Genomic DNA, 68,529 nt, shown 5'->3' on the forward strand with positions numbered 1-68,529 from the left:
GTCACTGAGAATGATACACCAAACCTGTATAAAAAACGTTTCGAACTCTAAGTAATTGGTTACAGAAATAAAATTTATATTCAAAATAGCTCAACTAACAAAATGGCTACTCACTTGTCGGCGTTTCGAGACCGGGGGTCCCTAAGCCGACGAGTGAATGTCGCCGCGTGCCCCAGCCCAGATGGGTCGACGCGAGGCCGAACGCAAAGGGGGGAAGTGACGTGGCCGGAAATGGGCGTGAGAGAGGTGGAAATCCCGCGGCCTTCGTGTTCGTCCCGCGCCCAGGTCGGGTGCGCTTGCAGTAGGGGGTTACAAGCGTCCACGCGGGAGAGGGAAGCGAGCGGCCCCAAGAGAGCGCCTGTCCCGTCCTCGTCCCCGCGCGGCCAACCCTCTCTAAGAGGGCCCTGGTCCTTCCTTTTATAGACGTAAGGAGAGGATCCAGGTGTACAATGGGGGTGTAGCAGAGTGCTACGTGTCTAGCGGGGGAGAGCTAGCGCCCTAAGTACATGCCGATGTGGCAACCAGAGAGATTTTGGCACCCAGCTGGTGTGATGTCGTGGCCATCGGAGGAGCGACGGAGCCTGGCGGAGGGACAGCTGTCGGGGCGGTTGAGTCCTTGCTGACGTCCTCCTGCTTCCGTAAGAGAGCTGAGAGCCGTCGTCGTCACAGAGCATGCGGGGCGCCACCATTGCCTATCCGGCGGAGCTAGCCAGATGGGACACCGGTCTTGTTCTCTGCGGCCCGAGTCAGCTCGGGGTAGGGTGATGATGGCGCTTCCTGTTGACGTGGCTGGCCTGCGCCCTAGGTTGGGCGACGTGGAGGCTCCTCCGAAGCCGAGGTCGAGTCTGTCTTCCATGGCCGAGGCCGAGTCCAAGCCCCTGGGTCGGGCGAGGCGGAGGTCGTTCGGCAGAGGCCAGGGTGGAGTCCGAGCCCTGGGGTCGGGCGGAGCGGAGTTCGTCGTCTTCTGGGGCTGAGCCCGAGTCCGAGCCCTAGGGTCAGGCGAAGCGGAGTTCGTCGTCTTCCGGGACTTAGCCCGAGTCCGAGCCCTGGGTCGGGCGGAGCGGAGTTCGCCGTCTTCCGGGACTTAGCCCGAGTCCGAGCCCTGGGTCGGGCGGAGCGGAGTTCGCCGTCTTCCGGGACTTAGCCCGAGTCCGAGCCCTGGGTCGGGCGGAGCGGAGTTCGCCGTCTTCCGGGGCTTAGCCCGAGTCCGAGCCCTGGGTCGGGCGGAGCGGAGTTCGCCGTCTTCCGGGGCTTAGCCCAAGTCCGAGCCCTGGGTCGGGCGGAGCGGAGTTCGCCGTCTTCCGGGGCTTAGCCCGAGTCCGAGCCCTGGGTCGGGCGGAGCTTCCTATGGTGCCTTTGGCAGGGCCTGACTGCCTGTCAGTCTCATTCTGCCAAGCGGCACTGCGGTCGGAGTGGCGCAGGCGGCGCTGTCCTTCTGTCAGGCCGGTCAGTGGAGCGGTGAAGTGACGGCGGTCACTTCGGCTCTGCCGGGGGGCGCGCGTCAGGATAAAGGTGTCAGGTCACCTTTGCATTAAATGCTCCTGCGACTTGGTCGGTTGGTGCGGCGATTTAGTCAGGGTTGCTTCTTAGCGAAGGCAGGGCCTCGGGCGAGCCGGAAACATGTCCGCCGTTGGAGGGGGGCCTCGGGCGAGACGGAAATCCTCCGGGGTCGGCTGCCCTTGTCCGAGGCTAGGCTCAGGCGAGGCGTGATCGAGTCGCTCGAATGGACTGATCCCTGACTTAATCGCACCCATCAGGCCTTAGCAGCTTTATGCTGATGGGGGTTACCAGCTGAGAATTAGGAGTCTTGAGGGTACCCCTAATTATGGTCCCCGACAGTAGCCCCCGAGCCTCGAAGGGAGTGTTAGCACTCGCTTGGAGGCTTTCGTCGCACTTTTTTGCAAGGGGACCAGCCTTTCTCGGTTGCATTTTGATCCGGTGGGTGCGCGCGAGCGCACTCGCCGGGTGTAGCCCCCGAGGCCTCGGAGGAGTGGTTTCACTCCTTCGTGGTCTTAATGCCTCGCGTAATGCTTCGGCCGGTCTGGTTGTTCCCTCATGCGAACTGGCTGTAGCCCGGGTGTACGGTCGGGGCCCAAGCTCTCGGGCTGGTATGTTGACGCTGTCAACGGTTCGGCCGGAGCCGGGTTTGCGAGAGCAGCCCCCGAGCCTCCGCACAGGGCGAGAGGGCGATCAGGGACAGATTCGGCTTTTTTACATACGCCCCTGCGTCGCCTTTCCGCAAGGAGGAGGGGGGAAAGCGCCATGTTACCCTCGATGGGCGCCGAACATGGTGTCTCCGGTGAGCTGCAAGCGGGTAATCCAAGTGGACGTCCGTGCCCCGTTCGTTAGGGGTCGGCTAGGGGCCTAGAGGCACGCCCAAAAGTACCTGCGGGTGATCTGCCGGACCCGGTCCCCTGGCGACGGGGTCCGAGGGCTCGATGCCTCCCTCTGATGGGATTCCGTTACAAGATCACTCCCGCTGGTCTCGAAAATGTCCTAGGGTACCTCGGGAGCGCATCCCGAGCCTTGGTTATGTATCGAACGTACCCCTGGTCATCCCTCGCTCGGCGTCTGAGGCGACTGTGAACCCTTCGGGGGCCAGCCTTCGAACCCCTGATCAGTAATGGGCACGGAGCCCGAGTAGCCTGAGGCGGCCGTGGAACCCTTCGGGGGGCCGGCCTTCGAACCTCTGACCAGTAGTGGGTGTAGGGCCCACGCGATCTGAGGCGGCTGTTGAAACCCTTCGGGGGGCCAGCCTTCGAACCTCTGATCAGTAAGGAGGCTCGGAGCCTGGTTCCTTCACGGGGAAGGATCCTTTTCGGGGTATCCCCTTTCCCGGTCCCTGTTGCAAGAGATAGAGAAAGAGGAAAAAAGGAAAAGGATACAAAATCGAACGACGTGGCGAACCTTTTTTGGCGCGGTTTTTACGGCGAAGGCGAAGCGTCGCCCGCTTCTCCTGCCAGAAGCGCCGTCTATCCCTCCGCGGAGTTAATGCGACGGGGCGAGTTGTTGGCAGGGCGGCCGTTGCGCGTGCGCGAGCCGTTCGAGGAACGGATCACGGGCGCGTTGTCTTCACGCCGTGAGAGGGGGTTCTCTAGCTGCCCCCGGATGGGACGTGAGCTTGGTTGACGACGTGACCGCTGCTCCCGCCCGCCTGCCACCGTCATCACTGCCGGACCACTTTTGGCCGCATTGACCACCGCGTCAGGCTGGCGCTGCTGGGTCGTGTGCCTGGTCGCCTCGAGTCACGGTATTGATTCCGCAATCGAGGAGGCGCGGTGGTGGCGCAAGTGGCGGTGCAGTTGCTTGCATGCGGCATCCGGCGCGCCGGTTGCGTGACGCGCGGGCCTGGGCCTCCATGCTGGCATGTCGGGAGTCGGAGGAGCGCGTCCACTTGGCGCGGTTGCATGCCGCCTGCATGACTGCCCGCCTCTTTCGCCCGTTCGTCTGGCAAAAGTGGAGGGTCACTTGTAACCGCTGGGCGGTTGTGTGCACCATGCGCGGCGGTTTGGCTTCTTCTGCTCTGAGCCGGTTTGCTTGACATGCGGGACCCAGCCCCCGCGCCGCAGGGGAGGGCCTTGGAGCGTGTTGGAGAAGACTCAGCCCGTGACGGTTGGGGGCGCAAGTAGGGAGAGTTGCCTTTAAAAGGAGGGTGACCCCCTTCGGAAGGCGACCATGTCTTCTTGCTCCCTTATGCATCGCGTCTTTCCACCTTCCAAGCCCCCGGATGGGGGATACCCGCTGTCTTTTTGCCTCATCGTTGGAGGAACGCAACTCCGTAGGAGTTGGTACCTTTCAGCCATCGTTCGGCTTCAAGGATTTTCATCATGCAGCCCGGCTGCACCCCTCCACCGGCGGTCACCCAAGATGGTGACCTCCAGCTTGATGGTGGGGGAAAGCGAGCCGGGCCGCGGCCTCTGCCCCTCCCTCAGCCTCAAGGATTTTCATCACCAGGGCTGGGGAGGGGTGTGTGCCGAGTTGGGGTCGGCCCCTGTGTGGGCGACGGCCCGCTCCTTCACTCAGTGACCGGAGGGAAGGGCGGTCGTCGTCCGTGGCGCTGGCAGCTGCACCGTGCCTGGCTCTCGGACGCGAGTGGCTTCGGAGCCGCTCGCGGCGCCGGCGTCTGCCACGGCAACTGGAAGAGGTTCTCCCACCGGCGAGATAGGCAAGGCCGGCCACGGACCGACCTCCAACTCTACGACCTTCTGCCCGTCCTTGCCTCACGAGTTTGGGCATGGGCGGGGGGCCTCCTGGCAGCAGCATCCGCCCTGAGGTCAGTGCCGCCGCTGTTCGGCCCCCTGGGGCAGAAGTCGTCGTCGTCGCCGCTGCTGGAGCGGGTGACGGCGTGCCGTTCGTCGGTCTTCTGTTGTTCCGCAGGCCCTCCCCCATGGAGTGGGGTTGTTCGTACCTGCGGAGGGGGAACCGGAGTTCCGTTTGTAATGGCACTTCGAATGCCAGCGTTTTTGTTCATTATGGCTGTCGAGGCCTGAACATGTATGTAATTTTGGCACGGAGCCATGTTTTTTCCTCATTTTCGAGCATTAAGACTCGCCTGTTGATTATCTGAACCGCTTCACCAAGCATGGGTTGCCCTGTGTCAAGGTGACGAGTGAGGTATCCGTATCCCGGAGGCGTAGGAGTCCCTCGGCTCGGTCGGCCTTGTTGTCTGAGGCCCCTCTAGCTTAGTTAAAGGGACCCCCTGGCCGCTCTTCGACGAGCCGAGGCTAGGGGTAGCGATATCAGCATGAACAGAGGCAGAGTTGGCTCGAAAATGAAACCTGGTCGGCCGGAGCCTAGCCGGGTTGTCCGTTAGCGGGACCGACGCCGGAGTTGATCAGCCGAGGCCTCGGGTCGGGCTGGCGCCCTTGGGAGATGGTTGGCCGAGGCCCCAGGGGTACCCGGCCGAGCCGCCTGCTCGGGCCGGATTCCCGGAGAAGTCCCTGGCAGCGATTGTCCGGGCGTGACGATGACGTCGTCCTCCAGAGTGGGGACCCCTAGACCGCGTCGCCGTCCGAGGCTAGGTCGGACCTCGCTGAAGGTGTCGTCGATGCCGAGGGTGCTACTGCCCCCTTCCAGCGTCAAGACCCGAGCCTGCAGGATCAGAGTGTCTTGTAGCGTGTGCCTTCTGCGGCCGCCGAGGCCAGAATTTACACACCCTCGCTGTGTTGTAAAGCTGCGTCTCCTTTCCTCTTGTTTCGAGTATCTGGACTTTTTTGTCGGTAACAGGGATGTTTGTGCGAGCAAAAGTTGCTTCTCGCGGAAGGTGATGAGTGAGGTATCCGTATCCCGGAGGCGTGGGAGTCCCTCGGCTCGGTCAGCCTTGCCGCTTACACGCACTTTCACCCGTCCATGAAGCCCTGTCACCGACTCAGTCGAGAAGGCTCGAAGGATCGCTTCGGCAGAAGAGCTTCCGAACGTGAAGACTTGTTCGGTCCGCGGAATCACTTTATCCGAACGCGAGTTACTTATCGCAGAAGGTGATGAGTGAGGTATCCGTATCCCGGAGGCGTAGGAGTCCCTCGGCTCGGTCAGCCTTGGCTGCTTACGTGTACTCCGTCGTTTTCAGGGTCCACTTTTCGAAATAGTCAGAAAGCACGAAAGATATTCTGGCAGAAGAGATCTTTTTTCGAGGAAAATTTCAACGCAGAGGGGGTCCCCCCCCTTTTAGCCCCCGAGGGAGGGTCGGGCTTTGCCGAGGCGAGGCCGACCCTTCTTTGATGACTAAACTTTGCATGGGTGCGAGGTATATGAACAACTTGAAAACATCTTAAGGGTAGAAGCGACGTAGCTGTTGGATGTTCCAAGCGTTGCCGTAGACCTCGCCTTGACTGTTGGCCAGCTTGTACGTTCCGGGCTTCAGAACTTTGGCGATGACGAATGGCCCCTCCCAGGGGGGCGTGAGCTTGTGCCTCCCTCGAGCGTCTTGCCGCAGCCGAAGCACCAGGTCGCCCACCTGGAGGTCTCGGGGTCGGACACCTCGGGCGTGGTAGCGTCGCAGGGACTGCTGGTACCGCGCCGAGTGTAGCAAGGCCTTGCCCCAAGCCTCTTCCAGCTGGTCCAGCGAGTCTTCTCGGCTAGCTTGGTTGCTTTGATCGCTGTAGGCCCTCGTCCTCGGGGAGCCGTACTCCAGGTCAGTGGGCAAGACGGCCTCGGCCCCGTAGACCAGAAAGAACGGTGTGAAACCCGTGGCCCGGCTCGGCGTTGTCCTCAGGCTCCAGACCACCGAGGGGAGTTCCTTCATCCATCGCTTGCCGAACTTGTTGAGGTCGTTGTAAATCCGAGGCTTGAGCCCTTGTAGAATCATGCTGTTGGCACGCTCTACTTGCCCATTCGACATGGGATGAGCCACGACGGCCCAGTCCACCCGGATGTGGTGATCCTCGCAGAAGTCCAAGAATTTTTTGCCGGTGAACTGGGTACCGTTGTCGGTGATGATGGAGTTCGGGACCCCGAAGCGATGGATGATGTTGGTGAAGAACGTCACCGCCTGCTCGGACCTGATGCTGTTCAGAGGTCGGACCTCGACCCACTTGGAGAACTTGTCGATGGCGACCAGCAGGTGCGTGTAGCCCCCGGGCGCCTTCTGCAAGGGGCCGACGAGGTCCAGACCCCACACAGCAAAGGGCCAGGTGATGGGTATCGTCTGCAGAGCCTGAGCGGGTAGGGGGGTCTGCTTCGCATAGAATTGACACCCTTCGCAGGTGCGGACAATTCTAGTGGCATCAGCCACCGCCGTTGGCCAGTAGAAGCCTTGCCGGAAAGCATTCCCGACAAGGGCTCGAGGCGCTGCGTGATGGCCGCAAGCCCCCGAGTGTATCTCTTGCAGGAGTTCCTGACCTTCGGCGATGGAAATGCATCGCTGGAGGATGCCTGAGGGGCTGCGGTGGTAGAGCTCCTTCTCATCGCCCAGTAAGACGAACGACTTGGCGCGTCGCGCTACCCGCCGAGCCTCGGCTCGGTCGAGGGGTAGCTCTCCTTGGCGGAGATATTGTAGGTACGGGGTCTGCCAATTTTGATCAGGCGTGGCCCCGCTCCACTTCTCCTCGATGCGCAGTGCGCCAGTGCCTCACCCTCGGAGGCCGAGGGTACCTCGGGTTGAACCGAGGCCGCCTCGGTCCAGCCCGAGGTGCCCTCGGCAGTTGGAGGTCGGAAGCTTTCCTCGTCTTGACTACGATGTCATCGACGTAGGCTTCGACCGTGCGACCGATGTGTTCGCCGAACACATGGTTCATGCACCGCTGGTACGTCGCGCCCGCATTCCTCAAACCGAACGGCATGGTGGTATAGCAGTACATGCCGAAGGGCGTGATGAAAGAAGTGGCGAGCTGGTCGGACTCTTTCATCCGGATTTGGTGATACCCTGAGTAGGCGTCGAGGAAAGACAGGGCTTCGCACCCAGCAGTGGAATCCACGATTTGATCGATGCGAGGCAGAGGGTAGGGAACCTTCGGACATGCTTTGTTGAGACCAGTGTAGTCTACACACATCCGCCATTTCCCCCCTTTCTTTCTCACAAGCACAGGGTTGGCAAGCCATTCGGGATGGAATACCTCTTTGATGAACCCGGCTGCCATTAGCTTGTGGATCTCCTCGCCTATCGCTCTGCGCTTCTCCTTGTCGAATCGGCGCAGAGGCTGCTTGACGGGTCGGGCTTCGGCCCGAATATCCAGTGAGTGCTCGGCGACATCCCTCGGTATGCCGGGCATGTCCGAGGGACTCCACGCGAAGACGTCGGCGTTCGCGCGGAGAAAGTCGACGAGCACTGTTTTCTATTTGGGGTCGAGCCCGGAACCGATCCGGATCTGCTTGGAGGCGTTGCCGCTGGGGTCGAGGGGGACGGCCTTAACCGTCTCCACTGGCTCGAAGTTGCCGGCGTGACGCTTCACGTCTGGCACCTCTTTGGAGAGGCTTTCCAGGTCGGCGATGAGGGCCTCGAATTCGGCGAGGGCCTCGGCGTACTCCACACACTCCACGTCGCATTCGAACGCGTGTCTGTACGTGGGGCCGACGGTGATGACCCCGTTGGGGCCCGACATCTTGAGCTTCAGGTAGGTGTAGTTGGGGACGGCCATGAACTTCGCGTAGCATGGCCTCCCCAGTACCGCGTGGTAGGTTCCTTGGAACCCGACCACCTCGAACGTCAGGGTCTCCCTTCGGAAGTTGGAGGGCGTTCCGAAGCAGACGGGAAGGTCGAGTCGTCCGAGGGGCTGGACGCGCTTCCCGGGAATGATCCCGTGGAAGGGCGCAGCGCCTGCTCGGACGGAGGACAAATCGACGTGCAGGAGCCTGAGGGTCTCGGCGTAGATGATGTTGAGGCTGCTGCCCCCATCCATAAGGACCTTGGTGAGCCTGACGTCGCCGATGATGGAGTCGACGACGAGCGGGTATTTCCCCGGGCTCGGCACGTGGTCGGGGTGATCAGCTTGGTCGAAGGTGATGGGCTTGTCGGACCAGTCTAGGTAGAATAGCGCCGCCACCTTCACCGAGCAGACCTCTCGGCGCTCTTGCTTGCGATGCCGAGCCGAGGCATTCGCCGCATGCCCTCCATAGATCATGAAGCAGTCGCGGACCTCGGGGAACTCTCCTGCTTGGTAATCTTCCTTCTTGTCGTCGTCGCGGGCCCTGCCACCCTCCGCGGGTGGCCCGGCCCTGTGGAAGTGGCACCGAAGCATGACGCACTCCTCAAGGGTGTGCTTGACGGGCCCCTGATGATAGGGGCACGGCTCCTTGAGCATCTTGTCGAAGAGGTTGGCACCTCCGGGGGGCTTCCGAGGGTTCTTGTGCTCGGCGGCGGCGACAAGGTCCGCGTCGGCGGCGTCGCGTTTCGCTTGCGACTTCTTCTTGCCTTTCTTCTTGGCGCCGCGCTGAGTAGACGCCTCGGGTGCATCTTCCGGTGGGCGGCCCTGGGGCTGCTTGTCCTTTCGGAAGATAGCCTCGACTGCCTCCTGGCCAGAGGCGAACTTGGTGGCGATGTCCATCAGCTTGCTCGCCCTGGTGGGGGTCTTGCGACCCAACTTGCTCACCAGGTCGCGGTAGGTGGTGCCAGCAAGGAACGCGCCGATGACATCCGAGTCGGTGATGTTGGGTAGCTCGGTGCACTGCTTCGAGAATCGCCGGATGTAGTCCCGGAGAGACTCTCCTGGCTGCTGTCGGCAGCTTCGGAGGTCCTAGGAATTCCCGGGGCGTACTATGTGCCCTGGAAATTGCCGGCGAAGGCCTGAACCAGGTCATCCCAGTTGGAGATCTGCCCCGGAGGCAGGTGCTCCAACCAGGCGCGAGCGGTGTCAGAGAGGAACAGGGGGAGGTTGCGGATGATGAGGTTGTCGTCGTCCGTTCCGCCCAGCTGGCAAGCCAGGCGGTAGTCCGCGAGCCACAATTCCGGTCTCGTTTCCCCCGAGTACTTTGTGATAGTAGTCGGGGGTCGGAACTGGGTCGGGAACGGTGCCCGCCGGATGGCCCGGCTGAAGGCCTGCGGACCGGGTGGTTCGGGCGAGGGACTCCGATCCTCCCCGCTGTCGTAGCGTCCCCCACACCTAGGGTGATAGCCTCGGCGCACCCTCTCGTCGAGGTGGGTCCGACGTTCGCGGCGATGGTGCTCGTTGCCGAGGTGGCCCGGGGCCGCAGGCGCGGTGTTGCGCGTGCGCCCGGTGTAGACCGAGGCTTCCCGCATGAATCGGGAAGTCGCGACATGAGGTTCCGAGGGGTATCCTTGCCTTCGGGAGGCAGAGCTCTCGGCTCATCGGACCGCAGCGCCTTCCAGGAGATTCTTGAGCTCTCCTTGGATTCGCCGACCCTCGGTGGTTGATGGCTCCGGCATTGCGCGGAGAAGCATCGCTGCTGCAGCCAGGTTCTGACCGACCCCGCTGGATGCGGGTGGCGGCCTGACCCTGACGTCGTTGGCGACGCGGAGCGGGAGACCCTGGGGTAGGTGACGTATTTCTCCGGCCGGGGGTTGGCCCGCCCATGCCTGCCCGACGTCCCGGCGGATCGGCTCAAGCGCTCCTGCTCCCTCATCGAGCCTGGCCTGTGCCCCGCGGACTTGCTCGAGCTGTGGGTCGTGACCCCCCGCCGGAACGGGGACCACAGCTAGCTCCCGCGAGATGTCAGCGCGGGGCACCGGCCTTGGGAGATCAACGTCCTCCGGCACGCCGAGATGATTGCCTTCGGAGGGACCCCCTAGATCGACGTGGAAACATTCGCGGCTTGGGCCGCAGTCCTCGTCGTCGAGGCTGCGGCTACCGTCGGAACAGTCGGAGAGGCAGTAGTCACATGCGGTCATGAAGTCCCGCATGGCACTAGGGTTGCCAAATCCAGAGAAATCCCAACAGATGTTGGGGTCGTCATCTTCCTCGGACCCAGAGGGCCCGTAGGTCGAGACGTCCGTCAGCCGGTCCCAAGGCGACCGCATGCGAAACCCCAGAGGGTTTGACCTCGCCTCTACGAGAGCACCCGCCAAACCAAGGTCGCTAGGCGGGTTGAGGCTGAATCTAAATGACGTAGGATGGGAATCGGTCGGTACCTTTCGGTCGACGAGCAGCGACATAGTCACGTCGGGGGCTGATTGCACCGTCGTCTCAGGTACGAGGGCGACGTCCTGCAGGCTCTCCGCGAGCGCACTGGCGTCGTCCACTTGCTCTGGATTGGCGTGTCGCGGGGAGACGGCGCTCGCCTTCGTCTCAAACGTGAGGTCGACGCCCGACGCGCCCCCCGTTGGAGCGCTGGGGACGTCGACTCGCTCGACAGCCGACGAAGCGCGGCCTCCTGCTTGGACTTGGTTGCCCCGCCTCCTCCTCCGTTGTCGGGGGAGAGGACGGGGCGAGCTCGAATGTTGTTCTTCCACCACGCGGGGAAGACGTCGTCGATTCCGCCGCCGACGGGCGGGCTGTCGGCCGCCATCGTCGTTGTCGCGCGGCGGTGGAAAGAGTATCATGTCGTAGCTGCCGTCGAAGGACATGAACTCAAGACTCCCAAAACGGAGCACCGTCCCGGGTTGGAGAGGTTGCTGGAGACTGCCCATCTGGAGCTTGACGGGAAGCTGTTCGTCAACACGCAGCAGGCCCCTACCTGGCGCGCCAACTGTCGGCGTTTCGAGACCGGTGGTCCCTAAGCCGACGAGTGAATGTCGCCGCGTGCCCCAGCCCAGATGGGTCGACGCGAGGCCGAGCGCAAAGGGGGGAAGTGAGGTGGCCGGAAATGGGCGTGAGAGAGGTGGAAATCCCGCGGCCTTCGTGTTCGTCCCGCGCCCAGGTCGGGTGCGCTTGTAGTAGGGGGTTACAAGCGTCCACGTGGGAGAGGGAAGCGAGCGGCCCCAAGAGAGCGCCTGTCCCGTCCTCGTCCCCGCGCGGCCAACCCTCTCTAAGAGGGCCCTGGTCCTTCCTTTTATAGGCGTAAGGAGAGGATCCAGGTGTACAATGGGGGTGTAGCAGAGTGCTACGTGTCTAGCGGGGGAGAGCTAGCGCCCTAATTACATGCCGATGTGGCAACCGAAGAGATTTTGGCACCCAGCTGGTGTGATGTCGTGGCCGTCGGAGGAGCGACGGAGCCTAGCGGAGGGACAGCTGTCGGGGCGGTTGAGTCCTTGCTGACGTCCTCCTGCTTCCGTAAGAGAGCTGAGAGCCGTCGTCGTCACAGAGCATGCGGGGCGCCATCATTGCCTATCCGGCGGAGCTAGCCAGATGGGACACCGGTCTTGTTCTCTGCGGCCCGAGTCAGCTCGGGGTAGGGTGATGATGGCGCTTCCTGTTGACGTGGCTGGCCTGCGCCCTAGGTTGGGCGACGTGGAGGCTCCTCCGAAGCCGAGGTCGAGTCTGTCTTCCATGGCCGAGGCCGAGTCTGAGCCCCTGGGTCGGGCGAGGCGGAGGTCGTTCGGCAGAGGCCAGGGCGGAGTCCGAGCCCTGGGGTCGGGCGGAGCGGAGTTCATCGTCTTCTGGGGCTGAGCCCGAGTCCGAGCCCTGGGGTCGGGCGAAGCGGAGTTCGTCGTCTTCCGGGACTTAGCCCGAGTCCGAGCCCTGGGTCGGCCGGAGCGGAGTTCGCCGTCTTCCGGGACTTAGCCCGAGTCCGAGCCCTGGGTCGGGCGGAGCGGAGTTCGCCGTCTTCCGGGACTTAGCCCGAGTCCGAGCCCTGGGTCGGGCGGAGCGGAGTTCGCCGTCTTCCGGGGCTTAGCCCGAGTCCGAGCCCTGGGTCGGGCGGAGCGGAGTTCGCCGTCTTCCGGGGCTTAGCCCGAGTCCGAGCCCTGGGTCGGGCGGAGCGGAGTTCGCCGTCTTCCGGGGCTTAGCCCGAGTCCGAGCCCTGGGTCAGGCGGAGCTTCCTATGGTGCCTTTGGCAGGGCCTGACTGCCTGTCAGTCTCATTCTGCCAAGCGGCACTGCGGTCGGAGTGGCGCAGGCGGCGCTGTCCTTCTGTCAGGCCGGTCAGTGGAGCGGTGAAGTGACGGCAGTCACTTCGGCTCTGCCGGGGGCGCGCGTCAGGATAAAGGTGTCAGGTCACCTTTGCATTAAATGCTCCTGCGACTTGGTCGGTTGGTGCGGCGATTTAGTCAGGGTTGCTTCTTAGCGAAGGCAGGGCCTCGGGCGAGCCGGAAACATGTCCACCGTTGGAGGGGGGCCTCGGGCGAGACGGAAATCCTCCGGGGTCGGCTGCCCTTGTCCGAGGCTAGGCTCAGGCGAGGCGTGATCGAGTCGCTCGAATGGACTGATCCCTGACTTAATCGCACCCATTAGGCCTTAGCAGCTTTATGCTGATGGGGGTTACCAGCTAAGAATTAGGAGTCTTGAGGGTACCCCTAATTATGGTCCCCGACATCACTGCAGAAGGGTCACTCTCACAGAAAACCTCAAGGCAAATGTTGTATGCATCATCACATGCCTCCTGAATGCCACCCTCCACAAAAGCCACAGAAGATATTAAACTCTCCATCTTAGCTTTCTTATCGATTATAGATGTCATTGCAATGGAATCACAACCCTAAAACAAAACAAGCAAAAAAAAGAAGCTCAGAATCAACAATTTAATTGGCTCACAGTCTAATATAGAGTCGCTGAGTTGATAGAAAAGAAAAATATGTTCAACTAGCTATAAGTATTTATTATGGCATAAAAATTTAAAAGTATTTAGGAAGTTTTGAGGCATTCAAGTTATCATATGTATCTTTTATTGAACACTCCAAAAGGAACTAATCACACATTTTTCAAAGACAAAAAGCTAATCTTTAAATCTTTTAGAGATATTTCACGAGCTCTAAATAGTTTTTTTGGTTTATAATGTCCCAAATACATCTCTATGTCCTAATTGTTCTTTAGAAAATCTGTTTCCTTATATGAGTAAAGGAATGAAAGGCTTTGTACTACTTCTAACAAACATAATTATATTTCTAAATGACAGAGAAGTTTTCATTTTTGATGAAATGCCACAAACTGCACAAGCATGCAATAATCTGCTTTTGAAAAAAATGATAGAAAATGAAACACCATGTTTGAGCCATGATTTAAATAATTAAACATAAATCAACACAACTTGCCAAAAGTGCATTCTCACTCCCACCGCAGCGCTGATGGACTTCCCCGATCCGATCAGCAGATTTGCAGATGCCACTGCAACTCCAGTGAAAGGATGCAACACACACGTTCCCGCCTGCACCTTTCATTCGCAATCTACACGAGTTTGCCAAGCACAATCAGCTCAGACGGACCACAAAATGTGGTCATAATTACTCTAATCCATTCACATCAAATTGAAGCTAGTGCATGTTAGGCAAGGAACCATTTCAGCTGACAGCTCTGCTGGTCTTGTGCTCGAACACACAGGAGATGATGTGTCTTTGCCACAATGATTCTCAGGTAAAATGTTTCTTCATTTTGGTGGGGATATTGACAACTTCGGATTCAATCATGCCACATATGTAACACTCAAAAGGAAAGTTCAGATGTCTCAAGTCATGATAAACTACGAAGATGGTCAACACAAACAATGTTGACAAGCACATGGTACTGAAAGCTGATGGCGCACCTATTCTCTAAAGGTGACCATCAACTACCCGAAATAGTTTCATTTCCCGAAATAATTCATACAAACAGATCATGCACGCTGCATGCAAAAGACCAACCACTGACATGGTTGGAACTTGGAAGTAACTAAGTATTGTATGCTAAACAAACAAGCACAGTTATACTCGGTGGTTTGCTGTAGCAAAGACGGCGATCATCGACGTCCAATCCGATGAACCAAGATCCCAGTGGTACGTCTTCATTAGCGTTTTTGTGCATAACATGCCTAAAAATGTCATCGTCCAACCATGGTCAATGATACCTTGCATCTCTACCGAACGTAGGAGGCCATTGGAGAGCATTCGAGTACAAATGCCTACTGGTTGACTGCTATGTAGGAGGCTAGAGCTACGACAAAGTATTAATATTGAAACCCATCGATGATGTATACATTTCTACCGAATGAATAAACATCGAAGTAACTGTATTGGTCAGCAAAAGAAACCTTAACAATCAAAATCACTGATTTTAATCTGTGAAAAAATTAATACTGCCAGCATTATTATGAGAACTTAACCCAAAGCACCTCGATGTTTATTTATAAATTATATACTATTCCCAATATCTAAGAAAACCTAAAATACCCCGTAGCTATCTAACTATTGTAGATTAGCCACGACCACCACTATTGTACCGACCAGAGGCATAGCCAAAATTTTCCTTGAGGAAGGACCAACCTTATATATAATACCAGTAAATAGAATATATCATCGCTAGTCATAACAATTAGCACATGTATGCAATGAGTACATAATAAATTTTAACTTATTATAAACTAGCCCTCTTATTTTAACTGTAGATATACAAGCAAAAAATTCTTTTTTTTGGTGGTGGTGGTGTGGGGGGTGCTAGCCGCCTTGTCTACGCCACTGGTACTAACTGTACTATGAAATGAAATATTAATTCTTAGCCAACAATAGAAGCACCCAAAATCAGATTAACCACAACCACCATTGCACTCATAAAAAACTAACCTGAAACAACCCCTTTTGTATCATGTATTTAAAATAACCCACCACTATCACTAAAAAACTAATCTAAAAATACCTGTACATACCTACTACTGCAATTAGAAAAAAACACCCCATATCATCAACCTTACAGTTATTAAAAGAGCCAAATATGGAGCAAATAAAGGAATGCAATTATGCAAAACAATTTATTCAACATATATGTTCATTGCAGATGGTATACATTCGAGAGGTTAGAGTTACAATTCACACGTCTTGTTTGATCCATGGTAAGTCTTTTTTCAGAGCTAAGGCATTCCTTGTTTCGATTAATCAGATAACGGAATACTGTGGGGGACAGATATCCCCCGGGTCCACTGGAATGATAAAAGACCTCACGAAAGGCCCAAGGGTCCAATAAGTCGTAAGGTCATCACTTCGTGGGCCTGGGGAGGAACGACCAGTGAAGCAGATCGACATAAGGCTGGGTCGGAACAAGCTCAGACGACCCAATGATCTCGAGCGAGTAATCACAACAGAGACCCGATCTTCCAGCGCTGAAGGCCCGTACAACGAACCGAGCGAAGATGGGTCGGCGAAACTATAGGAAGATAGACTCAATCGGTTTACTATTTCTTAGGTGCACGTGATTATCATATCTGCATGTATTGCCCCACGGTCGAGTATATAAGGCCTAGGGGGCACCCCTTCAGAAAGAATCGAACTCACCACTTAGCCGTCCACCCCAGCTTCCTACGCATTAGAGAATCACCTTGTAACTCACCATATACAACATTCTCGCCAGGACGTAGGGTGTTACGCACTTCAAAGCGGCCCGAACCTGTAAATCATTGTCCGCTGTCTCTCGTGCAACTAGCACGAACCATTGAACTACAGTTGACAACACCGTCCTACTCCTAAAAGCACCTTGAGGGGCAACCCCGGGTGTGCGGTCGGACCCAAAACACCGACAGCTGGCGCGCCAGGTAGGGGGTGTGTCGTCGATCCAAGCTAGCTCAATGGCCGTCACTTTCCTGCACAAGATCGTCTTCCGCCCCGGGTCCAAATTCTGCTTCGGAACCATCTCAGCTGTAGCGGATGAGGAGGGAACTCTGCATCGCATTGTGGACCCAATGGAGAGAAGATCTTCCTCAAAAATCTCCGTGAAAATCGGGGAAAAGCAGGAAAAGGCGCAACCTCCAACACTCCGAAAAAAGATCGCCTCTGGCAGAACAGAGGCCTGAGGCCCGCCAACCCGGAGAACTCCATTGTCTACCTCTCCGACGGAAGAATGGACACAAATCACAAGAAAGAAAGAAACAAATAAAATCGGGAGGAAGCAAGTTGTTCTTTCTGCGCCTCCGCCCTCAAAGGAGAACAGAAAGAAGATCGTCACGACAGCTACGCCATTCTACCCCGACGTCCTCTTCATCGGGAGAGTGGAGTCGCCCCCCATCTCCGACGACGAGCCGACTGTACCTGGAGAGGAACCTCCTCAGCGGGAATCCCGCCGACGAAGGAACTGACGCCGAAATATCCGGAGACATCACGAGGCCAGAGAGCGGGACCCGGTGCAGCCTGTGTCGTGAGACGAGGCCTCAGAGATGGGAGAAACCCCGGAAGAGCGTGTCTTTCGGGAAAGGAGGAATTCCCGACGACGCGATCACCGGCGAGCTCAAGAGCAGGCCGAACAAGAAACTAAGCAATGTTGGGAAAATCCTCTCTTCGAGCGCAACCTGAACCCCGACTTCGCCCGAGCGTTGAACATGCCAAGTGAAGTCGGCGGAGTACTGGCTCGGATAGCCGACGGTCTCCCTCGGACTCCCGATGCCGAGGGCTACCGGCGACTGTTCACTCGAGCGGCCAACCATCTTCTACCTCGCGCATCCGCCGAACGATCTATGACATACCATCAACAGTCGGCGGGATGCACGAAGCTCCATCAACGCTTCACGCGAACGACGACATGAGAGCGAGATCCATCGCCGGGAAGAGTACGACAGGGATCACGACATCCCAACCCGGAGTCGGGCCACCAGGACCGAGTCGGCAACGGCTTCGACTGGCGGCACCACCTAGGGACGGTCGAAGCACCATGACAACCACTCCCCTCCCCGGGACAGACATTATCCTCGACGACAGGAGGACACGTGCGGAGTGTCGGCACTTACTCCGTGCCTCAGAGCCATTCAATGGCCTCCTAACTTCAAGGTATCCAACGTTGACAAATATGAACCTAAGCAGGATCCGGGAGGCTGGCTAGCCGTCTACACTACCGCTGCCCGAGCCGCCGGGGCAACCGAGGACGTAATGACTGCATATTTGCCCATTGTCCTCGGGCAAGACACACTGCAATGGCTGCGACATCTACCATGACACTGCATCGATGACTAGAGTGATTTCAGTCGACGCTTCATCGCCAACTTCCAGTCCCTCTCCGACAAGCCGACGCAACCATGGGACCTAAAATCCATCAAGCGTCGGGGGGACGAAACTCTCAGGTCATACCTCAAAAGGTTTTAGACCATGAGAAATCGTATCCTCGAGGTCGCGGAGGCAGCAGTAATCGAGGACTTCTACAGAGGCTCCGATGACGCAGCCTTCGTCCGCGCCATATTACAGAAAGCGCCAACTACCTCCGAGCAGCTATTCAGGGAAGCCGACCTCTACATCACCGCCGACGAACGGGCTCGGGACCTCATCGGAGGAGCGAAGCCAGCACCGGCAGCGCCATGACGCGACACGAACCAGCAGCCCGACAAGCGTTGGGAGAAGAGGCCTCGCGAAGAAGTTCACGCCGCCGGACCACCCGCCTCTCGCGCCCGAGGAGGACCTCATGGAGGCGAACGCACGCTGGACGACATCCTCGACGCCCAGTGCCCATACCACAAGGACATGCGCCACACCCTTCGGAACTGCAGGGACTTCAAGCACTCCGTTGGGCACGACCGACCTTTCCAGCCTCTACCTCATCCTCCGCCGCGGGGAGGACCAGAACCACGACAACCCCAACAATAGGAGGGAGGAGATGGAGCCTTCCCACGCGTCGACAGAGAGGTCAACGTCATCTTCGGCGGACATGGATCGCAGGAGAACAAGAGATAACAAAAGCTCAACGATCGCCAAATATTGGTAGCGACCACCGGTCCTCCCGCTCCGTACCGATGGTCGGAGCACCCGATCACTTTCACTCGGGCAGATCAGTGGCTCAACTTCGACCACCCGGGCAAATACCCGCTCCTCGTCGATCCGGTGATCCGAGAGAGCCGGGTGAAGAAGGTACTAGTGGACGGGGGGAGCAGCATCAACGTCACCTTCCCCCGGACGCTTCAAAGCTTGGGAGTTCACCTCAAAGAGCTCCACGAGTCCGATACTCCTTTCTTCGGCATCGTGCCGACCGAAGGAGAATACCCGCTGGGCCACATCTACATGCCGGTCACCTTCGGAACTCCAGAGAACTACGGAACCGAGTTCCTGAGGTTCGAAGTGGCGAACTTCGACTGCGAGTACAACGCCATCATCGGGAGGCCTGAATTGGCGAAATTCATGGCCATTCCCCACTACACCTACATGATACTGAAGATGTCAGGGCCGCAGGGGATCATAACTGTGCGTGCTGACTTCCAAGGCGCCGCAGAATGTTTCCGGGTAGCCATCCAAGCGGCCCTCACCACCAAACCATCGGCGACTTCATCTATGCAGGCAAACTCTAAGCCTGAGGAAGACCTCGCGGTACCTGCGAACGAGGCTCAAGCTGCAACCTCTATGCGGCCGACTGAAGAAACTAAAAGGATCAACCTCGGGTTCGCTGATGAACACAAGACTGCCATCATCAGCTCCAGCCTGGATGACAAATAGGAAAACGCGCTCGTCCAGTTCCTGCAAGATAACCGAGATGTATTCGCATGGCAACCTGCGGATATACCGGGAGTCCCGAGAGAACTGGCCGAGCACAAACTGAAGGTCTACCCCCAGGCGAGGCCGATTCGGCAAAAATTACGTCGTTTCACGCCCGACAAGAGAGAGGCCATTCGCGCTGAGCTGGCTCGCTTGGTCGCAGCTGGGTTTATTAGAGAAGTATTACATCCTGAGTGGCTGGCTAACCCTGTTCTTGTACTCAAAAAGAATAAGGTGGATTGGTGCATGTGCGTCGACTATACGGATCTCAACAAACATTGTCCAAAGGATCCCTTTGGGCTCCCTAGGATAGATCAGGTGGTAGATTCCACCGCTGGGTGTTCTATGCTGTCCTTCTTGGATTGCTACTCTGGATATCACCAGATTAGCCTGGCAAAAGAAAACGAGGAAAAACGGCGTTCATCACTCCATTCGGTGCTTTCTGCTATACCTCCATGTCGTTCGGCCTAAAAAACGCTGGAGCGACTTATCAGAGAGCTATTCAAACATGCTTAGCCGATCACTGGGGCAAGCGTGTGGAAGCTTATGTGGACGACGTGGTAATCAAAACAGAAAATTCGGAAAATTTCATCGAAGATTTACAACTGGTTTTCAACAGTCTACGGCGATATCGATGGAAGCTTAATCCCGAAAAATGTGTCTTCGGGGTACCAGCAGGAAAGTTACTTGGGTTCATTGTCAGCCACCGAGGAATCGAGGCCAACCCAGAAAAGATCGAGGCTATTATGAGGATGGAGGCACCACGGTCGCAGAAGAAAGTGCAAAGACTCACAGGATGCATGGCCGCTTTGAGCAGATTCATATCGAGGCTGGGAGAAAAAGGCTTGCTATTTTATAAGTTGCTCAAGAAGGTGGACAAATTTCAATGGACTTCAGAGGCACAGGAGGCTCTAGAGGCACTGAAAAAATTCTTGACAACACCACCAGTGCTGAAACCGCCGCGTCGAGCCACGCCGACTCAACTAGCTGAAGATTTGCTGCTGTATATCTCTTGCACGACTCACATGGTGAGCTCCGCGTTAGTAGTCGAGCGAGCGGAAGAAGGACATGCTTATCCAGTGCAACATCCTGTTTATTTCATCAGCGAAGTTCTGGGTCCCTCGAAGAAAAAATACCCTCAAGTTCAGAAGCTATTATATGCAGTACTTCTAACTGCACGCAAGCTCTGTCACTACTTCGACGACCACAAAGTCGTAGTAGCCACTGGTTTTCCAATAGGGGATATTCTTCACAACAAAGAAGCCATCGGGAGAATAGCCAAATGGGCCTGCGAGCTAGGATCTCACGACATTGAATTTCGATCTCGCACTGCCATTAAAACTCAAGCACTGGTTGACTTTGTATCGGAGTGGACCGAACAACAAGTACCAGATAACCCAGAATTTGCAGAAGTATGGCGAATGTATTTTGATGGCTCATTGAAGCTGCAGGGAGCAGGCGCAGGGATCCTCTTTACTGCACCTGGAGGCGAACACCTCAAATATGCCCTACAGTTGTTATTTCTAGCCTCTAACAATGCAGCAGAATATGAAGCTCTGATTCACGGACTGAATATTGCTATATCATTGGGCATCAAGAGATTGATGGTATACGAGGATTCTATGGTAGTCATAAGTCAGATAAACAAAGAATGGGATTGCTCGAACGATTCCATGGGAAAATACTGCACTGCCGTCCGAAAATTAGAAGATAAATTTGAAGGTATGGAATTTCACCATGTGGAGAGAGATCGAAACACGGCGGCTGACATGTTGTCCAAGCTAGGGTCCAGTCGGACTCAGGTCCCGCCTGGAGTCTTTGTCCAAGAGATATCACACCCAAGCATCTCACCGGGTCAGGCAGAAGAATGTAATACTTTGAGCCAACCAGAGTCAGATTCTGATGACTGGAGAAGGCCGATCATCAGGTATATAAAAAATGAGGAGGAGCCAGACGACAAGAATGCAGCCGAGCGCATCGCAAGGCAATCGGCTCACTATACACTCATTGGGGAAACACTATACAGAAGGGGTGCATCAGGAGTCCTCATGAAATGCATTCTCTCAGCTACTGGAAAGCAACTTCTGGACGAGGTCCATGCTAGGCAGTGTGGAGTGCACGCAGCATCCAGAACCCTGGTTGGGAAGGTCTTCAGGTCAGGTTTCTATTAGCCAACAATGAAGAGTGACACAGCCGAGTTAGTCCAGAGGTGCGAAGCCTGCCAGTACCTGTCAAAACAGCAGCATCTATTAGCACAGCAACTGCAAACGATACCCATAACTTGGCCGTTCGCGTGTTGGGGACTGGACATGATTGGACCTTTCAAGAAAGCTCAGGGAGGATACACTCATGTGCTGGTGGCTATCGACAAATTCACTAAATGGATAGAGTTCAAACCCATTGCTTCCTTAACTTCAGCCAAGGCGGTGGAGTTCATACAAGACATAGTATTCAGATTCGGAATACCGAATAGTATCATAACTGACTTGGGGTCCAACTTCACAAGTTCAGAGTTCTTTGATTTCTGCGAGCAGAAAAGCATTCAGATCAAATACGCTTCGGTGGCACACCCAAGAGCCAACGGGCAGGTTGAAAGAGCTAACAGGATGATATTGGAGGCCCTCAGGAAAAAAGTCTTTGATAAAAATGAAAAGTTTGCAGGGAAATGGATAAGGGAGTTTCCCTACGTCGTTTGGAGCTTAAGAACTCAACCCAATCGAGCTCTGCATGGAAATACCCCTTTCTTCATGGTCTATGGTTTAGAGGCTGCGCTACCTGCTGATCTCAAGTTTGGGGCACCAAGGTTGATCTTTGAAAACATAGCAGAAGCTGAGGCTACTAGGCTAGAGGATGTTGATACACTCGAAGAAGAACGTCTGAACACGGTAATTCAATCAGCACGGTACCAGCAAACCCTGAGGCGCTACCACAATAAGACCATGAGACATCGATCCTTCGCAGTAGGAGATCTCGTCCTCCGCCGAATTCTAGCGGGGGAGGAGCGGCACAAGTTGTCACCTCTATGGGAAGGACCATTCATAGTAGCAGAAGTCACTTGGCCGGGATCATATCGTCTCACTCAGATGGATGGCACGGAAATCGAGAACTCATGGAACATAGAACACCTCAGGAAGTTTTACCCCTAGCTGTATTTCAAAAGCTATTGGGACGACAATGTACTCTGTAAACTGGGGAATAGATCATCAATAAGAAGACTTCTAGAGCGCTCAAATTGTTCATTGTCGACCTGCATTCTTACTTAACTCAGGGTGACCACTATGCCCTGCTAACGGAGCAATCGACTTAAGTCGACGACGACTTAAGACGGTGCAACATGCTCACGCTTACTTAACTCAGGGTGACCACTATGCCCTACTAATGGAGCAATCGGCTTAAGTCGGCAACGACTTAAGGCGGTGCAACATGCTCACGCTTACTTAACTCAGGGTGACCACTATGCCCTGCTAACGGAGCAATCAGCTTAAGTCGGCAACGACTTAAGACGGTGCAACATGCTCACGCTTACTTAACTCAGGGTGACCACTATGCCCTGCTAACGGAGCAATCAGCTTAAGTCGGCAACGACTTAAGGCGGTGCAACATGCTCACGCTTACTTAACTCAGGGTGACCACTATGCCCTGCTAACGGAGCAATCGGCTTAAGTCGTCAACGACTTAAGGCGGTGCAACATGCTCACGCTTACTTAACTCAGGGTGACCACTATGCTCTGCTAACGGAGCAATCGGCTTAAGTCGGCGATGACTTAAAACGGTGCAACATGCTCACGCTTGCTTAACTCGGGGTGGCCACTAAACCACACTAACGGAGCGATTGGTTTGAGTTAATACTAACTTGAATTGGCGCAGCGCACTCAGCGCGTATACGGTTACTCATCCAGGGGCGGCCTCTATGTCCCATGAAGAAGTCTCGAAACCATTACGCTACATTTTACCTCTACAAATGTAGATACTGTTGAATTCTAAAACAATAGGAGAACAATAGTAGCATTCAGCACTGAAAGGTGTCCTCTAACAAAACATCCGAGCACATTAACCATGCGCTCGAAGCATGCAATGTTTTTCTATTTTGCGACATTCTTCTCAGGAGCAACTGACGAAGAAGGGCGACTCGAGGAATCGGGAGCAGCGTTCACATCTGCCACTATGTCGTCAGGGACAACCACACCAGGTCTCTTCATCAGAATCCGCCCCGCGCGAATAGCTTTATCCATGGCTTTATCGCGTTGGGCCCTCAAAGTAGCGGAAGTCTCTTCAGCAACCTTGACAGCCAACTGAGCAGTCTCTAGCTCCTCGGCGACAGATTTCTTGGAAGCACGCAGATTCTTGATGACAACATCTTTGGCCGATATCAACTCCCTGAGGCGAATCACATCATCCAAGGATTCCTGCAGCTTATAACGAAGATTGTCTAACTCCTCCCTGGTGAAGCGATGACTCCTCTCCAAGATGGTCAGCGAGTTGCTAGAGTCACGATATAGCCTATCAAGATTGTCACGAGAAGTAACAAGGGCACGTTTTTCTTCCTGCAACCAAGAATTAGCTTTTTCAAACGTCAAGCAAGCAATAAAAGCACAGCAAAACAAAACCTGGATTCACAGGTCACCTTCTCAGAGTCAAGCTGAGCGCGGAGAGTAGAGTTCAGCGTGTTGGCATCATTCAGAGAAGCAGAGACCTGGGCCAGTTCTGTCTGACTTTGGGAATACTTTTCCTCAAGATCAAAACACCGCCAGACCAGTTCAGCTTGGTCTTGAGAGCGTTTTTCCTCAAGAGCAGAATACTGCTGAATCATATCTGGTGAGAAACAGTCAAGCAAAGGTGTTGAAATAAGAAGCAGTTTGATAAGGTAGCCAGAAGGAAGCAAAAGAGCACTGACCAGCATTCGCCGCCTCTAAGTCAGAAACACGCCGCCGAAGCAGCACCGGATTCCAACGCGCCAGAGACAAAGCTCCTTCCGGGACGGAAGCACCCTACAACCTCAGCCGGCTAGACATCTCATCGACCAACGCCTGGCATTAAAAAGCACACGAGCCTGAGAATAATTACCTGCTTGGGTAAAAGTCGGACCAGAAGAAACCAAAATACCTGGAAGTTGGAAAAGAAGGAAGCGACTCCCAAATCATGAGAGATCAACTGATGGCTCGGCAAAGGATCACCACTCGGAGCAACTTGCAATGATTCAGCAGGGACCAATTCAGTGACATCGGCAGAACCCAAAACCTTGTCATCAGGTACGCTGGCCTCTAAAGCGACCCCCTGACCAAAGGCTTGGGCTGTTACCACACAACCAGAGTGTGGAGGAGTGGACCCTACGTGAACATCCATGGAAGTGCAAGAGGGAGAACCCGCTCCCACACCCTCGGGGGCTGGATCATAGCTTGCACTACCCATCCGAGTCGGATCATCTCCGGCAGCACCCTCGGGGGCTGGATCATAGCTTGCACTACCCATCCGAGCCGGATCATCTCCGGCAGCACCCTCGGGGGCTGGGTAGTAGCTGGCACTATCCATTTGAGCTGGATCATCTCCGGCAGCACCCTCGGGGGCTGGGTAAAGGCTAGCACCGTCATCGTGGGCCGAGTTCTCTGCAGCAGCCGCTTCTAAGGCTGAAGGTCCCTCGATCACTTCCATGGGAGCAGGGGAATCCAAACCAGCCTCCTGACCCTCAAGACCACGCTCCAAGGTCGATGAGGCGCGGGACGCTGCACGGGAGGACCCCAACCCGGCGTCGATCACATCAACACAAACATCCATGGCGCCACCATCTGCCGGTTCTGATAGCAGATCTTCTGGAATCATGTCCTCAAGAGTCTGATCAAAGTTAGCTAGAGATAATTCTTGCAGTCCAATGAGGGCAAACAAGGCTAGAGAAGGAACACCGCTACTTTCCCCACTGGCAGTGTAATGGCAGCTGTTTTTCCGAATCAGGGGGATTTCATCTTCTTCTTCACCGTTATCATCAGCAAGACAGACAGTACACCCATTGGGTTCAGCGTTAGACGGGCTACACCCATTGGGATCAGCTTCAGTGAATTCAGGCACTGGCACTTCCTCAGCAACAGGAGCAGAAGGACCGGCACCTTGATCCAAGCTGGACACCTGACGAAGGCGTCTCTTCTTCTTTTTCTCCCCCTCAGCAGGAAAAGAGGCTTGGTCAACTCGGCGAGAACGTTTTGGACGAACATTGATAGGCTTCTGAGCGTCCAAGGCTTTGTCAGCTTCATGGATGGGCACCACCACCAATGTTTCAGCAGGAGCGACATCAGAAGAATCTCCAGCCAACATATCCAGCATGGCACCTATCTCTGCATCACTAGGATCCAAAGGCACTTCAAAGTGGACCTGCCGTTCATCATCAGGAATTTCTCCAAGTAAAGCAACCAAAGCACTAACTTCTTTGGCAGAGGGTCGCACTCTAAGGCCCAAACCGCCATCAGCAGAAGAAGGACTTGACACGAAATAAGTAAAGGCTTTGGAAGGAGGCAGGTTCCAGGCCGAGTACGCAACAGGGGCGCCAACGTTTGATACGTTGCCTCTAAGTATCATTTCAAGCCAGTTCACCAAGTCCACAGCAGGAATTCTTCTGTCGGTGACCCGGGTTGAGTCAGCTAGACCTCGATACAGATAGGATGGGTATGCCCGGTCCTTCAGTGGCTGAATATTCTTGAAGACAAAGTCAGCAACCACAGCCTCGGCAGTCAGACCCCTCTCTTTCAGCAATCCAACTTCAGCTAGCAGAGCCCCTGCTTCAGCCACCTCCTGGTCTGTGGGGGACTCGGTCCAACTCGGAGTACGAACATCCGGTTGTCTCCCTGACCGTGGTGGGAGGGAATTCCCATGATTTTCCACGATAAACCACTCTAAGCGTCATCCTTTGGTGCTGTCTTTGAGTGGGATGTCAAGGTAATCGGTTTTCCTCCCGCGGCGCATCTCCAAGCTCGCGCCCCCTACCAGTTGGTGCTGACCTCCGGCCATCCCAGGGCGACAGTGATACAAATATTTCCACAGGCCAAAATGCGGCAGAACGCCAAGAAAAGCCTCACATAAATGAACAAAGATGGAGATTTGCAGAATGGAATTGAGATTCAAATGGGTCAGATTCAAGCGATAGAAATCAAGTAAACCACGGAAAAAGGGAGAAATAGGAAGAGCAAGGCCGCAGAGGAGGAATGGAACATAAACAACAGATTCATGGGTGTCTTCTGTTGGAACAGTGACCCACAGCAGATCCGCCAGGAACAGAGTTCTTTCGGAGAAAGAACTCCGATGGACACGAGATGGAGAAGGTCAGACTCAGAAACAACAGACATATGGTTACCTGTGAAAGGCAATTGACTGTTGGGATCGATGGGGGGAATGACAGCAGCGGACGAACTCGAAGCTTTCCGCTTAGGCGCCATCTTAACCTCGCCGGCGAGCAGAGTGGAAGCAGAATTGCAAATCGACAGAGAGGATCTGGAAGCAGGAAAGCAAGAACTAGGGCACGGTATGTGGAGACGCGGAACAGTGCAGTACATATAGGGTTTTCCCGGGCCAGATGTCATTTCCAAAAAGTGCCCAGTCATCACCCAGCGGTTATTTCTAAAAACGCTGGCGTGCCACGTCATCACTCAGCTGCTATTTCTAAAAAAGCCGGCGTGCCATGTCATCACTCGGCCGTTGATTCCAAAACGGCCAACACGGCCCAAATTGACTCAGCCGTGGTTTCTAAAAACGCTGACTTCACTCGGCTGTTACTTCTAAAACGCCGACGTCGCCGTCAGTCACTCGGTCGTTGCCTCTAAAACGCCGATGCTGCCACCAGTCACTCGGTCGTTGCCTCTAAAACGCTGACGCTGCCGTCAGTCACTCGGTTGTTACTTCTATAACACTGGTATCAACAGTAACCACTCGGCCGTTAATTCTAAAAACACCAACGTGGCCCCGCCATCATTCGGACACTATTTCAGAAGCGCTAATGTCGTCGATAATAACTCGGCCACTGTTTCTAAGACACCATCGTCGCAGGAAGCAAAGAAATTAACACAGGGAGAGACTATATCATTCTTCATGAAAGGGAAGTTACAGAACTTACAAATCAACTCGTTATGAGTTGATACTTCCCTACCACTACTACTACGTTACATTACACTATTCTATACTACTACTACTACGTTATTTCACTAATACTATTTCTACTACTAATCTATACTAATATCTAAAAACCAGTGGCATTTAGCCACTGGCCTGGTTGCTGCCCCTGCTGCTGCCCTTGCCGCCGCCGTTGCCGCCCTCGCCGCTGCCGTCACTGTCCTTGCCGCTGCCGTCGCTGTCGCCTCCGTCGTCATCGTTGTCTCCGCCATCGCCGCCGCTGCCCTCCTCGGACGAGTCCGAGGAGTCCTCCTCGTCTGAGGAGTACTCCGACTCATCCGAGCCCTCGAGCTCGGCGCGCTCGACGGCCCGGATGTAGGTCCAGGCCTCCGCGGCAATCCCCTGGGAGTCGTCTGAATCATCAGACGACGCCGGGGGAGAGGCGGGGGCCGGAGACCCCTCGGACTCGGAGGAGAACTCCTCCTCCGAGTACTCCGAGTTGCCGAAGTCCTCCGAGGGAGGAGTCGGCTCACGTTTGCGCTTATCACCAGAGCGAGGCGAGGAACTGCTACCCTTCTTACTCTTGCCCATGGTGGAAAGGAAGGAGGAAGAAGAGAGCAAGCAGCAGAGAGCAGTAAGAGATGTGAAAATGCCGGGGAAGCAAGAACACTATTTATAGAAGAAGGAGGCAACCGCTCACCTCCTACCATGGCGACTGAACAGTCGCAAAAATTGAATATGCAATTCAAACCGTCTGAAGACACGCCAGGCGGCTGACGCCGTTTCACGCAACACAACACCCATTGGGACTCCAGTCAACTGCGCGGGCGATATGATTACACCCGCGGTCACATCAAGTTACTACTCAGAGACAGTTTGCTAAAACACTCTGTACCAAGCCGTCCCTTGCCTACACCCATTGGGGGGACGCCCAGGAAATACCAGTATATTTTTCAAAACTGTCACATCCGTGCAGCACGTGCAATGAATATTTCAAGACAAAAGTGAGATATCAACAAGGATCAAAGGAAAGCTATATAGCCAACAAGGTACAAGTCTAATCGACAGAAGCATTGAAGCAAGAAGTGATAACAAAGACTAGCCAAGGGTCACCTGTCGAACGTCCAATCAGTCACAGATCAAATAAATTGCACCGCCTAGCAAGATATGAGCAGATCACAAACTCGGCCTCAAAGACAAAATATACGCTGATATCTAAAGCATAATATCAATAACATAGTGCTGACCTCCAAGGCATCCGGCAAAAAGGGAAGAAGATCACTGGAAAAAGGCATAAAATGAAGATCTTCGAGTGAATTATTTTCAAAAATCCACTCGAAGCTCGGGGGCTACACCCATTGAATCATTATCTCGGATCAAGACAATGCTGACCTCTAAAGCATAGGGTAAGATCAATGCAAGGTTAACCTCCGACAAAATACAAGTGGAAGATGAAGGTGACTTCTGATAATACTCAAAGTGAAGACCTTCGAGTGGATTATTTTCAAAAAATCCACTCGAAGCTCGGGGGCTACACCCATTGGGTGCACCTTTGGTGCACCCAATGAAGTTCGAAGTCCCGCAGTACGAAATGCTGACCTCCGAAGCAAAAGTCTAAGACAGAACACCAATTTTCAAGTGATAAAAGCAGAAGGAGACAGTAAGAAATCGTTGTTACTAGATTACCCAGAAAGTACTTCCTGTTACAAACAAAGACCGCAAGCTGGACTTAGGATCTCTGGGCCGATTATTTCAAAATCAACCCAAAGATCGGGGGCTTGTGGGGGACAGATATCCCCTGGGTCCACTGGAAGGATAAAAGACCTCACGAAAGGCCCAAGGGTCCAATAAGTCGTAAGGTCATCCCTTCGTGGGCTTGTGGAGGAACGACCAGTGAAGCAGATCGACATAAGGCTGGGTCGGAACAAGCTTAGACGGCACAATGATCTCGAGCGAGTAATCACAACAGAGACCCGATCTTCTCGCGCTGAAGGCCCGTACAACGAACCGAGCGAAGATGGGTCGGCGGAACTATAGGAAGATAGACTCAATCGGTCTACTATTTCTTAGGTGCACGTGATTATCATATTTGCATGTATTGCCCCACGGTCGAGTATATAAGGCCTAGGGGGCACCCCTCCAGAAAGAATCGAACTCACCACTTAGCCGTCCACCCCAGCTTCCTACGCATTAGAGAATCACCTTGTAACTCACCATATACAACATTCTCGCCAGGACGTAGGGTGTTACGCACTTCAAAGCGGCCCGAACCTGTAAATCATTGTCCACCGTCTCTCGTGCAACTAGCACGAACCATTGAACTACAGTTGACAACACCGTCCTACTCCTAAAAGCACCTTGAGGGGCAACCCCGGGTGTGCGGTCGGACCCAAAACACCGACAAATACAACAACTGATTCACTTGATGTAAGGCTTTATACGAGAGGATGAGTGACCAGACATGATTCTCAAGGACTTCCAGAAATAGGAAAAGGACTTCAGCATCTTTGAGCCAATCAGAAACTTACATTGGCAAATCTCCTACCGTCTTAGGCAGGCATAGTAAAGATTTTTGAGAAACAGATGGAGGAGGAGTTGAATGATCAGGACAAACCTGTTTTTTACGGTAATCAGGACAAACATGTTACTCAGTTTCTCCTTCTTCTCTTCCTCCTTTCCTTCCTCCACCAAGTCCTCTTGGTTGAGATAGCAATGCAGCATGGAGTTCTCGAGCTTCTTTGGTCCGTCATCATGCTTGTGAACCTAGAGTCCAGCGCCAATACGACCTCCTTCCTTGTCTGCCCCATCTTCTCGCAATCTCGCCTTACAGGCAGAGCAATCCCAAGCTGCAAAGAACTCGGTATCAAAAAATAAGGAAAACACTAGGCGATAAGCAAGGTCGGGGCAATCTTCTACCAATCCAGAAACTCTAACCAATTGGATGGACAAGAACAGTACAAATGATGAGCCAACGCACATGGATCCGGTGCACAGGTGGCAAGGAAATCAGGGAACGAAGAAAAGGAACGGACGGAGATGACAGAGTAAGGAGGAGAAAGGAGCTCCTGCCACCAGGCTGAGGGAAAAAGCAAGACACTAGCGGAGGGACTCTATATGCTGGTAGAAAGTAGCGGCATGGGCGATATGGCGGAAGGACGGGAGAACAGCGATCTGACGTTGTTAGAAACTCACCCGTGATGCGGTGGACTCGAAGCACGCACGAAGGAAGACACGAGAAGGCTCAGATTTGTGGGACTTTGGAATCCGGTGAGCGATCCCTACCTACCGGTATGGGCACACGTAGCGAAACACATCAGCGCGTGGGGACGACGAGATCCAAGGCGAGACACGGATGACGAGGGGCACTCACCGAGACTTACGACGACGTGTAGGCCGCCACGCGCGCGCCGTCTCTGGTCGGAGCGTTTTGACGAAGATCTGACCGCCACGCACGCGCCGCCGTCCCCAATCCGAGACGTCTAAACGGCGGCACGACGGACGGAACAGAGTCTTAGCGACGACAGCCACGTCCGAGTGTCCCACGCAGCGCGCAGATGCCAATGTGTGGATATCGGGAGGCGTGTCGCGGGCGGCAATTTCCACGAGAGCATGGACAGCAGTACAGGACGGTGCGTGCTGAGACGGCCCACACACACACATTGAGCAGCATCCATACGGGCCCACACGTCAGAGCAGACCACACGCGTCGGCTTGCAAGAGGCCGAGCGCGCGTGAATCGCTCAGAAGCCACCGTTACCGTGTATGTTTTAACTAGAAGTAATTCATATTAACAAGTGAAGAGCTTTTTTTTCTAATGCATTTTTGAATTCTCAAAATGTCTTGGTTGTTCGTCGATAAAAAAAAGAAATCATATCCATCCCAAAATGCTATGTCCATAGGGTGATAATGAATCACGAGCCAAATATTTCTTCACAATTCGTTTAAAACTTAAGTAATTTAGTTTAAAAGTGAATGGAAACAGAGTCGGGTTCTAATGGTGAGTACAAGCTTGTTTACTTAGGTCTGGCGATGAGAGCTCCAATCAGAGAGCTAGTAGCGCCGGTTGGATAATGCGGAGACGCGACGAGGCAGGGCCCATGGACAACGTCGCCGTATGGGCTTGGTCGAGGAATGACATCGATAGGGGCCAGATGGGGCGCCCGGGGCTGCTCGGATCGCCGGCCGCACTTGACGCTGCGGCCTGCGGACAGCGGTACAGTACCGCTCGCTCGCAGTGGGGCGGCGACGACACGCGTAGGCGAAAAGGACGGCGCCTCCCGGCTCACCGATGTGCCGCCCAGCGCCAGCGGTGGATCAGTGAAGAAACGAACGTATCAGCCTGGAACGCGTGTTCCTTGCTACTACTAGCTATCAAGTCGAAGAGCGGAGCATGCGATTCCGTCATCGGCAATGGGCAATCAGTGTGCGTCTGTGATGAGCAGGCAGGCAGGCACGTCAAAATCAAAGAGTACAGCGGGCACGCAGCTACCCACGGCCTAGCCCCAAATGACACCCAGCTGGCCGCCTTTTTAGCAGCCCAGGTGCAATGCATATTAGAGGGTATTTACTGGAGGAGACCAGGAGAGTGAGTGCCCGATCCAGTTCCAACTTTCCAGCACCAACCGTTGGGTCTCCCCGTACGTCCCCGGGAGGCGGTGGCGGTGGCACGACAGCGAGTAGCCACAGCCGCGCACCGGCGACCTGGGAGACCGCAGGTAGGTCCGCCGATTGATTTGACGTCGCGCCTTACCAGAGCACTCGTGCGCCGCACTGGGCTGTGGGCTGGGGTAGGGTCCGCTGGGGTCGATCGATGGATCAACACGGCACGCTGGTCCCCGCCTCGGCCGCGCGCATCCAAAGATGCCGGTGCCCATGCTCGAAAGCCCAAAGTCTGCGCATCGCCGAGCCGCCCACGGCTCGAGTATTCGGCTTTCGACACCGACGCGCGTGTTCTAAAAGACTAAAACACAAACACTGACACAGACACACATTGATCTAGCTAGCCGCCCATATTTGCTGCCAGGACATGGACATGGACATGGCATCAATGCGGGGGGAAGTACTGCACGGTGCATGCGGTGGTGCGCGTGGTAAATTTATTACGGGCACGGCGGCGGTGCGTTTATGGGGCGTCCTCGGCTCCTGGCACACGCGCCCGAAAAAGGCGAAGCAGTTGTTCCTTGTGCCGTTGTGCGCACCGCACAACACGTGTGGTGCTTCAAAGGGCTTTTCAAGTCAATGAGAAGTTGTTTCCTGTGTTTGTTCGCACAGCACGTGTGGTACTTGAAGTCAACGAGAGGTTAAAGTTTAGGCAGCTTCTCTAGCTGACCGCTTACTAAACAGCTAGAAGGTGCACCTGGACCATATCTACGGTGGACAGTGGTGACACTCGGAGGCATCCCTCTGTCGACCTGCCGATCGAAGCCCAACCTGAGAAAGTCCACTCGTCTGCACACAGGACAGGAGGGAAGCCTTGCCCTTGCCTTGACAAACGTTGTTGTTTCACATTCTTTTTGTCTCGTTTGTTTGGCCGGCTTCCCCACCAGCTCGCCAGAATTGAACGTCGATCTCCGAGTTCCGTTCAAGCCACGATCTCCTGAATCGGACCTTGGCGGCTGCCCACCCGGACTCTGGCCCCGCCCCCTAGTTCCATCACGTGTTGTGCCTGTGTTGTCTCCGGGAAGCTAGCTACCAGCCAGCAGCGTTAACCAAACGGCTTTCCTTCTCTCTCTCTCTCTCTAGCCATCCTCTTCGGTCCAAGCAGGGCTGGAGTGATGAGCCGGTTCGAATTGGTCGTGGCGGCCAGTCCATCGCGTTGCCGACCAGCAGTAGACAGATGAAACGATAACGAAACCCCTCCAGTCCGGACCTCTGTTGTAGATCCGTGAGAACCGAGAAGGTCCAGCAGCTGGTGCAATTCGTCGTCGACGATGATGTTAGGCGCCCGCGACTCCGCGAGCTTTTGGGAGTACCAAAAAAAAGGAAGAAGAAAGAAAGAAAAGAACGGCTGTCTCCCGTGTTCAGATTCAGACAGTTGACCTCGTCAAACTGAGAACACAGGACGCTGGTCGTCAGCCTCTGCTCCGTAAAAGGGCACGCACTCCTTTCATTTTTAGCCGGCTGCGCAGGAACTGAGGAAAGTCAGAGTTAGTGGTAGCATGCTACTGGCATTTCTCCTTTTTACCTCACCCCTTTTCAACCGAGGCAAAACGTTCAGCTCTGTTCCGTTCATCACAGATACAGAGGAAGGTCAGAAATGGGCACCTGGACAAGAACAGGACAAAAAAAAACATGTCTTGGCTGCATTGTTCTGGGGCCGTGCCACTTCTTTTGGCTGTCGCCCGCCCCAGCCCCCAAGTGGTCGCGGTTTCCTGTCTGTCCGAGCAACCAAGGAAAGAACAACTCCGGGCGTCGCGCGCTCGGCCCGCCCCCCCCTCGTTTTCTCCACACCAGCCTTTTGGAACCTGCACTGCACACAACGCTGCCCTCCTGTGCTGTTTGGCTGCCTAGCTACCATCACCAAATCCCCCGCCTGTTTCTTGTATGGGAGTGGGACGAGCACGAAAGGTTTTATTAATACTAATATTCTAAGCGTGATGGAAGGTCTGGGACAAACATTATTGTTGCGGCGAAAGGAATTTTTGGGGGATGTCGTTGGCTTTTACTTTCGAGCACGTACGTTTGTACTAGTTTGGTAGTACTACTAGTGTGTTGTTGGACTGCTGGCGCAGTCTGCGGGGCGGGCGGTTGGTTTGTCTTCGTTTCACCCGCCAACCACCGTCCCGTCCCCTCCCGCCGTCCTACAAATGCCGAGGTGCGACTCCCCGCTCCGCTCTACTAGTATCTATCTTCACTGCATGCGTTGGTGGTTCGTTTATGTTAACCCACCACCCACCAGCAGCGCAACGCAAGAGCTTCCCATTCCCGTATCCCGTCCACCAAAGCCAAATCTACTACGCCGCACCAACCGAATCGGAAGAGTAAACAAAAAGGCAGCGTCTGATCCGACATGCCGCCGGCACGTTAGAAGACATGGGCGGAAGCCGGATCGGAGCCCCCCTCCCCTGGCACTGGCAGTGACACACGCACACGCGCATCCGTCCAGATCCAAGTGCGTGCCTTTTGGGCCTCAAAAGCGGAGGGGGAGGCCACTGCGGCATCTTGCACCATCAGCGCAGCGCAGCGCGGCACGGCGAGGAGTCTGGACGAAGGAGCAGCCGAGCAGGAATCATTCCGCTGCAAGGCTGCCGTCCGCGCTACTGCCCCCGCTTTCCGGGGCCGGGCGGACCCGCGCCCGCCTGTCGTCTCCTATCCAGCCTGCCCGTGCTCGGGCGTGTTCACCACCACCGCCACAAGGGCCGGGGAGCCCTGCCGCCTTTGCTGATTCGGCTGTACAACAGCGCGCTAGCCTTTTTTTTTTTTTTACTACTGAGAGAGATGCTTCCCCTGCTGCTTATATCCACCCTCCCGGCCTTCACGCTGCTCCTCGCCGCGCCCGCCACCAAGGCCTGCTGCAAGCTCGCGCGCGAGCTGGCCCTCCTCGCGCTGCTGCTGGCGACGGAGCTGCTGCGCCACGCCACCGCCGCCGCCGCCGCCGCGGGGAGCAGGGAGCGGGAGCGAGGCGCCAGGATGCCGTCCGCTTCGTCCAAGCCGGCGCCCGCATTGGCGTCGGCCCCCTCGGCCGAGGCGGAGACGACGGCCGCCGCCGCAGCCGCCGCCGCGGGGCTCCCGCTGCTCGACCTGCCGGAGCTCGCGCTGGACCGCGTCCTGGAGGAGCTCTCGCCGTCGTCGCTCGCGGCGATGGCGTGCGTGTGCTCCGCGCTCAGGGACCGCTGCTCCGCGGACGCGCTGTGGGGGCGTCACCTGCGGATCAAGTGGGGGCGCGTGCTCGGCGCCGCGGCGCGCAGGGAGTGGGATGCGGAGCTGGGCGGCACCGCCAGCGGCAGCGGCGCCCGCGCAGGCGCGCCGCGCCCGACGACGCGGCGCAGGAGCTGGGTCGACTCGCTGGCCTGCGCGTGGCCCTTCTCCTCCTGGATCGGCTGCCGCTGGCTGCTCGAGGGGGATCACAACCTCCCCTCGCCAGCTGCCGAGTCCACGCCCGCCCCCGCCCCCGCCGCGCCGCGTACGGACACGGTGGCCGCGTGGTACCGGGCGCTCGAGTGCGGCGAGTTCTGGTTCCCCGCGCAGGTGTACAACCGCGAGGTAAGTGTAGTACCACCAATCCACCACCACTCCACCGCGAGGAGAATTGTTTTTGTTAATACTGGTGCTCGCTCTCTAGCAGGACGGGCATGTCGGGTTCGTGCTCTCGTGCTACGACGCGCACCTCCGCTACCACCAGCGAACTGACACCTTCACCGCCAGGTAAACCATCCGTCCGGTAGCAGTTTACTGTTGTGATCCTGATCCGAGGACGGCTGAATCGACAGCAGACGGAGCCATTTTACTCCGTGTACTGTAGCCGTCGAGCTGAGCTCACATGTCGCATGAGTAATAAAGCAACGGGTATGGGTATGGGTTGGAGAATTATTATAGGCTGTGCAACATTGGCATGTGCATTTAAACCATGGACCGTGACATGTGTGCTGATAATGGAATTTGATGAGATGTTTCGGGCTTGAATCGGCGGTGACTGACTGACTGACGGTGCGCGATTCGGTCTCGTCGACAGGTATCCACCGCACGGCCGGAAGGCGGCCAAGGAGGAGGACGGCGTAAAGTGGAACAGGGTCCGCGCGCCGCCGCTGGCCACGCCGGCGCACGACCTGCACGCGTCGGACTGCCTGGAGGAGCTGCGCCCGGGCGACCATTTCGAGATCCAGTGGCGCAAGAACAAGGACTTCCCTTATGGTATGTATGTGTGTGTGTATTTTGCTCCGCTCAGATCATCGACAAAATTGCAATGTCGGTTTGGTTCACGTACTACGGCGCGATGCCTTTGTGATGCGCCGCAACAGGCTGGTGGTATGGCGTCGTGGGTCACCAGGAGTCGTGCAACGGGAACGAGCATTTGTGTCGCTGCCACCAAGACGGTAAAGATTCTCTCTCTCTCTCTCTCTCTCTCTCTCTTTTCACCAAGGCTGGTGCCTGGTGGTCCAGTATTTCAGTTCAGTCTACCGTCTGTTGCAGACACGGTCGTCCTGGAGTTCCAGCACTACGCCCCCGGCTCCCGATGGAGGCAGACCACTGTGGGCAGGAAAGATCACAGGGAGAAGGGGGACGAGACGGACGGCTTCTACGGAGGCATCAGGAAGCTGCACACCAAAGACGAGATATCAACGTGGCGACGGTTCTGGCCCGTCGATGTCCTCAACTGAAGTGAAGATCGTATTCGTTATGCATCTGCAGACTGCAGCCGGTCTGAGCGCCTCCGTTCCAAATCCCCCGCCCCGTGTACAGTTACGGAGAGCTCTCTGCACACGCGTCTGAAATAACTCCGGAACCCTTGTGGTTGTGGGGGGTCTGAAGGATCTATTTTTTGCTAGGATTCATGGTGCACAAGTTTTGCTCTGTCCAAGTTTGGTTTAGAAGAACAGGCTGCTACGGATGATGTACAGGTCTATCCAGTTTTCGATCTGAATTTATGCTGTTGCCATATCCTGGTTTATGTGCATCATAAATTTCGGAATCCATCGCAATCCGCCCAATTTCAAGTTTTTGTCTGATGCTGCCATTTCCTTTGTCGTAGCCAATGTCCTCAATGGAGTGTCCGCTGGCGATGTCAGCTGCACGGATAGCGTGCGCGTGCTGAATCTTCTCCTTGAATGATCTCATCAGGTGCCTAAAATGTTCAGGAAGTGAGAAGATTTGTCAAGTCTTCAGTCTTTGCGTACGAACGGGGCTATGACTAACTTGCCGATTTTTTAAATTAACCTTCTTCCTTTTTTTTAAAAAAATCATGTTTGTGTGTAAAGAGGTGGTTATTTGACTGCACTACGACATGTTTGATAGAATGGAATTGGAGGGACTAAAATCCCCTCCGTATTCAATTAGTTCCTCAAACCTTTAGAGTCCATCGGTCACAGAGAGCCCACGAGAAGAGTACCGCTACTAGGGGCCACGAGGGAGTAAGAAAATCGTCCCACCCCTAGATAAACCCCAAGGCACCGAGCCTGGGGTCGGACGTGGCGAAGCAGCAGAGGGAGGCCGGACGAACCGAAAGAAAACCACTCGAGTGGGATCCTCGTCTTAACCGAGACTGACCTGCCATAAGAGATTGGTCGCATTAACTACGCCTGACACAACGTCGCACTAGAGAGTCGTTCCGCCCTCCAATCATGACCTGTGCAGCCCCTCGGCTTACAGCGCACTAATGACATGCGCAACCCTTTGGTTAGCGACGCACTCATGACCTATAAGCTCCTCGATTTGTGAAGCACTCATGACCTATCAAGCCTAGGCTTAAGAAACGAACTGTCCACAAGGCCTGTAACGCGACGAGCCACGCCGAGCCTAGGCTATGGAGGTTAGGGGTCGACATGGCGCATAGGTATTAATGATGGCGTCAGGGCCCCGCATCACCCATGCCAACCGTCATAATGAGCACGAACATATACGACTAGACAACAAGGCGCATGCGGACAAACGACCCTAACATGATAAGACACCCGATTTTACCATGGTATAATGGCTCCTTCTTAAGGGAGCCATAGACCGCCGACCCCCACCTTGGCCTATGAAACGAGGAGGTCGACCACGAATACAACAAGAGAGAAACAGAAGATGAACCTAAGATGCACCCAAGAGGACCCATACAGAAGACACTCGATAGAAGGCAACCATACACTCTCGAATAGGCTTGAAAACCTGGAAGCCGGAGCCAAAGCTTAGCGTAGGACTCCAATTTCGTAGTCTTTAGGACCACTCCCGCATAAGAGATTTGGGAGCCCTTCCTCCCTCCTTCGTTCACTTGTAACTCGCTTGTAACCCATACTACGAGCATTGAGCAACAAAGGTGTTGGTAGCGCGAGCCGCCAAAGACTGGATGTAGGGACATTCTGTCCGAACCAGTATAAACCTTGCATCCACCGAGCACACCATCCGGAGCCCGAACGTGCACATAAAAAATTATTTGTCAGAGCGGAGGTTCAAAACATTTTCGTGTAATTTGGAATCCATTAGAGTCTGATTGGTTGTTTGCATATGGCCTCGCTAGACTCATGAGATGTAACCTTCACGTGTTTGGTTGCCTCGCCAGCCTCTATAGTTGGCTCTACATATGAAAAGATTTTCTATAGTCTTAGTTCTCGAGATACGCAGGAAATAAACATCTCTGGAGAGTCGGAATTTGTTGGTGCAATCATTTGTCTTTTCTAATGATGAATTAGCATGTAATTAGTATCTATTAAATTATTTTTATTTATTTATTTAAAAGTAGATTAACGCTTTGTATGATAGATTATAAACTATTATAATATCATCATATAAAAAATAAAAAGTATAGCTTTGAGCTTATACACCAAGTATTCATACAAGCAACTAAACATCATCTCTAATGAATCAATTGAACACGTACAAACAATCAAATATAGGCCGTGTTTGGAAACCATTGGAATTTTTAACTGTTGCTGCTGCTATAATCTATAGAGATAAAAAACACTATACAAATAGTAGAAGCCGTTTTAATTAAAGTCAAGTGAATAGCTAGTAAGGCAACTAGGGCCCCCTAAAGGCAACACATTATCCAAGTTAGAAATTTTGAAATGTTTGGATTTTTAGTACATAAAATGTATCTCACCATGAGAATTCCCAGATAATCAAACGCAGCCATAGGGATGTTGCCCAAAAGTCAGACTCTAGATTCAAGATAGACTTGATCATGCATACCCTTAAATTCTAAAAAATATGTATTGTGTCCTTAAAACTCAAATTTTAATACACGAGACACGCACGGTATGCCCTTTGCCGTTGTGCCACGTCCCACGCACATTCGTATGTTCTCCGCAAGTCCGCAGCAAGTGACTTGGTCTAGGGATCTCTCGAGCGCTTCGAGAAAGTTTCAGGCCCTCCGCCCCTGCAAGCGTCCACTGACCAGACCTGGCCAGCCCAGGCGTGGAGGTGCTCGTCTCCTCCGCCGCGCCGGGACCGGCGATGAACGGCGGGCTCCCTGGATTCCGTACGCTAACTCATCTCTCGTCCCTCCTGTTCTACTTTTCTTTCTATAAAGAGAAACGTCTCGACTTCCCTTAACTCTGTTCCTCTGTTGTCGGCATCGATCATGGCGCGATTCGATCTGGTTCTGCGCAGACAATGCGCCGGCGTCAAAGGCCGTGGTCGTCGCCGCAGGTCTCTTCTCCGTCGCCTTTGGCTTCCGCGGCCACTCCCTCAACCTCGGCCTTGCCTACCAGGCAAGTCGCCCTTGCCCTCTCCAATGCATGCGTACTGAGATCCTAAATTCCTAACTGTTCTAGAGTAATTTTCACTGAGGGTGACATGTGTTTGCTTTGTTGCAGGATTAGTAGCTTGGAATTACATGGAAACTCGTTAGTTCGTAGTATATATGTGTCCGCTACTTTTATTTCTGAAAAATGCAGCCATAGCTGAAGTTTTCCATGCTTTGTGCTTGCTTGAATTGCAATTGGGCACTAGATGATTGCAGGGAAATCTGCCTGCCGTGCTATAGTAGGCAGCTAATTGGGTTCATCATGCTTTGTTGTTTAAGTGTCCAGTGTCCTCTCCTCCCCAATGCATGTGTACTGAGATCCTAACTGTTCTAGAGAACATTTTCACTGAGAGTTACACACTTGTTTGCTTTATTGCGGAATTAGTACCTTGGAATTACATGGAAACTTCTTGTTTGTGTTGTATATGAGTGTCCGGTACTTTTTATTTCTGAAAATGTGACTGTGGTTGAATTTTCCACGTCCTTATCCTTGTTCGAGCTGCATAGGGTGGATGATTACAGGGAAAATTGACTGCCATGCTATAATAGGCAGCTAATTGGTTCATCATCCTTTGTCTATGCAGAGTGTTTATGAAAAGCTGAGTGTATGGAGACTGATCACCTCATTGTTTGCTTTTTCGTCAACCCCCGAGCTGATCTTTGGAGCAGCCCTGCTGTACTACTTTAGAGTGTTCGAACGCCAAATAGGTTCTAACAAGTATGCTGTAAGTAGTTTTGTGCTCAAAGTATTTGACATGTATTTATTGTAGCAACATTTGCCTATGTTGATATAGTTATTTGAGATGTAGGTCTTCATTATCTTCTCAACCATGGTGTCAGTACTGCTTCAGATCCTTTCTTTAGGTTACATGAAAGGTATGCTGTTTTTGGTACTTGCCAATGTATAGTTACTTTTAAATCCTGCTTAAACTATTTTCGAGTTTCAATTGGTTTGCTGTTGGTATGATATATTGCTTTGTATCAGCTTATCATATTGATTACAAACTGTATTTTAAAGGTGTCAACACCAGGACCCGAAATAGACTCACGCATTTATAGAATTACAGTAACATCCTAGTCCCACCATATAAAGTGCTTATCCATATTCTAGATTAAATAACCATTTGTTCTAAAACAAATTCATCACAACCACATTCTCTGAAACAACTATTTAATGTTAGAGAACAAGATAGCTAAGAAAGTTACCAGTCTTAATTGTGCTTATTCTTTTTTACTTGTTTCACGATTGAAACAAGTTTGTGTATATGATTCTTGTCTGACAAGTTAATGTCAGAATTGCAGATCCTTCTCTAAATCCTTTGACATCAGGACCATATGGCCTCATCTTTGCATCTTATGTGCCATTCTTCTTTGACATTCCAATCTCAATGAAGTTTCGCATATTTGGACTGAGCTTCAGTGATAAGTCATTCGTATATTTGGCAGGACTCCAGGTTCAGTTCTAAGATAACTTGCCTTCCTTATTTTTTCAAATCTCTCTATGTCACAGCGTAAGCTTTATATATTTGATCTCTGTCATCAGCTTCTTTTCTCATCTGGAAGACGTTCCATTGTGCCTGGACTTTCTGGCATACTGGCTGGGCTTCTGTATCGCCTGAATACATTTGGCGTCCGTAGGTTGAAGGTAACGCTCTCTAGACCATTTGGAAAATGTGATGAATGGTAGCCATGCATTTAAATGTGACCACATTTTCTCTATTAGTTCCCAGAGTTGGCAACATCTCTCTTCTCGCAGTTGTCATTGCCCTTTTCAAGCAATCCATATCAAGGGTTACCGATCACAGAAAATGATGGAAGCATCCCTTCTCATCAGGCACATCAAATTGAGGCAAGTGCTGTTGTAATAACTATTGTATCAATATATCTTTGGGGAGATCCACGGATTCTAGGTACCAAATCAGGAGGCCTGCCAATACTTCAACACTCGAGTACCACATGATTCGCATTACTCGAGCGAAGTCTCGGCTGTGCATACAATACTATGTACTTCAATTCTGAAAATGAATAATTAGAATTAATTTTGATTGGTAGAATACTAGAATCGAGCACCGTAGCTAAAGATATTTATCATAATCTTTAGCTGATCTCATTTTTTATTGCCTTTTCATGTGATAGTACTGCTGCATATACCTGACCTCGGTTATTCATTGTGTTGGACTCAACCATAAGCTTGAGCACAGGAGATTTTTTTTTGCTTCTCTTCCAATCCTAATTTTTGTCACTGAGCTTTGCTTTTTGTCACTGAGCTTTGCTTCTGGTCATATCGTATTATCTTATTCAGGATGCACGCGCAGCTACCCAAGATCCTACGGAGTCTTCTATTGCCGCACTGGTGACTATGGGCTTTGATCGCAGTGCAGCAATTCAGGCGCTTGCATTGACCAACTACGATGTCAATTTGGCGTCGAACATTCTGCTTGAAGCACAAGCTCTACAGCAATGATACCCTGGCATCGAGTCACAAAAGACGGGCAGATGCACTGTACATTAATGAGCGTTAAGTGTTTGATACTCCGATTCATTCTTCTGTTCTAGATTTTATCACAGGTTTCCTTGAAACAAGCCACTGTATATGAACGTGAACTATGGGAACGAAAGACAATTGATGCAGGAGCTTTCTCAATTTGCTTGCAGCGATTCTGAATGGTGGTTGACTAGTGAATGTCTGGCAGTGTGCATTGGCAATAGCGTTGGCTTTAAACTTTTAAAGACAGCCAGCAGATTATGGTGGTTTGTGGCTATGTAGCCAAGTAGCCAACTGGTGTCAGGAATGAAAAGTCGGTATAATCGAGAAAGCGTAAGGTTGATGTCAAACAACTCGTACTGATTTTCCTCCAGTTCCCCCCTTTGTGGCAGAGCGAGAATTTTTTCATTTTTAGAGCAGCAGTAGCTCGCTTGTTCGGATATTTTTGTTCATATAGATATATAGATTGAGTGAGATTGAGATGAATTTTAACTTGTTATAAATTTAAACCGACTCAATAGCATTCAATCCACATAGAATTATGTCTAAACGAATAAGCCCTATTGATCCCTAATAGCATAGCATGATATTGATCAGTCAATAGTGCTTTTTATTACTCCCTTGGTTCTTTTTTATTTGCCATGTTTTAGTTAAAATTAAATTAGCATATTTGAGAACCGAACGACAAAATATTTGAGAACATTTGAGAACGAATGTGTTATAGATGTTCATATATTTAGATCATCAATAGTCTAATATTTTATTGAAACCCACATGTCATGTGGTAATTTGTCTATTCTTTTTTCCCCCTTTTCTCTCCATTCACCGGCCTCGTGCCATATCCCATTCGCACCGTCCTTCCTTGGCCGCAACCCCGCCCCCACCGTTGTCGTCCCCGCAAGGCCGCAACCCCGGATGTACCGTTCACAACCCCTGCCTCCCGTACGTGCACCCCAGCTATGGCACCCCTCCGCCCCCAGTAGGCAACAATAGATGGCTTACTGAAAATGGCTGCCCAATCCATACATCGACAGTAACAGGATGGGGAAAACTTGAGTGTATAGCACGTCGCTGTCAATTGCTTCGCCTGGACGAAGCAGCCGGTCTCCAACTCCAATCACTGCATACGGAAGGCTTAAATTCACGCCAGGAACCTCAAACGCCAAGCATACTAGCAGGATAGTACCGTACCAAAAGCAAGGTTCCATAGCACAAGAAAAATACATACGTCAACAGCGACGGAATGGGCCACGAGGGTGGGTACGCTAGCAGTAGAAAGATGGCAACAACACGAAAGGGAACACCGAACTCATCGAGGTCCGCTTGCCCTAGGGACCACAAGGCTTCACACGATAACAGCCCTCCCCTCACATGTCATCGGCCTGCACCTCCTCCTCGTCCTCGTACTCCTCCTCGTCGGCAGTCGCGTCCTGGTACTGCTGGTACTCCGACACGAGGTCGTTCATGTTGCTCTCGGCCTCGGTGAACTCCATCTCGTCCATGCCCTCGCCCGTGTACCAGTGCAAGAAAGCCTTCCTCCTGAACATGGCAGTGAACTGCTCGCTCACCCTCCGGAACATCTCCTGGATGGAGGTCGAGTTGCCGATGAAGGTGGACGCCATGGACAGGCCCCTGGGCGGGATGTCGCACACGCTGGACTTGACGTTGTTGGGGATCCACTCCACGAAGTAGGACGAGTTCTTGTTCTGGACGTTGATCATCTGCTCGTCAACCTCCTTGGTGCTCATCTTCCCGCGGAACATGGCCGAGGCGGTGAGGTAACGCCCATGGCGAGGGTCAGCGGCACACATCATGTTCTTGGCATCCCACATCTGCTGCGTGAGCTCGGGGACTGTGAGGGCCCGGTACTGCTGGGAGCCACGGGACGTCAGCGGCGCGAAGCCGACCATGAAGAAGTGGAGACGGGGGAAGGGGATCAGGTTCACTGCCAGCTTCCTGAGGTCGGAGTTCAGCTGACCAGGGAACCTTAGGCAGCAGGTGACTCCACTCATGGTTGCAGAGATCAAATGGTTCAGATCACCAACTGCAGCAATTAACAAATACAGTGTTACTATACACAGTAAATACACTAGTACGAGCATGCATATATCTGCAATGCTGAGCAGATAAAATTAAGAAAGGATGAGGCTGCTTACAGCTAGGGGTGGTCAGCTTAAGAGTCCTGAAGCAGATGTCATAGAGGGCTTCGTTATCGAGAACCATGCACTCATCAGCATTCTCGACCAACTGGTGGACAGAAAGAGTGGCATTGTATGGCTCAACCACGGTATCAGATACTTTCGGTGAGGGGAAAACTGAGAATGTAAGCATCATGCGGTCAGGGTACTCTTCCCTGATCTTTGAGATCAACAGCGTACCCATACCAGATCCAGTACCACCACCAAGGGAGTGGCATACTTGGAATCCTGAATAAACAAATAGATTGAGTTAATGTTCAATGCATGATAATTAAGTTTAGTTACTTGGGTGATTAGGAAAAACACATAGCAAAGTACAGATGGCAACCAAGATACATGACACGCATAGGTGATTTAGTAATCACAGTCTGAACAGCTTTTTTATGTACAGTATTTTGGTATGCCAATTGTTCAAGCAACAAGTGCAAGTAAAAAAATTTGTTTCTGCTCATGTGTCAAAACATGGCAACAGCACAAAAGATACTCAAATGTGAAAATACTAAGCAATCGGCAAGGACCAATAAGTATCAGTGTCATTTAGGATAATCCATTCTATATTATAGGACATGAACTAAACGAGTGAAATGACTTAGGTTCTAGAGCAAAAGCAGCTTCATTATAACAGGATATCGCAGTTCTAGTTCCATGGATAGCTTCAGCCCTATATGGATTCAATGTATCGCATTGTAGTGAAAAAAATCACAAGCATGGGTAAAGAAACTGTAGAGATACTTCAACATGAACATCTCACTCTAGTTTCTTCAGCAGAAACAAATATAAAAACTTGAAGCAATCAGCTTTATCATCAATAAGCTCAAGTACCTTGCAAGCAGTCACAGTTCTCAGCTTCCTTCCTCACAACATCCAGAACAGAGTCAATGAGCTCAGCACCCTCGGTGTAGTGGCCCTTAGCCCAATTGTTACCAGCACCAGATTGCCCAAACACAAAGTTGTCAGGGCGGAAGATCTGCCCATAGGGTCCGGTCCGGACACTGTCCATTGTCCCAGGCTCAAGATCCATGAGAACAGCGCGGGGAACAAAGCGTCCGCAGGAGGCTTCATTGTAGTAGACATTAACACGCTCCAACTGAAGGTCGGAATTGCCAGTGTACCGCCCGGTAGGGTCAATGCCATGTTCATCGCACACCACCTCCCAGAACTTGGCGCCAATCTGGTTGCCACATTGCCCTCCCTGGATGTGCAGGATCTCCCTCATCTTCGCCCTACAAACAAGAGAATCGCATAGGAATTAGTTACAGATACTGCAACAAGCACACAGTAACTTAAAATGCTGCGCCGAAGGAAAGGAAAAACATTTGCTTGTTGTCACCCTCCTCAAGTATTTCTAGCCATTTGCAACGAAACCAGAGAGCGAGCGCACATTGTCACTGCAGTTTCAGATCTAAAACGTCACTGAACTCGTACTCGGATCACATAGCGAACCATGACAAGATCTGGGCTTTCAAAACCATCTTGCACACACATCAACCACTGAATCGCCTACTGATAGGTACTAAATGCATCAATATTATAGCAGACTTCAAACATATCTCCCCATGATTACAAATAATTCCATGAGCCCAACCGTTCAAACGGTGACGTATGTTCTTCCAGATCTAGTTTCAGTACTGAAACTTATACTTCAAAACTGCACTAAGTTATGATAATAAATCCACAAAGCTCTCTGTCTCTAAGGTTAACAGTTACATTTCGCAATTAAAGGACGACTTGAATTCCCCCAAAATCAAACACTAGGGATCCCACTCAGCTACGCAGAATCACAAAACCAATCGAATAACCTTCGTCAAAAGAGAGAGAGAGAGAGACAAGCATGGGCCAGGACATTCCTAGGTGGCAAATCAGCGGATCCAATCGCATTTCCGGTTACATCGCGGGAACAACCCAGAATTTGGCAACAGAAAAAAAAACCGAGCTAACAGATCAGAAATAATGCTACACCGCAACACAGATTGAAAACTCGGTTATGAGCGTAGTTCAGAAATCCTTACGACTTACGAGGTATGAGATGATCCAAACTGCGAGGCAACTGGCGCCGAGCGAGCGAGATCTGGGAGGCGGGAGGAGGCCGGGGGCGAGTGCGGCGTCGGCAGGAGCGCGGGGTTAAAATAGCCGTAGGCGGCGGTGGCAGCTGCGAGCATCCGACGGCCCGTACCCTCCCGCTCCGAGCTCTCCTCGCGGCGCTCGGTCAAGATCTCTCTCCACCTTGCGTGGTTTTCAAATTTCCCACCGTGCGGCGGCGAAGTGCCCGAACTGCCCCTCGCAAATATCGCCTTTTCCGTCGGGGGAGGGGCCCACGGGGAAAGCAGGCAGCGTGACCCGTCTAGGCTGTCCCCGAGCTCGAGCTGCCCTGGCCCCTGGGCGTTTTCGGCCGCGCGGCTGGCAAACGCTGGGCCGGTGAGCGGCACATGCTAACTCCACTGACAGGTGGGTTTATCCAGATTTGGACCCACAAGCCGGCTTGAGGCTGGATCCCATGTGCGGTGCTGGGGCGCTGTCGTGGGGTACGCTTATTTTATTGGTAATGGTAGGAGAGGAGGTGGGACGGTTGGTGCGACGTCCAGGTCCAGCCATGAGCCATGCCATCAGTGGACCGGAGAGTCTCCGACGCGTCCGCTACGGCTCGACCCCAGCAGCGGGCATGTGAGCGACGCCTCGGCTTTTCCGGCGGACTCACGTGTGGGCCACGTGCGCCACGGCCGGCACAGTGCTCTGTTGCCTTCCTGTCGTGAGCTGTGTATGTTCCGAGATTGGATCTCTCGCAGGACAGGAACAATGGCGAGGCTCTGGCACATCGTTCTGTTCTTTGGCCAGCGCGGCTTAGGTGTGTGAGGCCAGTGGATAAGTTTGTTGCTTTGCTGGAAGCGAGAGCAGCTGGGGACGAGCTCAACGCTCGTACACACACACACTAATCTCTACTAATCCTTAAGGGTGGACGGAGGGCGTCCACCAGCCTCACCACGCCCCCGCCCGCCCGCGATGTTACGCCCCCCTCTCCCGCGGCGCCGTGATGCCCGCTGCCGCGCGTGTCTTCCTCCTTCCTCCCCGCATCCCGCATTCCGCCCGCGAACTGCTCCCTCCCCCGCGAACTGCTCCTCGCGAACTGCTCCCTCCCCCGCGGCGCGTCTTCCTCCCCGGATCCGACATCCCCACACCAAACGCGTGCCCCCTGCCCTCGCCCTCGACGGCGCTGCCCTCTCTGATGGCGGGATCCGCGGACGCGCCCCCACCAACCCCGACCCCGAGCCAGCCCGCCACAACCGCGCCCGCTCCATGCGCGATGGCCACTCATCCAGTCACTGTCCCCGGCGCGACTCGGACCGAATCTTAGGCCCGCCTGCCGCCGCCGCCGGCTCCAGATGGAAACGATAAAACCTCCCTCCTCCTCCTCCTCCTCCTGGTCCATGTCGCTGGGTTCGGGTCCCAAGGGGCCGCACGGTTTCGCTGCCGGCGCCGATCTTAGCACCAGCGGCGTTGACCCCGCCCGATTCACCCCAGACTGCTGCTGGCCGCGCGACCTGCTCCTTCGTGACTGATTACTCGGAATTTCTATCCGCTTGTGGGATTCTCGAGCGGATCAGCTGAGCACATCAACTTCAGCGCCATTTGTTTGGCCACGAAGCAAATCGTAGAGCTTTTCTTCCGAGGGTCCTTCTCAGATGTGGAGTTCCTCGACCCCCAGAGTATACCGCAGCTGGGTTCGTATCCAAAACAAGTTCAGAGGATGGAAAGGAAGAAAAGAGCGGCAGAAAATTGTGAAGATACAGGTAATTTCTATTTGCATGTCTACTTTTTTGGGTCTGAAATCTCATATAACCTATAATAGTTTGGTTACATTGGTACTCTGTCTACCATTTTTTCACATAGTTAATTTGAGAAATCACTGTTTGTAGTCATTTACATCAAATTAATGACCTACTCCTGTCGTTTTTTCTTTGTTACGGAAATCTTTCCAAGCTCCACTTCCATGGTGAAGCAAGGTTTTCCAGCCACTGGCAATTATAATTTTGTATTTGATGAAACAACAGGCGAAAATCAAAGTATGTGGTGGTGGTTGTCGTAGTTATTTGAGGCACACTTCTTTTGGATATTGGGCATATCACTTACCTGCAAAGTTCTTAACTTTCAGTTTCAGACGTTACATTTATTTGATGATGATTTAAAGCCATCACATTAAATTAGGCTGTTAAGTACAGCTGTAGCGGTAAAATTCCCATCCCTTGTTTCTTTCCAGTATCTAAGAATACTCTTTTGTTTGTTAGGCCCATGTACGTGGACATCAGGTAAGGAAAAGCTATCGGAAGGTAGCCTGGTCTGTTGGCATCGTGGAGAAAGTCATACTGAGGTGGAGGAGAAAGGGAAGGGGTCTGCGAGGTTTCCAATCTGAGAAACAACTTGAAGGTCCATCATGGCAGATCCAACCTGCAAAGGCTGAGGCTGAGGATGAATATGACTTCTTGAAGGATGGCAGGAAACAGGCTACAGGCAGGTTGGATAGAGCACTGGCTCGTGTGCGTTCCATGAATCAGTATCCTGAAGCAAGAGACCAGTACCGCAGGCTGCAAGCCTGTGTTAACAGCCTACGAGAGTCCCAGGTCCTCCCTAACATATTAGTCACCCTTTTTTCAAACCCTGGTTTGAGGAAGCTTGAGTAGTGACCATTCTAACACTGTTTGTGCTGGTTGATGTTTGGACAGGCGATGCAGGACAGGATGCTGGCTGATTCAACTGGCACCGATGGGGGTGATTTCATGACTGAATTGGAGGAGCTATGCCGGGATGATGGCGATGCCCCGATGTCGACTATTTCTTGACATGGAGCTTACTATAGATCAGTTAGGCAGTGACATGTTCTTTACCAGACTAGATGTAATTTGTTGTTACTAAATGGTCTCTACTCACCGTTGAACACCATAATATAATGATATAGCAGCTAATACATGGACTTCTACAGATTATGATAATTGATCAGTATAATTTGTGGAATTATTATATTTTAAAGCAACCTGAACATAGAGTTCAACATAGAACTCTTTGTTTGACTGTAAGCATTACAGTAGATTTTTTTCTCAAATTTGTATTGCAGATTGAGATGATACACAGAGTTCAATATAGAACTCTTGGCTGCTCACTCTTTGTTGCTGCGTCTTGGCTGCTCGCTTATTAAGAGCCTGAATTATGCTTACTGTTTCTTCTGTGATTATATTTAGATGGGTTGAATATTGTCATAATATATGTCCATATGTAAGTAATGTAGAAATCATGCCACAACATATTCCCCACAACATATAAGATAAGAGCGCCATATTTGTGAGCTAAAATATTTTTGATAGATAAGAGGATCATATTTGTGAGATAAAATAATATTGATAGCCACAACTCGCCATCTCCTTTTTTATACTTTTCACCCTGCAATGCAGAATTGTTCTAAGGAGGCCATGGTACATCACCATATCATGTATTATCAACTTTTAGGATTTGCCTAATTCAATTAATAATGATATTGAGCCAAATTTTGGTTGTTCGAAATGTCAGACTTCAACATTTGTTAATTTTGTTGAGTTGAGTCTTGATAGCATCACTAAATAAAGACTTATGCATGCATAAATGTCCCCGTTGCAACGCACGGGCATACAACTAGTCCAGAGTAGACGAACCATGATTGCACTCGACGAGTCACGAGTGTACGAAAATGGCCTTACAATTCCAATTGTTCGCGTTTTGTATTGTATTTGGTTCCCTTTCATGTTTGGTGTGAGACTGAAAGTGTTTGAGGAAGTCGTCTTCGGTGGCCAGGTTTCAGATGGCAGGTGGAGGAAAACGAACTTGCTCAGGCGGCGGTCAGGCCCAGTTGCCGCTTCTAGGAGACGAGTCCGGTAGAATTCAAAAGGTAGGCCCGTTTGCGCTAGTGCACTTGCAAGTTGCAACCGTGAATCTGATCGAGCATGGGCACCCAACAGTCAGATCCAGAGTAGTTGTTTCCAGCCCGTATCTCTGTTTTACACCTGCCAAGCAAGACTTAGAGCTTATTTGGGAGCAAAGCATAACAAGAGAATTTTAACCATTCTCATCCTATTTCAGTTTCTTTGTTTGTCAAATAAACCTCTTAAAAGTTTGTTCGGTTATAGGTGAATTGAGGATATTGGAGGGAATTAAATCCCTTCATTACAAATTGAGTATATAGCTAGTGGGTTATCTCATATTGGCTCCGTATCCTATATGTTAGGACATGGACTACCAATTTTCTTTTAATTTAAAAGAATAAATACATTCCGGCTGGGGTAGCTGCTTTATGTCGAGCAATGATTTTTTTTAAGCTTGCAAATATGAAATATACATCTTCTTTTATGTAAGTTTATTTTTTATGGAGACATAATGGCTGTTGTTTTGAACACTGTTGTAGCGTGATGGTCACCGAAGGAGTATTTCTAGTTAGCGACTAAAAAAAGTAGAGGGTACTGCATTTGAGCTGTTCACATCTCATAGAAAACAATTTAATTATACACTCGGTCATGCATAATTATTGCATTTTTTATTCTTCTGACTCGTTAGCAATATTGCTGCCGAAGCTATGTAACAATGTGGTGTACGAAGACGGACAAGTGAAAAAGTCCCTTCCATTTCAGACTACGGTCTGCCACCCAGGCCATGTGTGTTTAGTCCGTGACATTCGTCTGTGTAAGAGCCCACTACAACCAACTCCAAAAGAATGTTAGTATGTGTTTGGTTTCGGAACGACGTGAGTTGGGTTGGGTCGGAGCCGACCTATTTTTTCTGGGTTGGGTCGCACCTGTTTTTGGTTTCAGTGACATGTTGAATTAGTTTCTTGTTTAATTACATGGTTAAAGTGAGTTGGATCTGCATCATCTTTTGTTTGTTTCGTAATGAGGAATGAACTTAATATGACCACCTTTCTGGTCATATTACCACACTCAGGATGATATATTCAATTCAATAAGATGACAACATTCAAAATAAATAAAAACGACACTATTTTAATATTTGAGAGATCCATAAGCATAAGATATACATAAATTAAAGTCATTATTAACCAGATCATAAATTTTTAGTGATGAGGTCTCACTGTTACATTTAAGTCACAATTAAAGTAACATTCTGACAACATCAAGATGCATTTTAGTAAATTTGTAACATTTGCCTGCCATGACTTGATGGCTTGTCTAGACGATGACGAGCACTGACCTTTAACTGTTTGACGATAGCACTAGAAAGGCTCGCGGGTTGTGCCTACTGGAGAACATGTCGTCATTGGAGGGCAGAGCAGCGGGAGACTGACGGTGGGAGGCGCAGCAAGCCGGTGGGAGAGTCGGACGACACAGTTGGAGGCCAACACACAGGAGAGCAGGCCAGTGGGGATTGATGACAGGAGGCAGGCGGAGGATTAACGTTGGAGGGTAGGTCGGCGGGGGTCCCTTGTCCCAGCAAACCAGCAGTGGCAGCGCGCCCCTGTGCTGGTCTCGAATGGATTAGGCATGAGTGACAGAAGAGTGGGGAGGAAGTGGACCGAAATGGTTCGCTTGTTTTTGAGGAATCCATAGAACTCACATTTTCAAGAAATATTTCGACCTAGAACCAACCTAACCAGCGAGGCAGCGAGCCTTAACCAAACACAGATTATTGTAGGTTGAATCCGGTCCATTCCACATCAACTTGCTAACCAAACACACGCAGCACGTCCACATGTTTTTTTTTGCCCTCACCGTTTCACTGCTCCAGCGAAGGCTCACATCAGCTACTGTTTTTTTTTGAACATATCTTTGATACACATGTGATAATTATGAACTAACAAAGCTCATTTTTTTTTTGAAAAAAATCATACATATTCTTTCATGTTTTTTTATACAATAAGAGTAGGATGGAAACACTATGTATGACTTTTTTTCAATTTTTTTATAAACTTTATTAATTCATATATATTATATGTGCACCAAATAGTTATGTTCTAGTTATGTGCATCGGATATAAAAAAATACATCTCCCTCGCACCGCCGGCGTTCATCTTCCGCTCTCTCCCTTACTCGCGCTCGGCAGTCGGCACAGGCGACGGCGGCGGCGCTCGGGCTCTCAGCGACGGCGGCAGCGGCTTCCCCTCTCGCCTCGCGCCCTCGCCTCCGGTCCTCCGCACACCGGTCGGTGACCCTGTGTGCGTGCCTCTCTCTCTCCTCCCCCCTCTAGTGGATCGTCAACGGCTTCCGGCCCCGGAGGCTTCGCCGCGCGCGGACTGAGGGCAGCGGGAGCCAGCAGCCGCTGCTCCACCAAGGCGATCGCGCCGCTTTGAGAGCTCATGCCCCAAAGCGAAGCGTTACCCATCCTTTTAGCGCTTCAGCAGGCTCAAGGGTGCGCTTAGTGCTGCCTTTTGGAATTATCGTTCCTGGCCAATTTGTCATCAGATCACCATACATGACAAGGGTCATCCATGACTCCGGAGATGGCATGCAGAAGGAGGCACTTGATTTGGTCTCATCTGATGTTAACTTTCCCAAGGGCTGTTTCCCAGACTATAGGATTGGACCAAACAACCAAATCATTGATCCAGAGGAAACGCATGAGGCCGTACCTCTCAAGGAGGTTGTTGCAAAGGAAACAGCGCAGCTGCTAGAGCAGCACAGGCGCCTTTCTGTGCGTGATCTCAAGGAGAAGTTTGAGAAGGGTCTATCTAGCGCTTCCAAGCTTTCTGAAGAGGTAGTTTTCTCAGTATGCCTCTACTTACTTTTGTCAATGGTATCTCATAGGAAATCTTACGCAAGGTTGAAAACTGTTGTTATCAGCAATTACATTGTTATTGGGGATTCTGGAGTAGTACCTCTCATGCTAATGATGTTGGTTACGGTTAGAGAATTGTTTTTTAGTTGAATGGCAACGATAAAGATTCAGATTGTGTTCAAGTTATCTGCCAGTAACTATATCAAGTTGGCGTTTATTCTCATATATTATCTGTGGCTTGCCCCAGAGCTCAGTTATTACTTTTTTTTTTCTCAATCTTTATTTCTTGTTTAGACCACCTTTTGAAGTACTTGCCGCTTTGACTTTCTTTCCTGAAATTGCTCTGCAACATCATATTGTTAAGAAGAAAATGTATAGAAACATGGGAAGTGAAATGCAAAGTTCTATGAGCTGCAGTGATGTTCTGCATCTTACTTTGATAGCTGAGAACTCATAAGCTTGTTAATGAATTTCAGTTTCTACTTTTATGCTACTCCCATTAAAATGGATTCCATTCTGAAGTTGTTGCCTAATGTTTCAGGCTAAGCGTCGAGAAGCTGCTTCATTAGACAGGCAGGTTCTTTTGAAGAAGCTCAGAGATGTTTTAGACACACTGAAAGGTCGTGTGGCTGGTCGAAATAAAGACGATGCTGAGGAAGCTATCTCACTGGTATCTTTCTCTCACAAATTTCTGGACTTACCAATATCTGCCTGCTGTTATAAGTTTCTTGTAAATCCGTGTTTTATTCAAATTGGACCCCTTCTATTTTTTTTTTGTTGCTTGAGGTTGGTGATTAGTGTTCCAGATAGAGGCAAAAACCTTATAAGCTATTCAAATAAGTAGTTGTTTCTTCCACCTTTGAAATTTTCTATGTTCGCTGTTTAAATGGTAAACGAAGGCTGCCTGTTATGTTTAGGCCCTAAGTGGTGAGTTAAACAGTTGGACCGTTTAAACCATTAAAACTCCGTCTCAACTCTACATGGTCCAACAGAATCAAGTTAAAACATGATTAAATTTGCTAGATGGCCATTTAATTCGACATTTAGTCAATAGGAGGATTATGACTACCGCATTTAGCACCCAGCTAATTAACATATTAAGTATATGAGGTGGGTGGGATTTAGTTTTCTTCCAAAAAATATTTAGTAGAATCCTTATTTTTTTGCATGTGTAAATATGTATACTTCCTAGCATATTTGACTTTACATACATAAATATGCATATTTTAGTGTTACTATACAAAACCGCTTAGGCCATTTAACTCTATTTGAGCACTGTTCTTAAATCTAAACGGCCTAAGTTATAACAAAGGGTGACCGGCCGTTTACCGTTTAGAGTTTAGGATAAGACCAGGAAAATGATGCTAGTTTTTATTGTGTTGTTGTAAATTTGTAATTATAAATAGCAACCTGCGAAACAGTTCACAAGATGAATATATTGGTCTTGAGATCCTTTTGATATCTACACCTGTAGCTTCTTTGGACCTGTTTTTGAGATTTTTTTGGAGTATTTCTCTAATTTCTTATTCTGAATGAACAGGGAATCGAGGACTATGTTCTCACATGCCATTCCTTTTTCGTATCTAATTTACTTTTCAAGTACGCCTGCCATTGTGTCCTGTTCATATTACATTCAGATTATAAATGTTTACCCCCTTTATGCTACCTTTACCTGGAGAAATGCTTATGTGATTATGAAATTATTTGCTATCAGGTGGAGGCACTAGCTGTCCAGCTGACACAACGAGAAGGGGAGTTAATTTATGAGAAGGCTGAAGTAAAAAAATTGGCTAACTTCCTTAAGCAGGTCTGCTGCATTTTTTGTTAGTATCCAATTAACTTTGCAGCCTTTTCAAATGTTTTACCTGAAGCTGAGGTGAGGCCGCAAAGAAGACTGATTTCTATTTGTCAATATGATATTATATAAACATGGCAGCACAGCTAGGTACCATGCACATGTTTCCAGTGAAATGTAATGTTCTTATTTTTTTTGGAACACCAAGAAAATTTCAGGTTCTCGTGATTTTATAACTTCCTTTTATTTCTTCTGATTGTGTTATGCACAAGTTTTTTAGTTCTTTTGATTGTGTCATGCACCAGTAGCAGCCTAGGAGCGTCCTTTTAACTGGAGACGAAGTAGACTACCCTAGCTGAACCTTTAGATTTACCAGATTGTCACTTTTGTATTTTAGGCTACTGTAGATGCACGCAAAGTAGCTGAAGAGGAAAGGGCTCTTGCACTTGCTGAAATTGAAAAGGCTAGAGCTGCAATCGAAAAAGTCGAGAAAGCATTTCATGTGCATGATTCTACGAAAAGCAGCAGAGAGGAGGTACTTATTTCAGTAAGAGCTTGGATGTTCGTTTGATTTGTATGTCTTGTATCATTTATTGCCACTTGCCGTTGGCTAATATTTATCTTGTATTTTGATTTTTGTCCCCTAATAATCAGGAAATAGAAGAACTTAGGAAAGAGGTCCGAGAGGCTAGGAGGATAAAAATGCTACACCAGCCAATCAAGGTTTGTCTTTGGTTCCCAGGGCTCTCTTTTGATATCTTATCAAGGTCTCAATAGGCATGTTCTATATACTCTGCTGTTTATTAATTTGATGGAGCTAGTAAAAAATAGACTATCTTCTGATATGTTTACATAAAAAATAATTATAGGTCATGGACATGGAGTTTGAGCTTCAGGCACTGCGGACTCTCATCTCACAGAAGACTCAGCTATGCAATCAGCTAAATAAAGAGGTACCTCCTGTCAGATATAGGGCAGAGTTTGGACTAGTAGGGTCTTCAAATTTTAGTAATGTTGAGCTATCTGATAATCACCGCCCAACTATTTCATTTGTAGCTTGCCACGATCAAGAGGTTAGAAGTAGATAGTTCTGACCTCTTTGAGCTTGAAGGTTCTAATACCCTTGGATCGCAGTTTTGTATTATTCCTCGAGTTGATGGTGCTCCAAACATTGCGAACTGTCCAATTCAGTGGTATCGTGTAATTTCTGGTGGCAGTAGAGGACTCATATCGGGTATGTTATCAATAAGGTGCATGCATACTAGTAGGACTTCTCCCTAAGCCATTCAAATAAATAGGCTTATCTGTAAATTATTTATTCTGGTTCTTTTGGCATCTTATGCAATTATTCTTAAAGATTGTCAATTTGATCTTATTGTTTTGACATCTCATGAATCATTTGGTTGGTAAAGATGTGAACTCTTCCTGCAGGAGCAACAAAATTTACGTATGCCCCAGAACCGTTTGATGTTGGTCGATTATTACAAGCAGAGATTATTTTGAATGCAGATAAAATCATAGTTCAGACGGATGGCCCTATAGATAATGGTTAGTCCTTTTTGAAGGCTTTTTTAGCAGATTTAAGTCATTTTCCCCATCTATATTTTTTTAAAAGATTCAATGGCAATCCTAAATGTGTCTTGCCATGTACGGGCGCTCGTACGCCAGGCAGCGTCGCGCCCGTGACAGGCGCCGCGCACAGGAGCGCGCAGGGCGCGCAGATCTGGGAGATCGGCAGGAGCTTATGGAAAGCAGTGGCTAGAAAGGTAAGTAGAAGTATGGAAAGTAGAGGGAAGGAAAGGAGAGATTGATGAGTGATTGATTAGTAGAAGAATGGAAAGTAGAGGAAAGGAAAGGAGTGATTGATTAGTGATTGATTAGTGTTACCATGTTTAGGCTTGCCTAAAATAACAGCAGGCCGATGGCTATATAAGCGGCACAGGAAGTCAGGAATAAAGGCAGCAAACAAGTTATCCCTTCTCCACCTCTCTCTCTACCAACTAAGCCTACGGCTGTGGGGAATAACCACGCCGGAGAGACGACGAACCGCGGCTACGACCTTCGTAGCCGAGGGCCCCCTGCTCTAGACGCCCAGGCCCTTGACAACCTGGTATCGCGAGTCAGGCGATCTTCGTCCTCTCGATCCCACACCTCCGATCAGTCCCTTGACATCACCCAACTACCACCCAGCCCTCCACCATCACCGCCGTCGCCCTCCTCCATTATGACCACCAAAACCATCGATGATTTGGCTATGATAATCGAGAAGCTCGTGGGCACGATATCTGTCCTCCAAAATGACGTCGAGTCATTGAAGAAGGACAAGGCGCCCTCCTCCTCGCCGTCCGGCAGCGGCGGCCACGACGGCCAGCACCACATCGACCGACCACCAAGGTTCCAAAAAATCGACTTCCCGCGTTTTGACGGCAAGTCGGACCCCATGCTCTTCGTCAACCGCTGTGAGTCCTACTTTCATCAGCAGCGGATCATGGAGGAGGAGAAGGTTTGGATGGCGTCTTACCACCTCGAGGGCGTGGCCCAGTCGTGGTACCTCCAGCTACAGACGGATGAGGGGACTCCGCGCTGGCACCGCTTCAAGGACATCCTCCAGTTGCGTTTCGGGCCTCCCCTACGCTCGGCGCCGCTGTTCGAACTCGCTGAGTGTCGGCGTACAGGCACTGTGGAGGAGTACCAGAACCGCTTCCAGGAGCTACTACCGCGCGCCGGACCACTGGAGGAACGCCAGCGCGTGCAACTTTTCACGGGCGGGCTGTTGCCACCGCTCAGCCATGCGGTGCGCATCCACAACCCCCAGTCGCTCGCGGCGGCTATGAGCCTCGCGCGGCAAGTGGAGCTGATGGAACTCGACAGGGCCCCACCGCCGGCCCATATCAGGCCAGCCGCACGCGGCATCCTGCCTCCGCCGCCGAAACCGGCGCCTATGGCGCTCCCGGCGCCCCACGTCCCTTTGGCGCTCCCGGCACCACCGGCGGGCGCGGCTCCGGGCCGTGGCGAGGGCAGAAGGCTCAGCACTGAGGAGATGGCTGAACGTCGTCGCCTCGGATTATGTTTCAATTGCAATGACAAGTATTCCAGGGGTCACAACAGGTTCTGCAAGCGCATCTTCTTCGTCGACGGCGTCGAGATCATGGACGAAGACGACACCGACCAACCCGACGGCCCCGACGCTGAGGCGCCGTGCTTCTCGTTGCAGGCCATCTCAGGCTGTCCCGTGGCCGACACCATGCAGGTCGCCGTCATGTTAGGAGCCACCCCGCTCGTCGCCCTCCTCGACTCGGGCAGCACGCACAATTTCATATCCGAGGCAGCGGCGCGGCGTTCCGGCCTTCCCCAGCAACAGCGCCCGCGCCTTTCGGCCATGGTGGCCAACGGCGAGCGCATCACTTGTGTGGGCGTCATCCGCAACGCGCCCCTCACCGTCGGTGGCGACGCGTTCCCGGCTGATCTCTTCGTCATGCCGTTGGCCGGGTACGATGTCGTCCTCGGCACTCGCTGGTTGGGCGCGCTGGGGCCCATCGTGTGGGATCTCGCATGCAGGCGCATGTCGTTCCAGCTCCACGACCGCACAGTCTGCTGGAACGGCGTGCCTACGTCTTCGACGCCGGTGCTGGGCGCCACCACCGCGGCCGAGCCTCTGCTCGCGGCTCTCCTGGACACCTTCGCGCCCGTCTTCGCAGAGCAGGCCGGTCTGCCCCCGTTGCGCGCCCATGACCACCGCATCATCCTCAAGCAGGGCGCGCAGCCGGTGGCAGTCCGGCCTTACCGGTACCCAGCGGCACACAAAGACGAGTTGGAACGCCAGTGCGCCGCCATGATCGAGCAGGGGATTGTTCGTCGCAGCGATTCACCATTCTCGTCGCCGGTCCTCCTCGTGAAGAAGCCCGACGGGTCGTGGCGGTTCTGCGTCGACTACCGCGCGCTAAACGCGGTCACCATCAAGGACGCCTTCCCGATCCCGGTGGTCGACGAGCTGCTGGACGAGCTTCATGGTGCCCGGTTCTTCTCCAAGCTGGACCTGCGTTCCGGGTACCACCAGGTGCGCATGAGGCCGGAAGACGTGCACAAAACGGCATTTCGTACCCACGACGGCCTGTACGAGTTCCTGGTGATGGCGTTCGGGCTTTGCAACGCACCGGCAACCTTCCAAGCCCTCATGAACGATGTGCTCCGTCCCTTCCTGCGCCGGTTTGTCCTTGTTTTCTTTGATGATATCCTGATATATAGCAAGAATTGGGAGGAGCACCTGCACCACCTCAGGATGGTCCTCGAGGAACTACAACGCCACCAACTCTTCGTCAAGCGCTCCAAATGCGCCTTCGGAGCCCCGTCCGTCGCCTACCTTGGTCATGTGATCTCGGCGGCGGGCGTGGCCATGGACCCGACAAAGGTGCAGGCCATCTTCGACTGGCCGGTGCCGCGCTCGGCTCGAGCGGTGCGCGGGTTTCTTGGCCTGGCGGGCTACTACCGCAAGTTTGTGCCCAACTACGGCACGGTCGCCGCACCGCTCACGGCCCTCCTCAAGAAAGACGGCTTCACCTGGGATGACAAGGCAGCGGCGGCTTTCGGCGCCCTCAAGGCCGCCGTCACCTCGGCACCGGTCCTCACCATGCCTGACTTCACAAAGACCTTCGTGGTTGAGTGTGATGCGTCGTCACACGGGTTTGGCGCCGTGCTCACCCAAGAGGGACATCCGGTGGCATTCTTCAGTCGTCCCATCGCCCCTCGTCACCAGGCGTTGGCGGCCTACGAGCGCGAGCTCATCGGCCTAGTCCAGGCGGTCCGGCACTGGCGACCGTACCTCTGGGGGCGGTGCTTCGTCGTCAAAACAGACCACTATAGCCTCAAATACCTCCTCGACCAGCGCCTCTCCACAATCCCCCAACACCACTGGGTCGGGAAGCTGTTGGGCTTTACTTTCACTGTGGAGTACAGGTCGGGCGCCACGAACGTCGTTGCGGATGCTCTATCCCGCCGCGACACGGAGGAGAGCGTGCTGCTGGCGATCTCCGCGCCCCGCTTCGACTTCATCGCACGCCTTCGTCAGGCCCAGGCCATGGACCCGGCTCTAACAGCCATCCATGAAGGAGTCGGCGCTGGCACCCGCGATGCACCGTGGGCGGTGGCTGACGGCATGGTCACCTATGATGGGCGCCTGTACATTCCACCGACGTCGCCCCTGCTGCAGGAGATTGTGGCTGCCGTGCATGAAGATGGGCATGAGGGCGTCCACCGCACCCTGCACCGCCTGCGCCGGGACTTCCACTTCCCCAACATGCGACGCCTGGTACAGGACTTCGTGCGGGCGTGTACGACGTGCCAGCGGTTCAAGTCGGAACATCTACATCCCGCTGGCTTGCTGCAGCCGCTGCCAGTGCCCTCGGCGGTCTGGGCGGACATTGCTATGGACTTCGTTGAAGCGCTACCCCGGGTGCACGGAAAGACGGTCATCCTCTCCGTCGTCGACCGCTTCAGCAAATACTGCCATTTCATTCCCCTAGCACATCCGTACACGGCGGAGTCTGTGGCACAGGCTTTCTTCACCGACATCGTCCGTCTCCACGGGATACCGCAATCCATCGTCTCCGACCGCGACCCGCTGTTCACCTCGTCGTTCTGGAGCGAGCTGATGCGCCTCATGGGCACCAAGCTCCTCATGTCATCAGCATTCCACCCACAGACGGATGGTCAGACGGAGGCGGCCAACCGCGTCATCGTCATGTACCTCCGCTGCCTCACGGGCGATCGCCCTCGCCAGTGGCTTCGTTGGCTCCCCTGGGCGGAGTACGTCTACAACACGGCTTACCAGTCGTCCCTCCGCGACACCCCGTTCCGGGTGGTCTACGGCCGTGATCCGCCCTCCATCCGCTCCTACGAGCCCGGCGACACAAGGGTGGCGGCGGTGGCACAAGAAATGGAAGCGCGGGAAGCCTTTCTGGCTGACGTCCGCTTCCGTCTCGAGCAGGCTCAGGCGGTCCAAAAGCTGCAGTATGATAAGCACCACCGGGAGGTCACATATGAGGTTGGGGACTGGGCATTCCTTCGCCTTCGCCAACGTGCGGCGGCGTCCCTGCCGCGAACCATCACTGGGAAGCTCAAGCCTCGCTACGTGGGACCCTACCGCGTCACCGAGATCATCAATGACGTGGCTGTTCGGCTAGAATTGCCGCCCGGCGCGCGCCTGCACGACGTGTTTCATGTCGGCGTGCTCCGGAAGTACGTGGGCTCCCCACCCACCACACCGCCGCCTCTGCCGCCTCTTCTCAATGGTGCGGTAGTGCCTGAGCCTGCAAGAATAGCGGGGGCTCGCTTGTCGCGTGGCGTGCGGCAAGTCCTCGTTCACTGGAGCGGCGAACCAGCTTCATCAGCCACCTGGGAGGAGTTCGACGACTTCCGCGCCCGATTCCCAGCCTTCCAGCTCGAGGACGAGCTGGCCTTCGACGAGGGGAGAGATGTCATGTACGGGCGCTCGTACGCCAGGCAGCGTCGCGCCCGTGACAGGCGCCGCGCACAGGAGCGCGCAGGGCGCGCAGATCTGGGAGATCGGCAGGAGCTTATGGAAAGCAGTGGCTAGAAAGGTAAGTAGAAGTATGGAAAGTAGAGGGAAGGAAAGGAGAGATTGATGAGTGATTGATTAGTAGAAGAATGGAAAGTAGAGGAAAGGAAAGGAGTGATTGATTAGTGATTGATTAGTGATTGATTAGTGTTACCATGTTTAGGCTTGCCTAAAATAACAGCAGGCCGATGGCTATATAAGCGGCACAGGAAGTCAGGAATAAAGGCAGCAAACAAGTTATCCCTTCTCCACCTCTCTCTCTACCAACTAAGCCTACGGCTGTGGGGAATAACCACGCCGGAGAGACGACGAACCGCGGCTACGACCTTCGTAGCCGAGGGCCCCCTGCTCTAGACGCCCAGGCCCTTGACATGTCTCTTCCAGAAAATAACTGAAATTGAAGTTATCTGAGACATTTACTGGTATAACTTTTTCCTCGGTGTACATCCCTAAGCAGGAAGCTGCTGATAATTCGATACAAGCTTCTGGCATGGCTGAAGTTTCACTTAAATAGCTGACTTATGCTTTGAACAGCTGCAGGACTTGAACATTATGTGGACTCACTCATGAAACGGACGGATATTGAGTTCAACGTATGTTTTTGTCTTGATTATATAATATTTTTCTGCTCCCTTTTTTGCAGTTCTTTAGTGTTGTTTACTTTTCTTTTTTTTTTGGGTGGGGGTGAGGGTGTTACAACAACAATGAAGGTTTTTAGTCCTAAGCAAGTTAGAGCAGGCTAGAGTTAAAACCCAACAAAAACCACAAGTCAAGGTTCAGACACAAGTATAGTTTTTTTCCATGCACTTTTATTCAAGGCTAAATCTTTGGGTATATTCGATCCTTTTTTTTTCTCGAAACACATATTCGATCCTTTCAAATACCTTTTTACTACCTCTTCCCAATTTCTCATATCAACTTTGGTCTTCCTCTCTCTCTCTCTTCCTGTATTTTCTGGTCGCTCGACCAGCTAGTCGAACTGGGGGAACGACCAGACTAATCTCGATTAATCGCCGACTAGGTCGACTAATCGACCTCTGGTCAACCTGGTCGTTTACTAGGCATCCTGCTCATCCATGACCTATGCATATACTATATAGTATGTAACTATATAACTATATATGAAGGATAGGGTAAACATGACATGAATTCTGCAATACAGATTTAAGAAATTGAGAGAATATATTTGTTCATCCAAGTATCCAACTGAAAACAACAAAGAAACACTTACTAGTTAGTAGTTACTAGTTACTACCAGATACCACACAACACTCATTACCACTAAGTTGCCTAAAGAAGATCTTCGTCCAACTGAAATTCATCACCAGCAGCTCCCCTTCCACCTGATCCTTGTTCGCCTTCATCTTCATCATCATTCATTTGTTCTTGTTCATCTTCAGCAGGAGAATTGTCATCTTCACGTATGTCTTGAGCTGTAGCTGCTGCATTTATGGGTCGTTTTCTGGTTCTAGCATAGCTTTCTGTCTGAGTCTGCGAGGAGGAACCGGCACCTGCAGCAGCAGCAGTCCTAGGCAAATTTCGGCCACGGGGACCCTAAGTTGCACCTAGAGCTTCATCCACAGCACCACAAATGTTATCACCATCAGGTTCTTCTTCAACTCATTCATTTTGCCACATAAACTCTTCAAGCAACAGTGGATTGCTTCTCTTTCCCTTGGAACCTAGCTCTCTTATATTTGTGAACCTATTATCCATCTTCTTGTTGTAGCTTACATATGCCAATTTATTTAGCCTCTGGTGCTCCAGTCTGTTCCTCTTTTTTGTATGGATCTGCACATGGACATAGTGACATACATTATTACTCATGTAACTCAATATGAACTCTGAAGTATGAACAAAAAAAAAAGAGTACTTACTGCTGCAAAATCACTCCAGTTTCTTTCACAACCAGATGCTGAGCAACATAGGCTTATAATTCTTTTGCAAGGCTTTGGAGTTGATATGCCAATCCTCCATACTCCATAGGCACCCCACCATAAGAATGTCATATAAATTTAGATTGTTAGATACTTAGATCAATAGAAAGCATATTAACAGGCAAAACCAATTAGAAGAAAGGTGGAACACTTACTAGGATTTTTTTTCTCTGTCTCTTATTGCTCTAGGTTTTGAGAATGCTTCCCCTTCAGACCTCTCATAGTCATCTGCTTGATTACTTATTTTAGTTTGCTCTTTCTCATCACTGATCATTTTCCACATCACATCATTGAACATAGATCTCAAAATTCCAGATTGCTTCTTGTCTTCCCCCTAATGGAGAAGAATTTCCCTGGATTCAAAAATAGTGCTGCTCCATCCAATGGTTGCTTCATTTGTTGATCCCATCTTTTATCGAAACGTGCCAATACTTCTTTAAGTACTCTAGGCTTCCCTTTCAGTGCTTCCTGGATGGTGTCTCGTGCTTTACCCATTGCTGCCATGATCTCTGGAGCTGCTGGTGTCTCATCACCATCAACAATCTTTAGAGCAATGAGAAGGGTTGTGAAGCCCTTAGGCAATTTTCCAAATGTTTCCAAAACTCTACAGAGAGCACAATGTTCTCAACTTGTGTACCTTCTTGACTGGTAGAGAATTTAGAAATCTGCCACTCATCACAAATAAACAAACTGTGCGACCATTCTTATGTTTTTGCATGCTTGCCAAAGTGAGGATTGATGTTGCAAACCGAGTAATACCTGGCCTAACAAGGTCCCCACCTAGCTTCTCCCTCATTAGGCTATGAAATCGCCCATGCTTGTAGAGGAACCTCGACACCCTCTTTGCCATAGTAATGTAGTCGCTGAATTCCTTGATTTTTCCGATGTCCTCTAACAATAAATCCAAACAGTTAGCAGCACAAGGAGTCCAAAACAGGTGTGGAATTCTTTTCACAAGGGCTCCCTGCTGCTCTAAAGTTAGATCCATTATCAGTGACTATCTAGACGACATGTTCTCTACCAACACTGTCAATTTGCTTCTCTAGTAGATCTGCCAACAATTCAGCACTAGCTACCTCACTCGGTGCATCAACAAAAGCTAAAAAGAATGTCCCTGCAGGACTATTAGCAAGAAAGTTGATCAAATGCCGCTGTCTTGTATCGGTCCACGCATCTGATATAATTGAGCAGTCATATTCCTTCCAAGCCTGTTCATGCTTCAACCTCAATGTCGTTGTCCTATCGACAGCCCTATCAAGCCAAGGTACCCTAACATCATGGTACCATGGACCAATTGACTCCAACATAACTTCCGAGCTCCTTGAATTGACGACGTGCAATGGTATTTTGTTCTCATACAGAAAATCGGCGACGTGGTCGTCAACAATTTGGTTGGCTTCCTTTCCTTTCCTAGTGCAAGCTTCAAGAGTTGACTGAATGGTATTTTCTTGTGGCGTCCTGCAAAACATGGTAGCCACTGACTTGCTGAACTTTTGGGTGGGATGAGTTAAAACAACAATGAAGCTGATGGCGGTTTGAGTTGCTTTCTTCTTCACTTGCTTGTGCTTTGTCCCTGAACTTGGTTCCTGTACTTTTGTTTGTTCAGGTTCAGTAGCATCACCATCTTCCTGTCCTCCTTCCTCACTATCAACAGAAAGCACAAGCCTTGTGTTCCTTTTCAAATAAGCATACATATCCTTCGAAACTACTTCTTGAACCATTGCACATTTTGTTGTATCAGAAAATCCACCGGCAAGGTGCTGTTTGAACCTTTTAATCCCAGCAGGAACAACTTTCAAAGAGAAAATACATCAGATGAATTCTTTCTTGGTAGGATCTGGCTACCATCCAAACTTCCAACCAGGATCTTGTGATTTGGCCTTTCTCTTTGAATCAGTTGCGTGTGCACGAACATCAGTAGACATCTTTGCAATAGCCTTCTCAACGAGTGCTGCAGAATCCGCCGCAGCGGCTGATGATGTTGAAGCAAGATCAGTGTTGTCCGCAATAGAGGATGGATTGCCACTGCCCACAACATGTGATTCTGGGAAGAGCACCTGAACATATCCTGACGGCGACGGCCAAACTCTGTATGTATCAAAGGAACCGATTTTTTTGTATTTTGGCTATTTTTCGGAAAAAAAAACACGTTTGGACCCTAGAAAATTTTAATAGCATTTTTGGACCCTTTGCTCGGCGCTATAGCCTATGGCGCCGAGGTAACACAGCTCGGCGCCATAGGTTATGGCGCCGAGGTACGTGATGCGTTGGCACAACCCAGACGCCGTGGCGCTGACGTGGCACTGAGCTCGGCGCCACAGATCTTGGCGCCGAGCTCGGTTGTGTTATCAACAGTTTTGTTGCAAAGAAATAGTACAAAGCCTTCTAGCTTAGTTGGTGTTGCACAAGGTTTTAAACCTTGAGGTTAGGGGTTCGAGCCCTATAACTCACCTAGATTTTTTGATCTTTTAAATAACTCATTTTTTTAAAATAACTCATTAGGTATACTATTTGGAATGCAGGATTATTATATAAATCAATACATGAATTTTGTAGTCTCACCAGTTTAATTTTATAAAAAAACATGTGAAGAAAAAAAAACTATTTCCATATGCCCCAAGGACGCAAATCTGAAGAGACCACGGAGTAAAAATGCACGAGCTGAGACCTCTGTTTTTTTTTTGTTTTTGAATCAATCAAACAGCAACAGAGCCTTTTATCGTAGGTTGGGCAATCAAAATGCAGAAAAACTGCAGCAGATGATCTGGCTTGAATGCCACCAAACGAAGCACAAACCGAAAAGACCCAGAAGCAGATCCACGAGCAGCCCCTGGTCCAAACGCCCAACCGGATTCGGATGTTCATGAGTGTGTTTTTTTTCTTTATGATTTATGATGAGCCAAAATATAATGCAACAAGGCGGCTATGCGGTCAAACAGAAACAGGGACATGAGGAAAATGGAAAGACTGGTGAGACAAAATAGTTCTGGACAAGAAAAATATTTTTTTTCAAACAGAAACAGTTTTTTTTCTTTGTTAACAGCCTTAATAGAGGCAGTCACTATAAGAAGCCCATCTTATAGTGTGTTACACGTTTTGGGCAAGCAAAATAGTTTTTTTTTCTTCACATGTTTTTTTATAAAATTAAACTGGTGAGACTACAAAATTCATGTATTGATTTATATAATAATCCTGCATTCCAAATAGTATACCTAATGAGTTATTTTTAAAAAATGAGTTATTTAAAAGATCAAAAAATCTAGGTGAGTTATAGGGCTCGAACCCCTAACCTCAAGGTTTAAAACCTTGTGCAACACCAACTGAGCTAGAAGGCTTTGTGCTATTTCTTTGCAACAAAACTGTTGATAACACAACCGAGCTCGGCGCCAAGATCTGTGGCGCCGAGCTCAGTGCCACGTCAGCGCCACGGCGTCCGGGTTGTGCCAACGCATCACGTACCTCGGCGCCATAACCTATGGCGCCGAGCTGTGTTACCTCGGCGCCATAGGCTATGGCGCCGAGCAAAGGGTCCAAAAATGCTATTAAAATTTTCTAGGGTCCAAACGTGTTTTTTTTTTCCGAAAAATGGCCAAAATACAAAAAATTCGGTCAAAGGAATAAGGAATAGGATTCAGAATTTTGGACGTATGAACATGATCAGAACATATGTATCAATATCAATTTATCAAAGAAACAAGGATGGAGTACAAGAACATAATCTCTACATGGACATATGAAGTATGAACATGATCAGAAGTAGTGAAACAAGGATGGAGTACAAGAACAGAATCTCCAAAATGACAGAACACAGACAAGGATGAAGTACAAAACAGAATACCTCCAGAAGATGAACTCATGCCGGCAGAGATCAGGAGTCCTGGACCCACCACGCGCCGATGATCTGGGGCTGCACGCGTCAGTGAACTGTGGTCGTGTGCCGTCGTCGACTGGAGCCGCGCGCCAGTGAAGTTTGTATTGAGAACGAGACACTAGAAAAATCGAAGAGAAGAGAAGTAGAAGGAAAGAGACCGAGATGTGGAAAAAAACCGTCGGGTTAGGTTTTATCATGACAGCACTGCCGTTTCATCTCTAGGGGTGAACACGGGTCGGGTATACCTGTCGGGTACCAGATACGGATAGTGCAAATACCCGTTTTTTCGGATACGGATTCGAGTATTTTTATATTCGGGACGGATACGGTAATACCCGGATAGTGCAACTTTGGATTCGGGTCGGATACGGAGAGAGGACTACCCGTAAATACCCGGATAATCGGGTCGGATACGGGTACCCGTAATTTGGGTACCCGTTTTTTCTTTTTCTGCATAATATCGTTATAAAATCATAACTTTTACATATAAAATCGGATGAAGATAAAGTTTATATGAAAATTGTAGAGCTCGAAGAGATCTATAACTTTGTAGTATATCAATTTTTTGTTTAAACACGTCTTTAGGCCAAAATCATTGAAAAGTGTCCAAATTTATATCAAATTAATATACTTTATCATGTTTATGTGATGGGCTTAAGGTTATCTCCATGTGGGAACTTAAGGTTATCTTTTTATAAATTATTTATTAGTATTGGTGACTTATTTTCAATTTTAGGTCGACACTATAATGTTTTATGGATTTAATTGTATTTTGATGATTTTCTACGACGAGAAATTAATAATACATAAATAGACTCAAAAAATCGTGAAATTTTACAGAGGCACAACATATGTTCATATTTTGGATCATAAGATCTATAAGATGTCTGCGTTTTTTTCATTTCACTTTCACTTATTTGTATGAGTTACATGTGAAATCACTGTAAGTATCCAAGTTTCAACATAATCAGTACTTTACTTTATCTTTTGTAACTTATTTGCAATTTTTGAGTGAAAATATAATATTTTATGAATTTTTAATATTGTGGTGTTGGTTCCACAATGTCCTTGTGATTAGTAACTTTGAACTGCATGATGTCAATTTTATCGGTTTTCTTTCCTATATTTGATCTATCATATACATGATTATGTATTGCTTAATTTATGTGTTTGTTGGATGGTTGAACAATTAATATTATAGGGACGAACTACCCGACAACTATCCGATATCTACCCGAGTAGTATCTGTTATCCGTTTCTTACCCGCCCGGATTATTACCCGGTCCCGTCCTATATCCGTCCCGAATCTTAACTACCAGTATCCGATCCCGTATTCGAGAGAAATACATTAGGGTAGGATACGTGATGACCCTGTATCTGGGCCGTCCGCCAAAAAAAACCACGAAATCGAAATTTTAGGATGCGGCCCTAGTCACGCAGACTCGCCTAATTGAGCGACTAATCGTCCCTAGTCGGACGACCAGGACGATTAGGTGCTCTGATCGCGTCGACTATGCTAATTGAGCATCCTAAGCCGACCAGCCCGACTAATCGCGATTAGTCGGACGA

The 68,529-nt window shown here is 51.2% G+C and overlaps 6 protein-coding genes across 8 annotated transcripts; 4 read left to right on the top strand and 2 right to left on the bottom strand.

The window, feature by feature from the left end:
• Nucleotides 1-26,925: 26,925 nt before the first annotated feature.
• Nucleotides 26,926-30,177, bottom strand: LOC103651097 (dentin sialophosphoprotein-like). The gene is made up of 2 exons (XM_035966391.1): nt 29,954-30,177; nt 26,926-29,822 (listed from the first exon to the last, which is right to left on the bottom strand). The coding sequence occupies exon 2, from the start codon at nt 27,565-27,567 to the stop codon at nt 27,121-27,123; it is 447 nt and encodes a 148-aa protein (XP_035822284.1). The 5' UTR covers nt 27,568-29,822; nt 29,954-30,177; the 3' UTR covers nt 26,926-27,120.
• A 3,622-nt stretch (nt 30,178-33,799) lies between these two features.
• On the top strand, nt 33,800-36,639 carry LOC100281583 (cyclin-like F-box). 2 transcript variants are annotated; one of them, XM_008674611.3, is made up of 5 exons: nt 33,800-35,178; nt 35,258-35,340; nt 35,648-35,826; nt 35,934-36,008; nt 36,106-36,639. In XM_008674611.3, the coding sequence occupies exons 1-5, from the start codon at nt 34,414-34,416 to the stop codon at nt 36,291-36,293; spliced, it is 1,290 nt and encodes a 429-aa protein (XP_008672833.1). In that variant the 5' UTR covers nt 33,800-34,413; the 3' UTR covers nt 36,294-36,639. The 2 variants fall into 2 exon arrangements, with proteins under 2 accessions (XP_008672833.1, NP_001147974.2); NM_001154502.2 differs by having other exon boundaries at nt 33,844-35,178; nt 35,261-35,340; nt 36,106-36,525.
• Nucleotides 36,640-38,901: 2,262 nt separating this feature from the next.
• On the top strand, nt 38,902-41,998 carry LOC100191187 (UBA/TS-N domain-containing protein). The gene is made up of 8 exons (NM_001136622.2): nt 38,902-39,091; nt 39,223-39,323; nt 39,943-40,083; nt 40,168-40,234; nt 40,661-40,812; nt 40,902-41,003; nt 41,082-41,207; nt 41,661-41,998. Exons 1-8 carry the CDS (start codon nt 39,067-39,069, stop codon nt 41,820-41,822), a joined length of 876 nt encoding a protein of 291 aa, NP_001130094.1. The 5' UTR covers nt 38,902-39,066; the 3' UTR covers nt 41,823-41,998.
• Nucleotides 41,999-42,983: 985 nt separating this feature from the next.
• On the bottom strand, nt 42,984-46,526 carry LOC542239 (beta-6 tubulin). 2 transcript variants are annotated; one of them, XM_008675207.4, is made up of 4 exons: nt 46,051-46,526; nt 44,864-45,264; nt 44,000-44,269; nt 42,984-43,887 (listed from the first exon to the last, which is right to left on the bottom strand). In XM_008675207.4, the coding sequence occupies exons 2-4, from the start codon at nt 45,255-45,257 to the stop codon at nt 43,211-43,213; spliced, it is 1,341 nt and encodes a 446-aa protein (XP_008673429.1). In that variant the 5' UTR covers nt 45,258-45,264; nt 46,051-46,526; the 3' UTR covers nt 42,984-43,210. The 2 variants fall into 2 exon arrangements, with proteins under 2 accessions (XP_008673429.1, NP_001167651.1); NM_001174180.1 differs by having other exon boundaries at nt 43,033-43,887; nt 46,058-46,278.
• Nucleotides 46,527-46,996: 470 nt separating this feature from the next.
• LOC100383685 (Calmodulin-binding transcription activator 2) lies at nt 46,997-49,021 on the top strand. The gene is made up of 3 exons (NM_001176324.1): nt 46,997-47,826; nt 48,322-48,654; nt 48,757-49,021. The coding sequence occupies exons 1-3, from the start codon at nt 47,719-47,721 to the stop codon at nt 48,871-48,873; spliced, it is 558 nt and encodes a 185-aa protein (NP_001169795.1). The 5' UTR covers nt 46,997-47,718; the 3' UTR covers nt 48,874-49,021.
• Nucleotides 49,022-52,015: 2,994 nt separating this feature from the next.
• LOC103651099 (stomatal closure-related actin-binding protein 1) lies at nt 52,016-56,411 on the top strand. The gene is made up of 9 exons (XM_008676703.4): nt 52,016-52,762; nt 53,325-53,453; nt 54,498-54,590; nt 54,976-55,125; nt 55,233-55,301; nt 55,448-55,531; nt 55,635-55,812; nt 56,010-56,126; nt 56,247-56,411. The coding sequence occupies exons 1-9, from the start codon at nt 52,481-52,483 to the stop codon at nt 56,387-56,389; spliced, it is 1,245 nt and encodes a 414-aa protein (XP_008674925.1). The 5' UTR covers nt 52,016-52,480; the 3' UTR covers nt 56,390-56,411.
• Nucleotides 56,412-68,529: the final 12,118 nt, after the last annotated feature.

The sequence above is a fragment of the Zea mays genome, chromosome 3 (assembly GCF_902167145.1).
Source record: "Zea mays cultivar B73 chromosome 3, Zm-B73-REFERENCE-NAM-5.0, whole genome shotgun sequence".
Lineage (NCBI taxonomy): Eukaryota > Viridiplantae > Streptophyta > Magnoliopsida > Poales > Poaceae > Zea > Zea mays.

Excerpts from the sequence above, each read along its gene's own strand:
- LOC103651099 (XM_008676703.4), top strand. The coding sequence starts at position 52,481 with ATGACAAGGGTCATCCATGACTCCGGAGATGGCATGCAGAAGGAGGCA. Across the intron at positions 55,126-55,232 it reads GAGAGGAGGTACTTATTTCA|GAAATAGAAGAACTTAGGAA; the intron begins GTAAGAGCTTGG and ends CCTAATAATCAG. Across the intron at positions 55,813-56,009 it reads CAGTAGAGGACTCATATCGG|GAGCAACAAAATTTACGTAT; the intron begins GTATGTTATCAA and ends CTCTTCCTGCAG.
- LOC100191187 (NM_001136622.2), top strand. The coding sequence starts at position 39,067 with ATGAACGGCGGGCTCCCTGGATTCC. Across the intron at positions 40,084-40,167 it reads TAGGTTCTAACAAGTATGCT|GTCTTCATTATCTTCTCAAC; the intron begins GTAAGTAGTTTT and ends TTTGAGATGTAG. Across the intron at positions 41,208-41,660 it reads ATCAGGCACATCAAATTGAG|GATGCACGCGCAGCTACCCA; the intron begins GCAAGTGCTGTT and ends TATCTTATTCAG.
- LOC542239 (NM_001174180.1), bottom strand. The coding sequence starts at position 46,200 with ATGCTCGCAGCTGCCACCGCCGCCTACGGCTATTTTAACCCCGCGCTC. Across the intron at positions 45,265-46,057 it reads TTTGGATCATCTCATACCTC|GGCGAAGATGAGGGAGATCC; the intron begins GTAAGTCGTAAG and ends TCTTGTTTGTAG. Across the intron at positions 43,888-43,999 it reads TAAGCTGACCACCCCTAGCT|TTGGTGATCTGAACCATTTG; the intron begins GTAAGCAGCCTC and ends TAATTGCTGCAG.
- LOC100383685 (NM_001176324.1), top strand. The coding sequence starts at position 47,719 with ATGTGGAGTTCCTCGACCCCCAGAGTATACCGCAGCTGGGTTCGTATC. Across the intron at positions 47,827-48,321 it reads AGAAAATTGTGAAGATACAG|GCCCATGTACGTGGACATCA; the intron begins GTAATTTCTATT and ends TTTGTTTGTTAG. Across the intron at positions 48,655-48,756 it reads ACAGCCTACGAGAGTCCCAG|GCGATGCAGGACAGGATGCT; the intron begins GTCCTCCCTAAC and ends ATGTTTGGACAG.
- LOC103651097 (XM_035966391.1), bottom strand. The coding sequence starts at position 27,567 with ATGGGCAAGAGTAAGAAGGGTAGCAGTTCCTCGCCTCGCTCTGGTGAT.
- LOC100281583 (XM_008674611.3), top strand. The coding sequence starts at position 34,414 with ATGCTTCCCCTGCTGCTTATATCCACCCTCCCGGCCTTCACGCTGCTC. Across the intron at positions 35,179-35,257 it reads CGCAGGTGTACAACCGCGAG|CAGGACGGGCATGTCGGGTT; the intron begins GTAAGTGTAGTA and ends CTCGCTCTCTAG. Across the intron at positions 36,009-36,105 it reads GTGTCGCTGCCACCAAGACG|ACACGGTCGTCCTGGAGTTC; the intron begins GTAAAGATTCTC and ends CGTCTGTTGCAG.